The following is a 72,089-nucleotide window of genomic DNA, read 5'->3' on the forward strand; positions in this document are numbered from 1 at the left end:
TTACCTCTGCACCAATGGGATAGAACTCATGTTTAATTGCATGAAAATTAAACAGCTAATGGGCCCCAAGTAAACAATCTTAGATGTGGATACTTGATGATTTCTTCTCAAGGGCATCCCTTTTGTCTCTAATTTGTAGAAGAAAGCTGGCTTATCACAAATTCCAATCACAGTTTAAAATCTATATCACAAACATATATCAGGGGTGGGGAGCCTGTGGCCTTGAGGCCACATGTGGCCTTCCAGATCCTTGGGTGAGACTTTTTGATTGAGTAAAAGTTTTATAGAACAAATCCTTTTATTAAGGGGATTTTTTCTGTGAAGTTTGGATTCAGTCAAAGAGTCACACTTGAGGACCTAGAGAACCGCATGTGGTCTCAAGGCTACAGGTTCCTCACCCTTGAACTAATTGCCTTCTTTATGGGAGTCATAGGAGATCACCCATCTTAGGGAAGGAGGCTGATGAGCAGCAGAGTAACACTCAATCAAGGCTTTAATGTTCACAACTGCTAATCAGGCTAGTTCCCTAAGGATCTAGAAGCACTTCTCCATCAGCAATTTAACTGATTCCCAACCTTTAGATTAAGGACATAACTGTGGTATTCTGTAGACAACTTCCAATTTAGAGAATGTTTTGGCCTGGGACTTCACTGCCTTCTGAGTCCACTTGGGCAGCAAGGCTAGGCAGTGGCCACTGTGAGAAAAACTTTATTGAAATAACTTTTATAAATTGTAGGAAAATTTTTATTGTAGTAATCTTCATTTTGTACCTCTGCTAAACCTTACTGAAATGTTTGGAGTTACCTGTTGATATACATCTCAAGTAACCTATGTACCTCATTTGTAAACTGCCTATGTGAATCTGTTGTGATCTTGTGCCTTTGTTTGAACATTATGCAGTACAAAACTAACACAAGTTGGGGAGCGGATCACACATTTATTTTGGCTCTCCTTTCTACCACACAACTTAATAAACATTAAAAAAAACTTTTTAAGATTTGGGTTTGTTCTCAACAATTTGGTGTCAGAAGTGGGAGCCTAAAGGTTCTCTGGGAGTAAGTCTTAATGATATCAGGATTAAACTAGGGTGGGAACAACCTATATAGGACCTAATTGGGTATGGTGAGAATCTCGCAATTACTTTAGTGTTCAGGTCAAACACAAAGTCCTGGATTAGACCTTAAGACTGAGGACTATGGGTATACAGAAAGCTAAGGCTCTTTGTTTGGTCTTAGCCTAGGGAATGACTCAAGAGAGTCTGGCTGCCCTGATCTATAGACTAGTAGTCTCCTCAGACCAATCACCCAAAAACTCTGTGGGTAGCACCACAGGATAGGATAAAATTTGCCGAGTCCTTCAGAAGAAGTTTTTTTTCCTCTCTCTCCTTATCTTTTTTTTTTTTTTTTTTTTACCATATTTCTCCTCTCAACCCTCCCATCATGAGTGGAGATAAGGTTGGGCAGTAAAGCTGGGAAAACTGGGGCTTCCACTTCAAAAGTTCTCCTATGTGCACAATGTTGTATTTACCCTGGAGATTTTGAAAGAGAACACCCAGCCAAGCCAAAAAGAGTGCTGCAAAAAATCACAGAAAGGGAGCTTAGAAGGGTGAGGAAAACTAATGAAACTTCATACCTAAAACAGTTCTCCCAGTTTTCTGTAATTATTACAATTCTGTCGCTAAACTTTCCTTTCCAATAAACAGGGACTTAATTCACTGACCTTTTGATCAGACTTTCAGTGAGAGACAAAGTTTTAGAATAGGCAGAAAGAAATGCTGCAGGATATTATCTCTGTCTTCTCAACTCTGACCAGACTGAGAGTGCGGAGATAAGAATAGATAAGAAAAGAAAGAAAATATTTTTCTTAGTTTGTAGAAATTTCTGGCAGTATAAACTAGTTAGATATTAAATTTGTTACTGAAATATAATATCTTTAACTTTCTAAATTATGGTTTGAATGTTTTTGTAGATGAATTGTAATGGATTTTTTTAGAGCTTTTCTACTCCCTCAGACTAAGATTATGCGCAAATTCCACGTAAGACCTTTTATCCTTTTGTACCTTCTACCCAGGAGGGTGATAGATTAATTTTGTTAGTATTAGGAGAATCATTTACCTTACCACTGAATTTTCCTCTGTGAATAATTCCACAGGAATTAATTGTTTGGGCAAATTGGAAGCAAAGTCACCTAAAAAATAGAAATAGATTATGCAGCTTGAAATGTGAAAGCTTTGCAATCAATTAATCAGGATATGACTGTTAAATAAAGATGAGATGGAGTGAAGTTTGCAAGGCTTTAACTAAAATCCATGGGCAGGGGGCTAGAAAGAAAAACAAGAGAGATCAGGTTTAAGCAAATAGAGATAAAAGAGAATGGGTGAGAAGTTTGGAATCCATTTGCATTGACTGTGAATGTTAAGTAAGGATTTGGAGATTTGGAAAGAGAAGTTTAAGGAGGTTTTTTATTTCATTGAGATAAAAATGGTATGAGACTTTCTATGCCTGTAAATTGGTGGACACCAGTTGGAAAATCCTGCCGGCAGTTTAAAATAAACAATATTCTGTGAAGTTACAATTAACAAATGGAAATTATACAAATAAATTCACAACATGGAATTATTTGAGAATGGCATACTTTCTGTCTTTGAATAACCATTAGAAGGGTATGTTGTAATCTTTAGAGTTTTGGGTTCCAAAAGAATTGAAAATGTGAGATTGCCGCAATAAATCTTTGGAACTGAACTAATTGAAAGCAATGTTCTCTATAATTTGAGGAGTTGGCAGTTAATGGCCTCTGGAGAAATTAAGATTTGAATGATTACATGCATGACTGTAAATTCAGATTTTTATTTATTTGACTTTGTTCTAAAACTAAATTTAAATGGAGTCTTTTATTAAGATAATTATCATGTTTGACCCTCTTTAAACAGAACAGATCTTAATGTAAAATACACTTAATATTTGGTATTAAGGCAATATTATTAGAAACTGCATGAACAAAAATTAAGAATGCAATTTCTGCAAATTATTCATACTAGTTTTTGAATGTGATTAAAATACTAAATTGATAAAGTGATTTTCTATGCAAGATGATTCATAATGCATTTCATTGAATTGCTGTTAATTAAATGGCAATAAATTTTGTATTATCCTTTAAGATCCATAATATTATTTATTGTTAGGCTTCTAACTTTTCTCTTATTGTGATATCTGGGAAATCATTGTATAAAAAATGATTTTAATTTGAAAAATGATGCCCAGAGAGTGGTAAAAATTGTATCATTAGAAAATTAATTTTTTTTGAACTGGATGCTGTTAGATTATGAGTTGAACAGTTAAAGGATATTGTCGTAATAGTTGAAAAAAACCTCTCAAGTATTTAATTGGGTATATTTTGCTTTAGAATGGATAATAATAGCAATAACTTACTCTTTGGGAAAAGTACTATAAACCTTATAACTTGTCCTCATCTGTAGAGTTTGTGGTGACTTTCTATCTGGGCAGGATTATAAAAATCTTATCAACTCCATGAAAGAAGCTGCTAAAAGAATGTTGTGAAGTTCTAAAATAATGAATTGATTTGCTGAGAAACTGAGATCACCTCCTTTATCACAAACATTCAAAGCCAATGTGGGAGACTTACAAGTTTCTTTTATAAAGAGTGATTTTTTATCTGATAGAATAGCCATATTTTGTTTTTGGGCCAATCTGTTGACTTTACAGATGGCATTGCCATCAATATAGGTAATGGAGCCATATGTCCTGCACCTATCTTCCCCCTTATTATGGATACTGCATCTATAGGAGAGTAAGCTAAGTTTAGCTTAGTAAATGAGTTATGTAGGTGGTCAAGGCCATCAAATTCACCAAAGCCTGAGGAAAGGAGCATTCAAATTTTACTGATTCTTGTGTGGTAGCTGACAGGCTTGAGATCTAGACAAGCATTTAAGATAAAAGTTAACTTTCATGTAACTTTGTTATTGACAAGAGAGTTTTGAAGTTTCTTAACAGCCTTGTGATTTTCCACATTTCCCATGACTTAAAATTTCCTTCTAAACTCAAAATTAACACTTCCTTAGGTTATAGGGCTTAGCTCAAAGTTTTTTTAGGAAGGGGCAGGAAGTGGAAGTCAAGAGAATCCTACTAGGATCTGGTCATTCTGACTGGGCAATAAGAAATACACCCTAGGCTCCTAGAAGAGGATTTGATCTTCCAGCTTGTTAGCTTTTGCTGGTCTAAACCAGTTTACTTCCCTTTCCTGGACCTGCACCTGCTAATCCTCTGGCTCCCTGCTCTGGACTGAGACTCTTGGGCTTTCTTAAGGATTACTTGCACATTCTCCATGGTAGAAAGCTGATTTAAGGATCAGAATGACTTCTCAGACAGTGAGGGAAGAAATAGCATCACGTAGCTTGTTCTGTCCTTGCAGCTTTCTGCTTTTAGCAGAGAGCAGGGCAAGGAGATGAAAGGACTTCTTTTTAACCTAAGGGAGCTTCAGAGACTTGGTTACTGACCCCAAAGCAAATTTTGCTGCATTATTTCATGCCTTACCACTTATGTTTTTGCTTCAATTGTGGGCCTGAGCTGGGCAGGAACTGAACAGCTGTGATGACCCCCTGAATGCCATAGGCTGGACTTCAGAAGTGTCCAACAGTACCACAGAGGATCACAATTATCCTTCCCATCTTTACCCTTCAGATCTATTGTTATCACTGTTCTCTACTCTGAGACTCCAGCTCTGACCTCTCTCTGCATTATCACCCTGACCCTTTATTGGAGGGTATGTGTGCTTGTGTCATGCATGCTTTGTATGCAGGGGAGCACTAGAACGTGTACAACTGTTAAACTTTTGTTAAATTGTTAAGTTTTCAGTGTGACCATTTATATCTCATAAAACTCCAAACTAGAACTTGTTTTGTTAATTGTACAGATTTAATATTAATTTTAATGTTCATATTTCATGTCAATTTCTTAAGGAAATGTTAATAAGGAAGATTAAATTGAAAAATGTTAAACATTTTCCAGCATAACTTTCCCCAGGAATACGTGGTTGAAAGTCATCTCATATTTCTTCTGAATATATTTATCTGGAATAGCTCAATAAATTCCCTATGGAATTCCACATTGAAGATAGGTGACTTCTCTAAGTAACATATATCATCACAGGGATTAGGGACATTTGGACAGGGAAAGGAGTGGGTACATTTTCTTGGCTACACCCTGGGGAGACAGACTTAAATAGTTGTTACAGAGTGAGTTCATGAGCTCTTATGTATCTGGCTCCTTGCAAAGATAGACACAGGGATTTTGTGCTAGTTGAAGGTTTTCTTGAAAGATATCTAGTAGGTCAGGTGGCTTAGTGTAGTGTCATAGGGATAAAAGGCTGATTGCAATGATCGTACTAGTTTTTCCACCCTGGTGAGTCCCTGGGCTAACTCAGATCTCCTGAATTACCCTGTTATAAAACCAGCAGTAAAGGTTGAAAGCTCATTTCCCACCAGCAGGGAGTTTGTATATCTACTAGTCACTAGATCCTCAGCAGTCCCTTTTCGTTCCTAATATTGAAAGTTATGCTAACTTAGTAACCCATTCCTCCCAACTCTACTTGTCAATCAGTGTTGGGGGAGGTGTCACCCAGTCTGCAGCTTTGCATTACCTCCTATGTATTGTGTACCAAGTCATCCTCTCCCTGTTTATACCTGTTAAACATTGCCTAGCTTTCACATACAGGCAGTTGAGGAGATACTGAGATGCAATGGCCCATTCCCTTTTGCTGGCTTGGACCTATCAGAATTGTCTTTATCTCATTGCTAAAATGATCAATAAAAGCTGGCTTTATTTTGAATCCCTCACTCATTTCCAACGATCTGTCCATCAACATGTTGTTAACTTGACATGTTTTTAACAAATTCCTTTTAATTCTCTTTGTTCTACATTTTGCCTCAGTAATCAGGGCAAAATTCCAAAGAATTTTCATCTTAACACCTGCCTCTTTTCTTGGCCCACTTCCCCAATTTACTCTCCAGCAAGAATCACCATCACTCACCTGATTGGGCTTCTCATTTCCTTCCCCAATACCATAAAAAGCCCACTAGATTTTACTGGTTTGGGGTGCTGCCTTGTTTTATCCTTTCTGAATACCTTTATTGCAAGTATATCCTCCCAATAGAGCTGCCATGCTGTACTGTGTTGTATATGCATTGTTTTCTTGTACTATACTAAGGTACCTTGAGCTTTACTCAATCTGAATGAAGACACCATCTCCTTTCCCCCTTGTAACTCTTTTTAAAAGTCTACTACCATATTAGCACTGACAATTTTTATATCAAGTAATTACTTTGTTTCTGGGTCAACCAGAGAAGAATTTGCCTCATGCTAGGTTCTATCTCAAGCAATCAAATTCAGTGGTCTTTCCTAAGACCCCAAAGCTTTTTTTGAACTTCTCTCTGTATTTTTTAAACCAGAGCCAAACAAACAACATAAATGAACCATTTCAGTCTTGTTTTGTTCTTATTCCTAGTCTGATAAAGGCTTTAGAGTTTGGAATCACTTCTGTTTGTCCTCTTAGTTTTTCTCTCCCCTTACTGTCCCATTCCAACTTCAACAGCCTGCTTAAGTTTTCCAAGATGACTTGCTCTAAATATTTCTAGATGACATGCCAATTTGTTTAAATAAAAAAATTCACTACTATCTGTAGGCAATATCAGCAAAAGAGAAAAAAAAATCACCATTGAAATAAATCATTTAACCCATCAGTTTCCTGTTCTATCTAGCACATAATCTATAAGGAGGAGACTAATGAGAAAAATTTATAATGTGACATTTTAGAATGTAGTACTCCTTTCTTGAGATTTTTAATTTAATTTAATTAAAATTATGAATGAATTGTATTTTCTACTCACATAAGCTTAGTTTAAACTTTTATTGTTCTTAAAGATGGAACTTTTTACCTTTTCCTACCTCCATATTGTTTCCTACGTTAATGCACAATGCAGTATTAATTTACATTTGTAAGCTATCCATAAAGATGATTTCTATCTTCTCTCATCCCAGACATGATTTTGTTATACCATATTTCTTATTTTTATGTCATATTGACATTTACATAATTGGTAGTAATTTGAATAGAATTTCTCACAATAAATACTCTCTTACTCATTCTTCCTTTTATTCTTTAACTTGCTAGAGGTGTTTTCATGGGGTTCTAGCTCAGGGGTGGGGAACCACATGTAGTCTTCCAGGTCCTCAAGTGCCACCCTTTGACTGAATCCAAACTTCACTGAACAAATCCCCTTAATAAAAGTGTTTGTTCTGTAAAACTTGGACTCAGACAAAACGCTGCACCCAAGGACCTAGACGGTCACATGTTGCCTTAAGGCCACTTAAGGCCCTTGGTCTAGGGGATGGAAAACAAGGTGTTGAAATAGTTAATTCTATTTATAGAGAGAGTTAACTGTTAAGATTTTCAGCTTATTTTATACAAGTAGAAATCCTAATAGCTGAAATGAAACAGACATGATAAAATAAATTAATTTATAAACAATTTAAGCTCTTAAGATATTTTCCTTCCATATTTACCTTAAATATATTTAAATTAAAATGTTTAATGAAATAATCTGGCAACCTTGGTATTGCACTGAATTATTTCAGTTTTATCCAGGCTAAATCAATGTTTTATATTTATTCAAAGTAACTTGTTATCGTTATTTGTATATTTTGTTGTGTTTTGTTGTAAAAGAATTAAAAAATATTTCAAGTCTGTCACCTTGATTTGTATCAATATCTGTATGAGAAAATATCTAAGTTCTTTTGACAAATAATAAGTTAGAAGAATCAAATCTTGTCGAATCACATTCACCAGAAGGTTCTGGAATTTTCAAACAAATCATCGGAGGAGCAAACTTCTTTGTAAGGTATGAAGGACCTTTGTTCTTGCTCTTTGACTTTCTTTGCTCTTGAATTTCCATAGCACTGTCATTGCATTATTCTTTTTTATGTCAAATGCAGAACAAGAGGTTTTGCATTGCTTTTTATTCTGGATGAATTAGCCCTTATTATTTTAAAGACTTGCTTCTAAATAGTTTTTAAAAATTGGCATGTGTGAATTCATAAGTGGAATCTACTCTACTAATCTTAAAGGAACTTGATTTTTTACAAAAAGAAACAATTCTTTTCTCTCCCTGATAATATACAGTGTGAAATTTCTGTGCTTATACTTTCAAAGTACTGTAGCCCCAAACATGGGGAGTTAGGTGGTGCAGTGGAGAGAGCACTGGCTCTGGAGTCTGTAAGACCCAAGTTCAAATTCAGGTTCAGACACTCACCAGCTGTGTGACCCTGGAGGCAAGTCACTTAACCCTATTTGCCTCAGTTTCCTCATCTGTAAAATGAGCTGGAGAAGGTGAAGGGATAATAAAATATAAAGATCCTCCCTGTACATTTATAGGCCCATGTGACTATATATATTATCCTTTCTCCTTGGAACAGAGGCCATGTTTCCCAGGTCTAAAGGTAAGAATATACCTGGCTGATTTCCTGTTTCTTGAAGGAACACCTTCTAGGAACATATGGAATCAATCCTATGTTCTTTAGAACACAGACATTTTGCCTTATCAATCACAGATATCTTGCTCCTTAGACCTCTGACCCAGTCCACAGCTGCAACACTTCCTGTGCTGAGTCACACAGAGTCCTGATGCAGAGCCAGTCAGGTGCCGAGTCATGTGGGTTCTGGTACAGTAGGCGCTGATGCTGAGCCTATCAATTGCTGAAACATGCTGCGCCAATTTTTTCTTTGTTTGAAACTGGATATATACTGGGAAATTAACATTTTTCCTCAGGGCTTCACTCATGGGAAGGAGGCTTCACCTGAGGCATTTTATTTCCTGGCTAGAGCTCTGGGGAGGTGTTATTAAGCATCCCTCCCCCCCAACTCTCCCATGTGAACTGAGATGCTGGTGCTTCTCCATTTGGTGATATATGTAAATATTTCTATTACTCTGTTAAGCTTTGTCTTTATCTTTCCATATTTCTTTAATACTGCTATATATTGTCCTTGTGTGTAGAATAAATGTTACATTGATCTTACTTGAGTGCTTATTATATTGTGCAATCTGATCCTGAAAGGTACCTAAAGCAACTGCAGGCATCTCCTTAATGATACAGAAGGAAATGGCAATCTGCTCCAGTATCTTTGCGAAGAAAATTCCAAATGGGGGCACCAAGAAATGACTGAAAATAACTGAACAACAACAATGCCAGTGTTACACAAATTATTTATCTGCCTCTTGGATATTATACTTAGAAATGAAATTTGTAATTATACTCTTTCTACTAAAGTTCAAAGCTTAAGTTTGGCATTACCTGAAAGAACGAGAAAAGACAGATAAGCCTCAGGTATAGGAAGATCAAGTATTTTTTGAATAAAGTTAAAGGACTGTACCCCAGACCTTCATGGTCTAAGTAGGTTGAATATAAAGCATGATAAAAATTAATATTTTGCAACTTATGGTTCAAAGGGGTGAAGGATAAGAAATGAAAGAGATGAAGCATGTAAGGATAATGGACTTATAATTGGTTAATCTTAGGGGCAGGTGGGTGGTAGATAGAGATAGAGCACTGGAACTGGAGACTGGAAGATCTGAGTTCAAATCTGACCTCAGACAATTGCTAGCTTTGTGACTCTGGGCAAGTCGCTTAATTCCTATTTGTCTCACTTTCTCCTCTGTAAAGTGGGAATATGCTGAAGAAGGAAAAGGCAAACCACTCCAATATCTTTGCAAAGAAAACCCCATGGACAAAGTCCTTGGGGTCACATGGACTTGGGCATGACTGAATGACTGAACAACAATTTTATAAGCACCATTTCAAGCATACCAGTCTGAATTTCCATGCCACTGCTAACCTTAATATAATGATATTTAGAGCCTTTAGAATGTCATTCTTAACAATTTGAATCTGAAAAGTAGAGTTTTTTTCAAAGATGATGGAATTCTTCAGCTGTTCATTCACATGAGGCATACCACTCCTTTTGTCCATATGCTGCCAGGCTAGGAAGTCAATGTCTTAACTCTCCCTACCAATCTAGGATTTTAATTTGTTCAAGGATTTTTAATCTGTACCAAATCCTTGAACTTTCCAGAGCCCTGCCAAATAGCCTCTCTGAAAACAAGTATGAGCACTAAGGGAGACATAAGGAGCGCTTTTGATCCTATAGGAACAGTACCTGCTGCTACACCTAGTATGCATGACGTTAGAAAAAGAAACAGCCGGGTAACTAGGCAAAACAAGATGTGAAGGGATGGGGCCTACGTGGAATGAGCAAATGGGTAACAGATTATTTTCTAAAAATACACCAAAGAGCTCTAGCCATTCTCGTTGGGAATATTAAATGAGGCAGACAGAACCTAAAGAGAATGAAAAGTTAATTCCTTAGATAAAATGTTTTTATCCATCCTTTTCTAAGAAAAGAGCTTTTCGCTTTCAACTGTTTTTTGGATCCCCCTTCTCCTCCCTCCCTTCCCCTGACTTTTTTGTATTCTGTAAAATTCTGTTTCTTTTTAAAAATCTGCATTTTATATTTAAACCTCTCATTACTTATTCACTTATATTGTGGGTAAAATACTAGACTCAGTCTTATTTATCCACATTTTGCACTTTTAATTTCTCTCTACCCATTTCTGAATACATTTCTGCTGTTCCTCTTGTCACCATTACTAAGTGAACAGGACATATCTCAGATCCCTTTGGGCACTTTCACCAAATTAACATTTCTCTCTTTCAAGTCTTTAGCTCTTTGGGGGAGGGACCAAGAAATTTATGAAGCAAATAAAAGCCTGTCTTACAACCTGACCTAGGTGCAGTGCCAATCACTTTATATTCCATTAGGTATATCCTCTCACTTCCCACTACTGTCCTCTTTGGGGTGAGCAGAAAGCAATGTTTGATAAATGGTATGAAGAGTGGGAAAGAGAGATAAGAATGGCAATTGGTGGGAGGGAAAGGATTGCGAAATAAAGTGGCAGGCTGTGGGAGGGAGGAGTAATATATTGGATCCAGGTGGCAGGTGGTGGGAGGGAGGATGGAGGATAGTGAAACTGGGTGGCAATTTGTGGGAGGTGGGTAAGGGGAACAGAGGAAGTGTGAGTAAAGAGTTTAAAAATGTATTTGTTTATTTTTTACTTGAGGTTGGAGCACTGTAAAATGGTAATGGGAGAGAGAGATAGAGAGAATGAGAGACAGAGAGAATGAAGGAGGGAGGGAGGAATGTGGAGAGAGAGAGAGAGAGAGAGAGAGAGAGGGAGAGAGAGAGAGAGAGAGAGAGAGAGAGAGAGAGAGAGAGAGAGAGAGAGAGAGAGAGAGAGAGAGAGAGATCCAAAATTGAATTCATCATCTTTCCAAGTCTATTATTTTGGAGAATATCACAGTCCTCCCAGTCACCCTGGCTCACAAACTAGCAGTCATCTTCAACTGTTCACTTTATCTCCCTCCCCCTCCCCCATATTTAATCTCTTGCCAAGTTCTTTGGATTCCACCTGTGCAATTTTTTCCATATATGCTACTGCCATCACCTTAGTTCAGAATCTCATCACTTCATGCCCAAACTATTACAATAGTCTGGTAGTTCTCCCTGCCTGGGGTCTCTTTCCACTGCAGCTCATCCTCTACTCAGCTGTTTAAATTGATCTTAAAATGCACATCTGTCCTTGGTATGCGTGTGCATATATATATGTATACATATATATACATATATGTGTGTATACATACAAATATATACATAGACATATATATGTGTATATATGTATACACACACACACACACACACACACACATATATATATATGAAATTTTGCTTCTCAGGGCTTCAGTTGTCTATTATGTAAAATTAAAGAACAATCCTCCAAAAGCAGTATTCTCTTTAGAGTCTTTTGAGCCCATCCTTTCACATCTGGATGCTTCCCCTGACTTCATCATCTACAGAAACTCATCAGTCTGCAAGATGAAATCAGCATAGACACTGAGGAAGATGTTCCTCCTAGCAAAGTCTCTACACACTTCCAGAATGATGAGCTTCTGGAGATGCTGAAGTCCAGAAAAGTTGAAGCTGAGTGAGAAACAGTGAGAATTCCTTGGGTATCCTCTTTAAATGGTGGAGGATCTGGCAGGAGTTCTTTAGTGTTCACCCTCTACCCTTTTCCATCAACGGAAGGGAGGGACTCCCTGAGGAGGGAATCCTGAGCAGGTATGTTGACTTGGAGATGATAAGTATTTAAAGGAGCTAGAGGAAGAAAGCATCTGGGACAGTTGTGTCATTGTGCCAAATAAGCTCATCGATTTTGGCTTTCCTTAGTCCATGGACAGCAAAACTCTCTAACAGTCACCACCTCAATGCTCTGGTCCTCAGAGGGTATCAAATACAAGAAGAATTAGGTTTGCATTGATATGATTGAGTGTATCACTATGCAGGTCAATGTCAATGGACTGTGCTGCATCATTAAACTGAATATGTGCTTGTCTGTTATGATAGAGCTGAGGTTGTACCTTAAGAACAGCTTACTATGTGTTCTTCGGGTTGATTGGCTGAAACAAGGACAATCCTGTTGAACCAGAAGACATTAAGTTTCTCCAGGGTCTGGCTCTCAATTTGATAGTGGCCAAATCACCTCATTTATTCCATATAACAGTGACTTTAAAATTATTTTCTATCCACTCCCTACCTAAGTGAAATTGCTGGTGTGAATTTAGTCTGTCATTGAGAAATTCTCACAGAATCAAGTGGGAAAAAAGTGGTCAAGGCTAAGGGCCAGTTTAAGAAGCAGTCTGCGGTCATCAGTATAGTGACTGAAGTCTCAGTACCCAGCTATGCAGTTTCTGCCCAATTAAAAACCAGCATGGGGAGTGCCAAGCACTTGCCTGAGAAAATGTAGTCATCTAGAATATTAAGTCCCTTCTTGGGAGAAAAGAGAAATTTCTTAAATTGTCCCTTTTTTATTCAGCCACTATTTATCAAACTCTTATTATGTGCATATAATGGGTCCATGTATTAGAAAAATATAAAATGTGTCATAGTATAGTATCCACCCTAAATATGAATCAATAGTATGAAGTGGCAGTCAAAAAAAGCAGTTGTGATCTTGGGTTACATCAAGAGCATCTAGGAATAAGGAGGTGATGTTTCTTCTGTAGGTGGCCTTCATCAGACCACACCTAAACCATTATGTTCAGTTCTGGACACCTCTGTTTAAAGTTCAGGGGACATGTCTAATTGGACTTTTTAGCTATCAGAAGGACCATCACATAAAGTGAGATTAGACTTAGTGTCTTTGGCCACAGAGGGCAAAACCAGAAGCAATAAGTAGAAGGCAGAAAGAGGGAAATATAGGCTTTATATAAGAGAAAAAAAACCTTCTAGAGTTACCCAAAAAGAGTTACTCATAAGTGGAATAGATTAATTATAGTGATAGGCAAGTTTCCCTGTTAGGAGGTCTTTCAGCAGAGCCTACAGAACTACTTGTGGGGGTTATGACAGTGGGGACAGTGGGGATTTCTTGTTGGTGAGGGCTGAACTAGATGGTTGATAAGATCTTTTCCAGCTCTAAAAACCTACAATTCTATGACTCTATTAAGCATCTACTATGTACAAGACACTGGCTAGGTGTTGAATATACTGAGACAAAAATGAAATGTTCTTTGACCTCAACAAACTTGTATTCTACTAGAAGAAAACAAGACACACAAACGTAGTGGGGAGTGAGAGTGCCAAAGAAGAGCTCATACAAAGATATTTGAGAATATTTGAAGGAGGAGAAAACACCAGTAGCTGGGGGAGTAAGAAAAGGTTACATGAAGAGACAACACCTTAGCTGAAACGTGAAGGGAGACAACCTGAAAAGATGTACTGGGGAGGGAGTGCTTTATTGGCATGAGGGATAGCATATATGAATTCTTGGAAGCAGGAGAAAGCATGGCAAGATTGTGCAAAAGAAAGAATTTCTGTATGGCTGGAATGTAGAGTGTACAAAAAGAAATAGTACAAAATCATTCTGGAGAGGTAAATTGGAGTCAGATTATGGAGATCCTAAAATGACATGATGAGGAAAGTGAATTTTATCCTAGAGGTAATAGGGAGTCACTGAAGCTTCTGAAACAAGGGGATTACATGATCAGATCTATACTTTAGGAAGATTATTTTGTCAATTGCATGAGTGGTATTGTTTCTTGGATTGCTATGGCCAAAAAATTCAGCACCAAAAGGCTAACCTCCCGATAACGAACGTATTTGTGCAAGGTTGGTCTTTGAGAAGATGTAGAGTTTATTTTTAGGACTATACTAAAAGATCTTTCTAGCAACATAGAACTTGTCAGAGCTTCTTCTCTGTTGGCATAGCTTTTGAAAATGTGAATTCACTTCCACACGATAATCAAGCACCAGAGCAGGAGGAAGCTATGGAGTATTGGAGTACTAGCATGAGTTATGAATTGGAGAGGAGACAAACATGGAAGGAAGACCATTTAGGAGACAATTATAATAGTCTAGGTGAGAGGTGAGGAGAATTTGCACTGTGTGGCTATGTGAATGGAAAGAAGAAAAAAAAGATTATAAGATACATTGTAGAGATAAAGTTGACAAGATTTAGACATTTATTGAATATGGTATAGTGGGGAGGGGGTTGAGGAAGGAGAAAAGGTAAAAAATGACTGAGCAGTTAGAAATCTGCATTATTTGGAGAGCGATGGTTCCCCCAAAGAAAAGGGAATTTGGGACCATGTATTTATGGTTGAAGCATGAAGACAAGTTTTAGGAATGTTGTGTTTGATGTATTGACGAGACAAGATTAAGATTTCTCATAGGCAAATGGACTATAATGTAATATTATACTCGACATGATAAGTGGGAGAAATTAGGGTTGGATTAAGGAGTCATATGCTTAGAGAAAATAAGTCAGTCCATGAGAGCAGGTCAGTAAAGGAGAGAATAAGAATACTGAAGAGAGAATGGAAAAGAATCAGGACAGAGCCTTGAGGAACATTCCTCTAGCAGTAAGAAGAAAAATAATGACCAGGAAAGGAAAATGGGAAAGAGATGTCAAGATACTCAGGAGGAAAACCAGTAGAGGGCAATGAAATGAAAACTCAGGAAGGACTACTCAAGTAGTTCAGCTCTTGGGATAGAGTAAGTGCTTCTTAAAAGCTTTTTCATTTATTCACAGGAAAAATATCTTATAACATTACATTATTTTAATTTTTATTATCTAAAAATACATAGATCAATAAATCATTTGGTGCCAGATATGTATCAAAACATTTTTTTGGCATAGTGTTTCCAATTTTCCCAGTAATTTTTGTAACAGGTCAATTCCTGAGAATGAATTCAAATTTTATAAGTTCACCACAAATCATTTTCTCCACCAAGTTTACTTCCAAATGTGATATGGGATGACTTGCTCCCTTGCTGAAGAACAGCTGATCTACTGATCAAAATTAATGTGGATCCCCTGCATATTCTCCCAAGAGTGAGTTCTCTTTGTCCATTCCTTCATTACATTCGCTAAACAATACATTTCCCCCATTATTTCAAATTCTTAAATTTTAGTATTAGGATCATAGATTTAGTATCAGAATGGATCTTAAAGGTCATCTAAACCAGTCTCCCCATTTTCCAGATGAGCAGTCTCAATCTCAAAGAGATTAAATGACTTGTCCAATATGACTTTTGCAGTTAATGGGAAAAGTAGACTGCAAACGCAGGTCTGTTGATTCCAGTCTTTTTTTTTTTTTTTTTTTACTATATCACATGTATTATATACTAGCTTATTTTATGCATTGGGTCTAGTATTGTATTATCTAATTATTCTAATTTTTTTCTATTTTATCCAATACTACACAGTTTGATAATTCCTGCCTGATAGTGTAATTTAATATCTGACGTTACAAATCTTCTTCATTTCTCTTTCATAATTTCCTTCTGTTTTTACATATTAGTTATTATTTTATTTTGTGATAAATTTCATTGATATTTTAATTTGTATTGCATCAAAAGGGAAAGAGTACAGAAATAAACAGGGATTTGGTAGAAAGAGACCTGAGTTTGAATCCCAATTTTGCCACTCTGTGGTCTTGGGTAGGTCACTTAATCTTCCTGATCATTTCCTTCCTCTGTGAAAAACAGGAATTGGACTAGATAACCTAGAAGATTCTTTTCAGCTTTAAGTCTACAATTCTATGATTTATGGATTAACTGAGGCAGTAATTTTCTTTCTATCAATGTCTCCATCTTTTTGCTTGTGTATTTGACAAATTCTATGGCTTTATCTTACTTCCTATTATTCTATGAAGATTTTTATCTTAGTTAATTATTTGTTGACTTTATTAGATACTGAATGTAGCCCATGCCTCAAAACCCATTTCTACCAGACTCTTCTCAGTCTTAGAGGAAGATTATTCAGTACTTCATTCCTGCATGGGAGGCAAAGGTGTCTAGGGTTTGGGAGAGAAGAGAGATCATGATCTATCTGCAAAGTCTGGAGAGAGGAGATATGGCTCCAGACTCTCCTTAGGTTCCAGACGTCTAAGAGAGTCTGGGAAGCACAGAATGTGTAATGGAGTTGGTGCCTTGATCATGTTCCTTTGGGGAATTTTTCTCATAGGTAGCATATGGGACTTTCTCATTTGTGTTCAGATTTCTTGCTCATTCACTCTGACTTTTCATATGCAAACTTTTTCTGATTTCTGTTTGCTATCTCATTGGATAAATAGATTTATTTGCTATTTGCTGCATTTTCCTTGTGGAAATGGCGTTTTGTGGGGAGTCAAGCCTATATAACTTGTAGCATCTCTTCCCAGCTTGAACATAGAATTATTATTTCACACAAACCAATTAGATTTAATGGGGTAGATAGATATAACTTTCTCCTTGAACTCCTTTCCCTGAAAAGAGTGGAGTGAAGTGGGGTCTCTGACCCTAATTTCCTGCTCTCCTCCTGACAGAAATTAAAGTCTCCCTTAGAAGAGGGTGGGTAGGAATAATTATTTATGCCTCTACCACATCAAGGCATATCCATGTGGATGCACACAAACTACACAGGAAAAACACAACACAATACATATCCTTTACATCTAAATAAGAAGTACCCTACCTGTGACTCCGTTACCCTTCTCTTAGCTTTGATTCTGAGTTTTTGGTCTTATCTACCATACCAAACTGGAAGATGCCTTTGTCTCTGCTACCCTCTCATCCAATTTATGAGTTCCTCTCAGGGTCTCCATCCATGTAGGCTATGCTCACTCCTTTCCTCTTCTCCCAACTCTACCATGCCTTTGCAAAGGTGCATCTTCCCTCCAACACCTCCCCCTTTGCAGTTTCCTTTTATGTGTTATTTTCCTCCAGTACAATGAAAGCTCCTTGGAAGGCCCTCTTATTTCCACATTGCTGTGCACTAGTAAGTGCTTAATAAATACTTGTTGACCCACCTTTGACACTTAATACTTACGAGGCTTCAGTGATTCACTCTGGGCCAAAGGCTCTTCATCTAAGATAAGAGTTCTAGATCTATAATCCTGTGATCATATTGTGTCATCTGTCATTAGGGATATTTTAACCCTTTTGTTGGTAATGCTTATTCCTATTCCTTGATTTTCTCATTTGTAGAATGAAAGGACTGGGCTAGGTCGCCTTTAAGGCTCTTTCTAGCTTTAAATTAATGGAACACATTGTTTTCTTTTTGTACGTGTGAATGTTCCACCAGTGGTTTGTGTGTTATGAATAAACCCCATTTGTGAAGCTTTCCCTCTCCAACCACTCCCTCTTACCCTAAAGCATACTCAGAATTGCCCTTACTGGTTTGTTTCTGTGTTGGAGCTTTGGGTCTGACTTCCAGCTGTGTACATAGCTGAGGGGCTTGTACAGAGATGATGAAGAGTCACTTAATTGGCTACTGAGCCAGAGAAGCTGATGATTCAATGGATACACAAAAGGGCTCAACATAGCAGGTCAGTTCAAGATTTTCTATGCTTCCTTCTTCTAGATCCAAGCATTACTCAACTTCCCAAACAAGTTAAAACCACTCCACTAGATTTTCTTTCATATGGAGGGGAATAAAATTATGATAATGAAAGGACAGTGAGCAAAGAGGAGGTGAACAGTTTGTTTGAATAGAAAACAACCAGGGCCTATGCTGTATGGTTGCTTCTGATTCTTCATGAGTTTGGGGTTTTCTTGGCAGAGATAATGGAGTGCTTTGCCATTTCCTTCTCCAGCTCATTTGACAGATAAGGAAACTGAGGCAAACAGCATTAAGTGACTTGCCCAGAGACACACAACTAGTAAATGTCTGAGACCAGATCTGACCTCAAGAAGAGGAGTCTTTCTGATTCTAGGTCGGGAGTTCTATCCATCGTGTTTTCAGCTGCCCCAGGGCCTATACTACTAATTACAAAACCTAAAAAGGCTTCTCTTGTTTTAAATTCCTTTCCCCTTACAGAGAGGAGGGAAAGAAGAAGAGAGGGTAGGAGGAAGGGAGGGAGGAGAGAGGGAGAGACAAAGGGAGAAAAGAAGAGAGGGACAGATAAGGAGACAGAGAGAGGAGAGAAGGGAGAATGGGAGAGAGAGAGAGACAGGAAGACAGGAGGGAGGAGAGAGAGAGGGAGGGAAAAGAGGAAGGTGACAGGAGGGAGAGGGGGGTAAGGGGAGAGAAGTCATTTGGAGAGAGGGTAAGAAAGAAAGAGAGAGAAGAGAAAGAGAGAGAGAGACAGACAGACAGACAGACGGAGACAGAGACAAAGACAGAGAAAGAGAGAAACAGAGTGAGAGAGACAGAGAGAGAGAGGGGAGGAGGGAGAGAGAGAGAGAGAGAGAGAGAGAGAGAGAGAGAGAGAGAGAGAGAGAGAGAGAGAGAGAGAGATCCAGAGAAAATGGTATGAAAGGCATAGTTAGAATGCTTAATCATGGCAAGGAGAAGGCCTACCTTTGCTTCTGAGACTTGAGCAAAGGCAGAAAGAATGGGGCAATACATAGGCATGTCAATCTGCCATGTGGAGTAGAAACAGTGATGGATGGCCTCATTTTTTTTTTCAGCAAAACAGGAGGCAATGTTATCTGCTGAGAAAGAGGGACCTAGTGGTGGCTTTTGGAGCTTGATGAGCTAGAAGAGATAGCACAGTCCTAGATGAGGTGATAACCAGTTAGGGAAGAGTCACAGGACTGGCTTCTAGCTTGATGTGCTTTATTTACGATGTATCTTATAATCAGGCATCCTTGAGTTCTCAATTCTGAGGACACAGTGGTTGAAAACTATTATTGATAATGTTAATGTTGTGAATTTGTAGATACATATATATTATTTTTGGGACCCCACTATTCATCTCAGACAATCGAAAACTCCCTCAACCCTTTATTCAAGCTGGTGTTTGTGATGTTTAATCTGAGAGGGTGGCAAAGTAGTAGATGATGATGAACTATGTAGAGATGATGAAGAAGGTAGTGATAAGGCAAATACACAGGTCAATGTAGGTCTATGCGGGACAGCAAGAAGTCCAGCATGGGTGCATCACAGTGCATGGAGGGGAGTAAAGTATAAGAGAAATGGAAAGGTTGGAAGGAACCAGGAAGGGAAGAGACTTCAATGTTGTAATAATTGTCTATAAATTCTCAGGATAGACTGAGGACTTCCTATGTAAAAACCAATGCAGCTTTAGTAGCTGGAAATAACCTTTAAAATATTATTTTCCTGTCTGGTGACTCCCTCAGATAATGCCAAGTGACAAAAGGACCCATTTTACAGATTAGGTGCTCTCAGCTGCAGCATTGCTGAGATCTGAAACCTTCCTAAAACCATCTGATGAACTTTCAGAAGCAGTGAGTGGACCTTCCTCATCTAAGTGATAAGAAATTCTCTTGTCTTGAATAAAAGAAGGGACTGAAATAGAACGACACTAGCTCCATCCCATAGCGGTGAGAAGAGTTCACTGCTTCACAAAACTTGACAATTAGAACCAATCAGAAATACATACTTTTGCAAAATCACAAAGACATCTAAGAAAGAAATTATTTTGGAAAGTTAAAAGAAACAGCAGACATTTTCCCACTGTCATTACTAGACTTCTCCCACTTACCTAGCCCCTCCCCATCTACTATAACCAAACAAGAACTATGGAAGTGTATAGCTATGTCATGTCAAATACTTTCAAATACTTTAAGATCGCTATCAAGTCACCTTGGGACTCCTTCAACCAGTATTCATATGACAAGGACTTCAGAGCCTTCACAGTTCTGATAACACTTCTCTGGACACTTTCCAGTTTATCCTTTTAGAACCACAACCTGTTATTCCCAATCTGGAACACAGTCCTCCACATGAGGTCTGGTGTGGACAAAGTACAATTGGACTATCACCTCTCCCTTCCCAGAAGATTTTATTGTTCAGACATGTCCAGCTCCTTAGGAAGATGAGTTTTCTTGACTTCAGACCCAGCACACTATCCAGTGTGCCACTTATAATAACTCCCCCAAGAGTTATTCCTTTTTTAATACAGCCTAAGATCACATTAGCCTTTTTGGCTCCCACATCATACTGCTGACATATTGAACTTGTAGTCCACTAAAAGCCCCCAGATCTTTTTCAAAATAATTGCTGACTAACCATGCCTCCCCATCTTGTACTTGTGAAGTTGACTTTTCCTAGTCCAGTGTAAGACTTAACAGGACAGCTAGATGTTACAGGGGCTCAAGTCATCCTCAACTTCGGCCTCAGACACTTACTAGCCATATGACCTTGGACAAGTTGCAACCTTGTTTGCCTCGGGTCCCCATCTGCAACAAATGAGCTGGAGAAGGAAATGGCAAATCACTCCAATATCTTTGTTAAAAAGCCAAACCAAACCAAACCCAAATGGGGTTACAAAGACTTGGATGTGACTGAAAGAGGGCTGAACAAACAAAAGAAGTCTTTACAAATACTACTAATGAATTTCATTTTATTACGTTAAGTCCAGTGCTTTATTCTGGTCAAAATCCGTTTGGATCTTGACCTGGCCATTTAGTGTATCATCAGTCTCTCTTACCTTTGTACCATCTGTAAATTTAGTGAATCATCTCTGCCTTTATTTAACCATTGGTAAAAATGTTGAACGGCACAGAACCAGCATAAACCCCTTAGCGCACTTCACTGGAGACCTCTTACCATGTTCATATTGACACATTAAGATTTATTCTTTGAGTCTGTCCATTCAACCAGCTCCGAATCCATCTATGGTATTCTCGTTCCCATGTATTGTGATCCATGTACTTGTTGTCTAATCTATATCTCTCCATCTTCTCCAGAGCAATAGTGTGAAGTGCTTTATCAAATGTTTTGTTAAAACGTAGGCAAACTAATCTGCAGTACTTCCCTCATCTACTAACTTAATAAGAATGTTCAAAAAGGAAATGAGGTTAGTCTGATATGATCTGTTCTCAACGAAGTATCTTGATGATCCTAGGGTTTTAAAATAACTCTTTCCTTTTCTAAATGCTCACCAGTCATCTCTTTAATGATTAATTTTTTCCCCCAAGAACGTAAGTCAGGCTCACTGACTTGTAGTTTGCAGACAAATTTCTTTTCTCTTTTGGAAAATTCAGGGAACACTTTCCCTTCTGAAATCCTGTGACATATCTTCCATCATCCTTGCTCTTTCAAATATCACTAGAGAGTGAATTAAAAGTGATATTGAATAATTTTGCTACAGGAAGAAACATAGTTTTAGTAAGACAGGGAGCAGTAAAATGAGATAAAAATGTTCAGAATGTGGGTAGAATCAAAGCACATTTTAAAGATCAATTACAGAAGGACGTTTTATGCCTAATGGTGTCTAACAGATTTTGTAAGGTTGCCAAATACTATTGTAGGTGAAATACACATGCGGGAAAATAGGGGTAATCTTTCTAAAAAGTTATATGGCAATATAAAATGACAACTACAGAACTGTGTGCATCCTTTGAGGACTATACATCAGCAACACTATTGAACGGGAGGAGGAGAATATGTCTGTACAAAAATATTCACAGCAGTTTAATTTGTAACAGCAAAAGAAAAAGGAAAAAGAAAAAACATGTTAGATAATGGAGTAACATCATACTCTAAGAGATGACAAACATGAAGACTTTAAATAGATATAGGAGGACTTCTAGGAAATGATTTAGAGTTAAAAAAAGCAAATTCAAGATAATGATAATTCCTCCGACTACAGACGGAATTTTGAGTCAGGCAGACTTGTTGTCAAGCCCTCCCTCTGATACTGTATTGACTGCAGGGAAACTACATAACTTCTCTGTAACTCAGTTTTCTGATCAGTAAAGATAGAACAATAACTTTCAAAGAGTTGCTGTGAGGATAAAATGAAATTATACATGTAAAGCACTTTGAAAATATTAATGTATGACAAATATAATTTACTACTACTACTATTAAAACAACTGCTATCACAACTTTTACATCAGTGAAATCCAGAAAAATACAGGGAAGAAAAAGAATTCAGATGAGCTCTGGGAACAAACATGATTTTTTTCATCATTACGTTATTAAAATTAATATGCTCATTTAAAAATTGACTATACATAATGGAGCTTATGTTTTCATGTACCATCATGTTTATTGTGATTTTATCTTTGTTTATTAGAGCACATTTTTTTGTCGTTAGTCACTATGTTTAGAATAAAATTTTTATAATGCCTGAAAAAATATTCACAAAGAACAGTGCCCATTTTCAAAACAATTTTTTAAAAGATCTGTTTTTTTAAACGCTCTGTCTTGCAGGTGTGTTTTCATACTTTTAAGCTTCCGCACTGAGAATTTACATTTTTTATATGCAGTATCATTTATTTCTTTTTCCCTCCCCAAATATGCTTTACAATTAAAAACAAAATGTGAACTTAGAGATCTAGTAAACCTCCCACATATCTGTAAGTCTTGTAAATTGGTTGTAATTCAGGGACTTCATTTTTATGACTGTCTTTTGATGCGTTGGAACCACCATTGATGAATAAATATATTTCCCCTTTGCCTCACGTTAGGTACCGCTACAGATTTCAAGAACATATATAATGACAGAAAGCCCAGCTTTCTTTGCTGCTTGTAGAACTCCAGCTGATTCCAAGAAAGAGTTTTGCATTAAAAGCACCTTAGCAGCTTGCTTTCTAGTGTAATGATTTAAATCAAGTAGAACCTATGTTATTTTTCCAAAGACTTACTGAGTCATTCTTTTGTTACAGGATTCTGGCTTACATAAAACTAAGTTAGAATAATATAACAAAATAATATGACACAAAACATAATAGATTTCTTTCTCTCATTAATTCCCAGTATAGTATCTAATGTGGTTGGAGGAGGTGGGAGAAATAGAAACTCGTTAAAAATAATGATAGATTTTGAAACATTTTGTGTTTTCTTTATGGGTTTAAGGCTAAATAAATGTCAAAGGTACTCACTCATGGACTCTGTCAACTTGGCCATTGTCACCATTTCTCTTTTATGATTCACCTTAAAAAGAAAATATACATATTTAGAAACATATCTTCAATATAAACTAATGTCATTTGAAGTGTTTTGATTTAAATTACTCCTCTCTTTTATTTTTTCAGTTATAAGTTAATCTCCAATTACCAAGTAGTTGAAAAACCAATTTAAAATGGTCGGGAGGAACTCTATGTAATATCTGTACTTATTTAAAACAGATGTTTGATCTAAAAAAATTTTAATTTATGGAATAAAACAAGCATTTTCCTAACATAGTATAATGAAAAAGATAATTGCACATGAAACCTCAAACCCACTATGTACAACTTGTTATTCCTTTTAAGTGCATAATAAAGTTATGTAAACTTCTTGTTTTCCTTCTCCTCCTCCCACCCTAGGGATGGCTATGATTGCCTACACACACACACACACATGTAAAATCATTCTATGCATACTTTTGTTCATCCATTCTTTCTCTGGATGCACATAGCATCTTCCTTCGTATGTCCTTCGTTGTTAATTTGGGGTCCTCATTGCCTGTGGGAATCTGTACTTCGTTATGTATGTTATACAAATAATCTTTAAATTTATATATACACACAATTATACATACATATAAATTCATGTTGTGTATGTACATGCATACATATGTATATACATATGAATGTGTATGTATGTATATATTGCCAATAAGCATTATTAAATACCTACTACATGCCAGGCACTAAGCATTGAGGATATAAATATGAAAAAATAAAGGTAGTCCTTGCCCTCAAGGAGTTTAGAATCTAATACAGGTAGACAAAATACAAAAAGCTGAAAAAGTGGGGAAGTGGGAAGGCCAAAACTACTTGACAAATGGACGTGGTTGAAAAGTGAATCAGAGAAATCCTGAAGTAGTAAAGCCAGATGAGAAATAAGGAGATATTTGAGCTAAACTTTTATATGTGTATGTGTATGTATATGTGTGTGTGCCTATAATAGAATATTTGTGTTAATAGAATATAATAGAACATCTCATCAGATATGTAACATCCATTGCCGATCTTGCAGTACACTGTTTTCTGGTAGAACTTTTTTGAATCCTTTAAGTAAACTATGGCTTGGTTTTTCTTTTTCTTCTATTTTTGTTTTTCCTTTCTATTTTTTGATGTTTTCTCAAGGGCATCACATTTATTGAGATGATAGTCTTCATCGTTTGGTGTTATGTACATTTTTTTTTACAATTAGACCATAGGTTGTAATTCAACGAGTTTGAGAATTACTGTAATGTGTTTTGGATTTGTCCTAATAAGATACCATTTAGAGAAGATGCTAAAAATGGTAGTTGTTTTTACTGTTGAAGGTGCATACCTGTCCACATTTCTCTGGATTTCTGAAAGCAACGAGGCACTGTTTGAAAATTTAAACTAGCTAGGTAAACACTGAAGGCTCTATGTGTTTTTGGCTGTTGATGCCATTTCTGTGGAGTTGTATATATGTCATTATGGGAATAAACCTCTCACAACTATGAATAACCCATACAGAACAGAACAATTCCCTTTTACAATAGCAAGATGCTCAGTGTCTCACAATTTATTATGCATACATCTTCTTCTGTACACTCTCACAACGACAGCTCTAGTTCGTATTCTCTTGTTTATTAGATTTTTGTTATAAACAGCTGGATTCCCAGTTTCCAGTCTCTCTACAATCAATCCTCCACACAGTTGCAAAATAATCTTTCTAAACATCAGTATGACCATATCATTCTTTTGATCAAGTGCTTTCAGTTGCTCTCTATTTGTCTCAAGAAAAAAAACACAAAACACTTGGACTGTCATTCAGTACCTTTCACAATATGACTAGTGCCTTTTGTGGTGAGATGGATATCCTAACCCCTTTCACCATGTAAGTTAGGCTATTTTTTTTCCTTGAAAAACCATCTTCAGATCTGATTGGTTCAAGGGTCTAACGACTCAGACTGTGGTCATCTCTTCCTAGTCACCTTCCTAAAAAGTTGTTACCTTTTAAGTTCTGAACTGTTTCCCTCCCTCCTTCTCCACCCCACATTAGAGAAGGCCATCTTTTGACAGATCTCTCTCTGTCTCTCTTCTCTCTTTCCATATGTATACTTATATGTATACATATAGACAGATTGATACAGGTATAGATTTGCACACATAGAAAGGAATATACCTTTTTTTTCAGAGGTTCATAGTACCTTTACAAAGACTGACCACATATTAGGATATGAAAATTTCATAGTTAATAGTAGAAATATTAAAAGCATCCTTTTCAGATCACAATGCAATAAAATTATATTTAATAAGGTACCATGGAAACATATATTAAAAACTAATTGGAGATTAAACAACCAAATCTTAACAAATGAGTGGGTTATAGAACTATTGTAGAAACAATAACTTCATTAAAGTGAATGAAAATAATAAGACAGCATATCAAAAGCTATGATCAGAGAAAAATTTTTATCTTTATATGCTTACATCAATAAAATAGGGAAAGAGCAGACTAATGAATTGGGTATATAACTAACAGAACTAGAAAAAGAGCAAATAAAAAATTCTCAATAAAACACAACTAAAAATCCCAAAACTTAAAGGTGAGATTAAATAAAATTGAGTGTAAAAAGCCATTGAATTAATGAGTAAAATTAGGAGTTAGTTCTATGAATAAAGAAACAAACAATTAATTAATTTGATTAAAAAAAGAGAGAAAACTATATCACTAGTATCAAAAATGAAAAGGGTGAATATACTACTAAAGAAGATGAAATTTAAGCAGTTATAAAGAAGGTATTTTGTCCAATTACATTACAATAGATTTAACAACTTAAGAGAAATGGAAGAATATTTACAAAAATATAAATTGCCTAGATTAGTAGAAGAGGAAATAGAATAACTAAATAGATCTATTTTAGAGAAGGAAATTGAATAGGCCATGAATGAACTTCCTAAGAAAAAAGCACCAGGTCCAGATGGATTTATCATTGAATTCCATCAAACATTTAAACATCAACTAATTCCAATATTACATAAATTATTTGGAATAATAAGCAAAGAATGGATCCCATCAAGCTTTTATGATACCGATACCTAAAATGGAAAGAGTAAAAACAGAGAAAGAAAATTATAGATCAATTTCATTGATGAATATGGATGCAAACTCCTAAATAAAGTACTTCTAGAAGATTATAACACTATATAACAAAGATTATACATTATGATTAAGTGTGATTTATACCAGGTATGAAGGGATGGTTTAACATAAGAAAAACTATTAACATAATTGATAATATCAATAATAAAAGTAAAAAAACCCCATATGATTATATCAATAGATTCAGAAAAAGCTTTTGAGGTGGAGCCAGGAAGGTGGAGTAAAGGCATGGACTTGACTGAGCTCTCCCCAAATCTCTCCAAATACCTTTAAGAAATGACTCTAAATAAATTCTAGAGTAGCAGAACCCATAAAAAGACAAAGTGAAGCAAATTTCCAGCTCAAGACAACTTGGAAGGTCTGTAGGAAAGGTCAACTGCACCAGAGTGAGAGAGGAGCACAGTCCAGCACAAGCTGCACCAGGCCAACCTTGACCCCAGCAGACCAGGAGTAGGCCTTGGGAGTGACTGAATCAACAGTGGCAGCAGGTGTTTCCAGAGCTCTCAGCCCAGTGATAGCTGAACAACTGGTCAAAAGGAGCTTACAAGGGTCTTTTTGCTAACACTGAGACAGGGCTCTGTTGCTTTGCTCATACTTGGATCTGGGTCACAGTTCTGTATGCATTTCCAGGATGAAGAAGAATATTAACCCATAAGGGCTTGTAGCCACAGGGAAGCAGGGACCCTCGTCACAGTTCTAGGGCAGAAAAGAGTACTTGTGGTCATTCAGAAACCAGAACACAGGTCAGAAGAAGAGTCAACACCTCTCTTTAGATCATACCACCCTGGAAGATCTAAAAAATTATATGTTCCTACAAGTGTTTCTGAAAACAGCTGCAAAACCCCCCACAAAACTACTTTAACAAAGAGTTCAAAATCAACTAAGAGGCTGGGAAAATGAGCAAACAATGGAAATTAAGAAAAAAAAACCCTTTGACTATAAAAAGTTACTATGGTGACAAGGAAGACCAAAATAGATCCTCAGAAGGAGATACCAAAGTCAAAGCTCTTATACCCAAAGCCTCCAAGAAAAATAGGAATTGGATTAAGACCATGGAAAAGCTCAGCATAGATTTTGAAATTCAAGTAAGAAAGGTGGAGGAAAAATTGGGAAGATAAATGAGAGTGATGCAAGAAAATTATGAAAAATAAGTCAACAGTTTGGTAAAGGAGACAAGGAGCCAAACTGATGGAGCAGAAGGATGGACCTACTGTAGCTCTCCCCCAAAAGCCCATAAAATACCCATAAAAATGACTGTAAACAAATTCTAGAGCAGCAGAAGCTACAAAATGACAGAGTGAAAGAGATTTTCAGCCCAAAGCAGCTGGGAAGACCTATAGGAAAGGTCTATCACACTGGGCTCAAAGTGAAGCACAGTCCACAGAGCACAACCCAGAATTGGCTGCATGGCTGGCATGGACACGACTGGAGCAGGCTTCAAGGCATGGAATCCTCGGTATCCCAGATTCCTCAACCCACAAAAACCAGAGATAACTTCAAAGGTCAATGAGAAATCTCTTTCACCCAGGTGAGAAGGAAGCCCTAGCCCTGGCCCCAGGTGATGGCAGCATCCATTTTTGGAGCCTTTGGCCTAAAGACCCTGGGGGAATTAAGTGGCTAATCTGAATCTCAGCCATGAGTGGCAGTCCTGGGGTGAGGAGGAGCACTGCCATGGTAGAGCTGGAGGTGTGTGTGGACAGGGAACCTTACTCACAGATCTTGGGCAGGAAAATTTGAGCACAGGCCAGAAGAGTAAACTCCTCTCCCTTAATTGTGCCATCTTGGAGGGATTGAGAACTTACAGATTCCCAGAGTATTTCCTCCACTTGACAAAGAACTCAAAAGTCAAGTAACTGGCTGGGAAAATGCCCCAAAAAGGGGAAAAAAAGACTATAGAAGGCTACTTTCTTGGTGAACAAGTACTTTCTTCCATCCTTTCAGATGAGGAAGAACAATGCATACCATCAAAGGAAAACATCAAAGTCAAGGCTTCTTCAACCAAAACCTCCAAAACAAATTTGCAATGGTCTCAGGTTATGGAAGAGCTCAAAAGAGATTTTGAAAATCAAGTAAGAGAGGTGGAGGAAAAATTGGGAAAAGAAATGAGAGAGATGCAAGAAAAGCATGAAAAGAGAGTCAACAGCTTGCTAACAGAGACCCAAAAAATGCTGAAGAAAATAACACCTTTAAAAATAGACTAACCCAAATGGCAAAAGAGGTCTAAAAAGCCAATGAGGAGAAAAATGCTTTAAAAAACAGAATTAGCCAAATAGAAAAGGAGGTTCAAAAGCTCACTGAAGAAAGCAGTTCTTTAAAAATTAGAATAGAATGGATAGAAGCTGATGACTTTATGAGAAACCAAGAAATTACAAAACAAAACCAAAAGAATGAAAAAATAGAAGACAATGGGAAATATCTCATTGGAAAAACAACTGACCTGGAAAATAGATTGAGAGACATTTTAAAAATTAGAGGGCTACCTGAAAGCCATGCAAAAAAAGAGGCTGGGCATCATCTTTCATGAAATTATCACGGAAAATTGCCCTGAGAGTCTAGAACCAGGGGGTAAAATAAATATCGAAAGAATCCACTAATCATCTCCTGAAAGAGATCCAAAAAGAAAAACTCCTAGGAATATTGTAGCCAAATTCCAGAGTTCCTAGGTCAAGGAGAAAATATTGCAAGCAGCTAGAAAGAAACAATTTGAGTACTGTGGAAATACCATCAGGATAACACAAGCTTTAGCACCTTCTACATTAAGGGATCAAAGGACTAGGAATATGATATTCCAGAAGTCAAAGGAATTAGGATTAAAATCAAGAATCACCTACCCAGAAAAACTGAGTATAATACTTCAGGGGAAAAATGATCATTCAATGAAATAGAGGACTTTCAAGCATTCTTGATGAAAAGATCAGAGCTGAATAGAAAATTTGACTTTCAAACACAAGAATCAAGAAAAGCATGAAAAGGTAAATAGGAAAGAGAAATCCTAAGGGACTTATTAAAGTTGAACTGCTTACATTCCTACATAGAAATATAATATTTGTAACTCTTGAAACTTTTCTCAGTATTTGGGTAGTTGGAGGGATTATACACATATATACAGACAGAGGGCACAGGGTGAGTTGAATAGGAAGATATGATACCTAAAAAAATAAAATTAAGGGGTGAGAGAGGAATATATTGGGAGGAGAAAGGAAAAAATGGAATGGGGCAAACTATCACTCATAAAAGAGGCAAGAAAAAGCTTTTTCAATGAAGGGGAAAAGGGGGGAAATGAGAGAGAAAAGTGAAGCTTTACTCTAATCACAGTTGGCTTAAGGAGGGAATAACATGCACACTTAATTTGGTATGAAAATCTATCTTACACTACAGGAAAGCAGGGGAGAAGGGGATAAGTGAGGTGTAGGGAGGATGATAGAAGGGAGGGCAAATGGGAGGAGGAAGCAGTTAGAAGTAAACACTTTTGGGGAGGGACAAGGACAAAATATAAAGAATAGAATAAATGAGGGACATGATACGATGGAGGGAAATATAGTTCATCTTTCACAACATGACTTATGAAAGTCTTTTGCGTACATACACATGTATAGTCTATATTGAATTGCTTGCCTTCACAGTGGGGATGTGTGGGGACGGAGAAAGGGAGAAAAGTTGGAAATCAAAGATTTAGGAAAGAATGATGGGAATTACTTTTGCATGCAACTGGGAAATAAGAAATACAGGCAATGGGGTATAGAAATCTATCTTGCCCTACAAGAAAAGAGAGAAGATGGGAATAAGGGAAGGGAGGGGTGTGATAGAAAAGAGGACAGATTGGGGGAAGGGGTGATCAGAATTCATGGTGTCTTAAGGTGGGGGGAGGGAAGAGATGGGGAGAAAATTTGGAACTCAAAATCTTTTGGAAATGAATGTTGAAAACTAAAAATCAATAAATAAATAAATTTAGGAAAAAAGCAGACTAGGCCAAATGGTAAAAGATGTCTAAAAAAGTCAATGAGGAGAAGAATGCCTTAAAAAGAAGAATTAACAAAATGGAAAAGGAGGTCCAAAAACTCACTGAAGAAAATAATTCTTTGGAAATTAGAATTAGAGCAAATAGCAGCTAATGACTTCATGAGAAATCAAGAAACAGTAAAAGAAAATTAAAAAATGAAAAAATAGAAGAAAATGTGAAATATCTCAATGGAAAAACAACTGACCTAGGAAACAGATTCAGAAAAGATCATTTTAGAATTATTGCATTACCTGAAAACCATGACCAAAGAAAAAGAGTCAAACATCATCTTGCAAGAAATTATCAAGGAAAACTGCCCTGATATTCTGGAATCAGAGGGTAAATAGAAATTGAAAGAATTTACTATTCACCTCCTAAAAGAAATCCTCAAATGAAAACTGCAAGGAATATTATATCCAATTCCAGAGTTCCCAGATCAAGGAGAAAACATTGCAAGCACTCAGAAAGAAACAGTTCAAATATTGTGGAGCTATAGTCAGGATAACATAGGATTGAGCATTTTTTACATTAAAGGATGAGAGAGCTTGGAATATGACATTCCAGAGGGCAAAGGAGCTAGGATTACAACCAAGAATCACTTACCCAGCAACACTGTGTATAATCCTTCAGCGGAAAAATGGACATTCAGTGAAATATAGGACTTTCAAGCATTCTTGATGAAAAGACCAGAGATGAATAGAAAATTTGACTTTCAAATACAAGATTCAAGTATGAAAAGGTAAACAGGAAAGTGAAATCACAAGGGCCTTAATAAGTTTAAACTGTTTACATTCCTACATGGGAAGATGATATTTGTAACTCCAAAGACCTTTCTCATTATACGGGTAGTTAGAAGGAGTATATATAGACAGAGGGTACAGGTGTGATTTGAATAAGAAGGGATGATATCTAAAAAATAAAATTAATGGGTTAGAAAGAGGAATACACTGGGAGAAAGGGAAATGGAGAGGTACAATGGGGTAGATTCTCTCATAAAAAAGAGTCAAGAAAGAACATTTACGTTGGGGGGGTGGAATGGAGGAAGGTGAAGGGGAGTAAGTGAAACTCTCATCAGAATAAAGAGGAAATAACATATGCACTCAATTGTGTATAGAAACCTATCTTGCCCTACAGGAAAGTAGGAGGGGAAGGGGATTACAGAAGAGGAGGGGAAGATTGGCAGACGGGGTATTCAGAAGCAAAACACTTTTGAGGAGGGACACAGTGAAAGAAGAGTAAGAATAGATGGGGGGGATAGGATGGAGGGAAATACAGTTAGCAATAATAACTGTGAAAAATTTTTTGAAGGAAGTTTCTCTGAGGAAAGTTTCATTTCTCAAACACATAGAGAACTGAGTCAAATTCATAAAAATAAGATCTATCCCCCAAATGATAAATGATCAAAATTTATGATCAGTTTTAAGATCAAGTTATCAAAGCTATCTATATCTGTATAAAATATTCTAATTCACTATTGATTGGAGAAATGAAAATTAAAACAATCCCAAGATGCTACTTTATACCTATTAAATTGATTAACAGGACTGAAAATGTAAATAACAAATGTTGGATGGGATGTGGGAAAAATGAAGCAAAAAGGTACTGTTGGTGGAGCTGTGAACTGATTCAACCATTCTGTAGAGCATTTTGGAACTATGCTCAAAGGGCTATAAAACCATGCATATCCTTTGACTTAGCAGTACCACACTAGGTATGTATCCCAAAAGATATAAAAAAAAAAAACAAAAAGGAAAATGACCTATGTGTACAAAAATATTTATAGCAGTTCATTTTGGGGGGCAAAGAATTAGAAATTGAGGGGATGCCCATCAGTTGGGGAATGGCTGAATAAGTTGTGGTTTGTGATTATAATTGAATATTATTGTACTATAAGAAATGATGAGCAGGATGCTCTCAGAAAAACCTGGAAAGACTTGCATGGGCTGATGCAAAGTGAAATGAAACCGTGTACAAAGTAACAGCAACATTGTAAAGTGATTGGCTGTGAATGACTTAGCTATTCTCAGCAATACAAAGATCCAAGACACCTCTGGAGGACTTACGAAAATTATCATCCATCACCAGAGAAAGAACTGATGGTGTCTAAATACAGATTGAAGCATACTATATTTGCTTTCTTAATTTTGCTAGAAGGGTTTTTTTTTGGTCTATGTGTTCTTTTACAACATGACTATTATGTATATTTTTTGTATATAAGAAGAAGGTAGACAATTTGAAACTAGAAGTTTTAAAAATGAAAGGTAAAATTGTTTTTACATGTAACTGGGAAAATACTAACTAAATAAAAATATTATTAAAAAGTTTTTATAAAGTATACTTGAAAGTATAGGTATAAATAGATTTTTCTTTAAATTGATAAAAAAAAGTTATCTAAAACCATCAGCAAGCATTATTTGTAATGATGATAAACCAGAACCTTTCCCGGTAAGATCAGGTGTGAAACAATTCCCCCTGTCACCAATGTTATTCAATATTGTATTGGAAATTCCAGCAATAGTGGTAGAAGAATAAAAAGAAATAGAAGGAATCAGAATAGGGAATGAGGTAATAAAACTATCTCTTTTTGCAGATGATATGATGATATACTTGGAAAATCTCAACGATTCAACAAAAAAGTTACCTGAAACAAAAATTTTAGCAAAGTAGCAGGATGTAAAGCACATCTATGTGTTATTGTCATTCCTGTATATCACAAACAGAACCCTGCAAGAAGACATAGTAAGGGACACTTTATTTAAAATAACTCTAGACAACATAAAATACCTGGGAGTACAACTGCCAGAATAAACCCAGAAACTGTAAAAACAAACTTATAAAACTTTTTATACAAATAAAAATCAAATTTAAATAATTGGAGAAAAATTAATTGTTCATGAGTAGGGCAGTGTCAATATAATAAAAATGACATTTCCAGCTAAACTCATTCATATATTCAATGCCATCCCAATTAAATTAGCAAAAATCATTTTAATGAATTAGAAAAAATATAATTTGGAAGAACAAAAAGTTAAGACTATCAAAGGAGCTATTAAAAACATAAAAAAAAACATAAAGGAAGGAGGTTTAGCAGTATCAGATTTTATACTATGTTTTAAGGCTGTAATTATCAAAACCATTTGGCACTGGTTAAGAAACAGAAAAATAGATCTATGGATAGAGTGGACATACAATTTATAGCAGCAAATAAATAATGACCTTGTATTTGACAAGTGTAAAGACTTAGGATTTTGTGATAATGATTAATTATTTACTAAAAACTGTTGGGAAAACTAGAAAGCAGAATGGCAGATACTGGGTATAGATGAGTATCTTACATCATTTTCCAAGACAAAGTCAAAATGGAAACATAACTGAGATACAAAGAGAGATATGACAAGAAAATTTGAAAAACAAAGAACATATTACGTATCCAACTTAGGAATAGTGAACAATATATGAATAAACAAGAAATAGAGAGCAGAGTTAGGTGTAAAAAGGATAATTTCAATTACATTAAACTAGAAAGTTTTTCTTTACAAATAAAACACATGTAGCCAAGATCAGAAGGAAATCAGAAAATTCTGGGAATTTTTTTGTAGACACTCCTCAGACAAATGTCTCAGATCTCAAAAGTATAAGGATCATTGTCAATCTATAAGAATATGAGTCATCCCCCAATTGATAAACGGTCAAAGGATAGGAACAGGCAGTTTTCCGAGAGAAATCAAAATAAATTGCTCTAAAAAATGCTCTAAATCATTATTTATTATAGAACTGCAAATTAAAACCCCTTTGAGATATCATTTTACACCTATCAGATTAACTAAAATGATTGAAGGGGAAAGTGACAGATATTGGAGAAGATGGGGAAAAATTGAGACACTAATTCATTGTTGATGAAATTGTGAAGTGATCCTTTTGGAAAGCAATCTGGAATTATGCCCAAAGAGTTATTAAACTGAGTATACCCTTTGACCCAGCAATACATCTATTAGGTCTATTTCCAAAGATGATTAGGGAAAAAGGAAAAGAACCTATATGTTCTAAAATGTTTGCAGCAACCCTCTTTGTAGTGGCAAAGAACTGGAAATTGTGGAGATGTCTGTCAATTGGGGAGTGGCTGACCAAGTTGTATATGATCATGATGGAACACTGCTGTACCACAATAAAAAATGAGTTCAATGATCTTAGAAAAACATGGATAGTCTTGCATGAAATAATGAAGAGGGAAATGAGTAATGAGTAGACCCAAGAGAACATTGTACATAAAGCAATAGTTTTAAGAACAACTTTGAGAGTCATTCTGAGTATTATAAATACTCAAATTGACTGCAAAGGGCATATGAAGGAAGATGCCATCCACATCCAGAGAAAGAATTGATAAATAGATGTATGTATAGAATGATTTTTACATACACATACCCCCTCCACACACACACACACACACACACACACACACACACACACACACATTTATGTCTAATGGCAGCTATTTCCAAGGTGGCAGGGAGGAGGGGAAAAAGGGAAAAAAGAAGTCTACATGATAACTTTATTACATATTTAAAAGGAATAGCAAGTTGTACATAATTTTGTTCTATGTTATGGAAATGCTTGTTTTATTCCACAAATTAAACATATAATAAATAAATTTTAAAAAGATTATGCTAGTCTCCAATTAATTTTTATCTGTGTTTTCATGGTCTCTTATTACATTTAATGTTTATTGTGTTATGATCTTAAAAGGATGCATTTATGTAAGAAATGATGAGCATGATGCTCTCAGAAAGGATTATATGAGCTGATGCAAAGTGAAATGTACTGTGTACAAAGTAAGAGGAATATTGCAAGATGAGTAGCTGTGAAAGAATTAGCTATTTCAGTAACACATTGATCCAGGAAAACTCTGAAGGACTTAGGATGAAAAATACATCCATTCCCAGAGAGAGAACTGATGGTGTCTGAATACAGATATATTCTATATAGATAAATACTATATTTGCTTTCTTTATTTTTTTCTGAGTGTTTTTTGGGGGAGGGAGGTCAATTTTTTTCACAATGTGACTGTTATGAAAATGTTTTATATGAGTATACTTATATGACCTACATGACCAAATTGCTTGCCTTCTCAATGGGGGTGGAATGGGGCTCAAGAGGGATGAAGGGAGAGAATTTGGAACTTGAGATTTTAAAAATAAATGTTAACAATTGTTTTGACATATAACTGGGAAAAATACTAAAGAAATTTTAAAAAGATTTAAAAAGGATGCATTCGATATTTCTGGGGTTTTTTTTTTTGCATTTAACTACAAAGTTTTTATGACCTAATATATGGTCAGTTTTTGCACACATACCATTTACCACAAGAAAAAAAGCTATATTCCTTTCTATTCCAATTCAATTCTCTTCAGATATCCAATGTATCTAGCCTAAGATTTATTTATCTCATTGACTTCTTTCTTATTTACTTTTTGGTTAGATTTGTTTAGTTCTGAGAAGGGAACATCGAAGTCCCCCACTATTACATCTGTTTCTACCTGTAATTCATTTAGTTTTTCCTTTAAAAATTTGTATGCTATAGCATTTGGTGCATATAGGTTTAGCATTTATATTACTTCTTTATCTATGGTATCTTTTATCATAATGCAACTTCCCTGTTTAACCCTTAATTAAATCTATTTTAGCTTTAAATTTGTCTGAGATCATGATTGCTACCCCTACTTTTTTTTGCATCAGCTGAAGCATAATAAATTCTACTCCAGTCCTTCATTTTTATCCTATGTGTATCCCATTCTTTTAAAATGTGTAAACAATATATTGTTGGATTCTGGTTTTGAATCCCTTCTGCTACTCAGTTCTGTTTTATAGGTGACTTCATCCCATTCACATCCAAAGTTATAATTATTATTTGCTTATTTCCCTCTATCCTATTTTTCCATACTGGTTATCCTCTCTTTTTACTTTATTCATCCTTGGACATCTAATTTATTTCTGACCACTGCCTCCCTAATCATCCCTCCTTCTAAGTATCCCTCCCTTATCCTCTCACTATTTTATTCCTTAATCTATCCACCCTTCTTACAGTCCCTCCCTTATTATATTACATAACCCTCCTATTTCTCTGTAAGTTAAGAAGACTTTTATATGGTTCTACATGTATATGTTATTCTTCTTTAGCCCAGTCCTGGTGAGAATAATGATACCAGCCATGGGATGGAGCAAAGGGATTAAGAGTGTTTGAGATATGGGCATTGCTGGGAGTCCTGGTTGTGACTCAGGATGGAGAGGAGTACTTGAGGTCAGATGCCCAAACTGAGCTCAGAAAACAGCAGCACAAAAAGCCTGAAATATGACAAATTATCCCCCACATCTTGTGACTAGAGCCTGACTTTAACATAAAGTTAACAGCCAAGAAGTAAGTTGCTAAAATGAGTAAGTAAAAGAGAAAGAACCCAAATATAGATAGCTACTCTGGTGATAGAGAAGTTCTGGGTTCAAACTCAGAAGAATACAGTGAAGTCAAAATAACAACTCCTACTTCAAATAGAAATGAAAAAATCCTTCAATCACCACCTGAAAGAAATCCTAAGATAAACACTCACAGGAATATTATAGAAAAGTTGTGAAACTCCCAGGTGAAGGTGAAAACACAACAAGCAACTACGAAGAAACAATTTAAACACTATTGAACTACAGTCAGAATAGCACAAGATTTAGATGTTAAAAAAAACCTGAAGATATGAAACAAGATAGTCCAAAGAGCTAAGGAGCTGAGTTTGCAACCAAGAATAATCTAAGTGTGATGCTGCAAGGGAAAGGGATGTTTAATGAGTTAAAGGACTTTTTGGTATTCATGAGGAAAAGACCAGAACTGAATAGAAAATTTGATCAACAAGAATCAAGAGGAACATAAGAAGGTAAACATGAAAGACTCTAAGGGATTTAACAAGTTCAAATTGTTTTCTTCTTATATGGGAAAATGACACTTGTAACTTTTAAGAATTATCATTACCAGGGTAGTTTGAAAGCACATACATAGATAGAAGGCTTAGGGTTGAGTCAGGCATGATGGAACAATCTTAAAAAATAAAACTGGGTAGAGAGAGGTGATTATCTCATACAGACAAGGCATAAATAGAAGAATTGTTACAGTGGAGGGCAGAATGTCCTTGTATCCCTTCTAACCTCTGTGTGAGTTCTCCATAAAATAGTCTTGCCTTGTGTCAGTTCTCTGTAAGATAGTCCTTTAGGCAAATACACATTTGGCATTTGAGCCATGTGGCCAGCCCATTGGAATTGCACTCTTTGCAGTAGAGTTTGAATGCTTATCAGTTCAGTTTGAGAAAGCACTTCATTGTCTGGTACCTTATCTAGCCAGGTGATCTTCAGAATCTTCCTAAAACAATTCAAATGGAAGTGATTCAGCATTCTGGCATGGCACTGATAGATTGTCCAGCTTTCACAGGCATACAACAATGAGGTCAGCACAACAGCTCTGTAGATTTTCAGTTTGGTAGGTAGTCTTTTCTCTCTTTAGAGATAGGTACCTCTTTTCTCTCACTTTCCTTCAAAAACTTCCAAACACTGTGCTAGCTCTGGCAATGCATGCATCAACCTCCTCATCTATGTGTATATACCTGGAAAGGGTACTTTCAAAGTATATTTTCTTTCTCTCCTTCTTCCCTCTCTCCCTTCTCTCTCTCTCTCTGTCTCTCTCTCTGTCTCTCTCTCTGCCTCTCTCTCTCTCTCTCTCTCTCTTTCTCTCTCTCTCTCTCTCCTCCATAGCTGTGACTACAATACCTCCCTGCTCAAGAAACAGCAACCCTGAGGGCCTTGCCTTCCCAGCGTGATTTTTTTCTTTTTCTAATTAAAGGGGCCATCCCTTGACTGCTTCTTAAAGAGGCCTAGTCACTGAATGGGCATTGCTTCACTTGAAGTAAGTACCTTAAAAGGCTTTCACTGAAAATGGCAGGGTCTCCAATTGTATCCTGGGCCATCTCCAGTCATCTTGATGAATATCAGGTCACTAAATCCAGATGGCTCTGGAGGAGAAAGTGAGTCTGGTGATCTTGCACAGCCCTCCCTCACTCAAATCAAAGTCAACTGTCAGTCATGTCATCATTTCCCTGATGCCATGGTCCTCTTTGAAAATGAAGGACAAATACAACTGCCAAGGTAAATGAACTTATCCATAGCATTCAAAATTTCTGCATTTGCTGTAACTGATGTTCACTGATGGATGGTGTGGTGCTGGCTGATGGAACATTTGTTTTCTTGGTGTTAATTGTTAGATCAACATTAATGTAAGTGGCAGAGAATCAGTGCATATTCTTTTTTTGCAGCTTAGCCTCAGACATTACATTGAGTACACAATTGCATACCAAATCTCCCTCCACTTTAGTTTTGGCTTGTAGCCTTTCCAAGTTCAATAATTTACTGTTAGTGAAGTAGCTGACAATGCTGTTTTCATCCTTGTTGAACATGACCAATAACATCACTGAAAATGTCATGCTAAAAAAAACATGGGAGCAAGCGTGAAACCCTGATTCACTCCATTGGTGACTGGGAAAGCATAAAGAGCTATATCCATTATTCAGAATCTGCGCAAGCATGTCATCATGAAATGATGCACAATACTGATGAACTTCTTTGAGCAACCAAATTGTACTATGATTTTTCACAAAATCTGATGACTGGCAGTATCAAAGGTCTTGGTCAGACTGTAGAGCATTATCTACAGACCTCTGTTTTGCTCCTGGCTTTTTTCCTGGAGTTGTCAGGGAATAAACACCACATCAACCATTCCCCAGCCCTTTCTGAAGGCACAATGGCTCAGGTACATGGTCATCTTCCAGGTGAAGGATCATCCCATTAAGAAGGACTCTGGCAAGAATCTTGCCAGCAATGATTGAGAGACCCTAGTATGATTATCATAGGGCAACCTATTTCCTTTTCTTTCATAGAGATAGACAATAGAGGCATTCTTCACCTCCTGGTTATAAGTTCCTCTTTCCATATGACCTGGATAATTTCTGTCAGTTGCAGTGTAACCCCCCCGCCTTGTAAATATCAGTTGGAATATAATCATCATCACATGCTTTGCCACATGAGAGGAGCCTAATGTCATCCAAAACTTCTTCTTCAGGGGGAAGGTCAGTTGGAGAGGGATCGACTTTAGCTTGAGGTACGTGGTCAATGGTTTCAGCACTGATTGATGACAGTATGTTAAGAATACTGTGGAAATGTTCAGATCAGCTCTCCAAGGTCATGTCTTCATCATCATCAATGTGGCTCCATCAGCACAGAGCTGAGATGCACTATAGGTCTTTGGCCAATAAAGAGCATCATACTCAGGGGTGTCATAAAAGTACTTTGGATTGTTACTATCAGTGTAAAACTGAATTTCATCTGTCTTCTGACTGTGTCAAGAATTCTGTATCTTTTAAAGCTTTGCTTGCACTTTACTTTTAATGGAGTTAAACTCTGACTTCTTAAAGACAGATGAACTATCCTTCTGGTAAACTCTGTGAAGTTCAAATTTTTCATTTAGCAGCTTCAAAATTTCTCCATCAGTTTCATCAAACCAATCTTGATGTTTGTGAGTGTTCTGATCCAGATGAGTGAATGCAGTGTTGAACACTAAATTCCTGAAAGCTGCCCACTCCTTTTGTGCTCCACACTTGTCAACTGTGTGCTGGCTCAGCTTTCCCTCCAAATTAGCAACAAACTGTGCTCAAAGAAGCACTCTAATCTTTGGACATTAAGCCTTCTGGTAGTTGTCTTGGCACCACTGCTTTTGTTGACTGTGAATGTTGACCTTAGAGAAGATGTCTATGATCAGTCCAGCACTCTGCCACACATCATTGTCATCACTCTCACATCCTGTCTGTCTCTTCTTACTATGATATAGTCTATTAAATGCCAATGTTTGCTATGGGGGTGCATTCACAAAATTTTATTGCATTAAGGTAAATGGAAGATAGTGTTGGTGATGGGGTCATGAGTTGCACAGGTCTTGAGTAGTAATTGACCATTGATGCTGCTTTTTCTAGTTCCATTCCTCCCAAAGACTCCCTGGCATGAAAGTCACCCAGAATTACAAGCTTGCCCTCTTTTAGCACATTAATGATGAAGTTCTCTAAGTCTTCGTAAAATTTTTCTTTGATTTCATTAGGGTTCATCATAGTGAGAGCACACATACATGATGGTGGCATGGCACTTTCCTGCAAGTTCAATTACAGTATCATGAGCCTGTCATTCACTCTCTTTCAGAGGCATACAACATGCTGATTAGATTAGTGATGATTACAAAGCCTATGTCAGCTTCATAGATTCCCCATCATTGTAGTCACTTGAGAAAAATGAGTATCCATTTCCAATTTCAGTAAACTCTCCTACATTTGCCAGTCCTGTTTTCCTTAAGGCCAATATTTGAAAGTGATACACACTGAATTCTTTTGTAAACAAGAACTATTCATCTTTCAGGTCTAATCGATTTCTTGTTGTCCATAAGTATATGTGCATTCCATGTACTGATGGCAAGTAGAATCATCTTTGCAAAAGTTTTTGTACATTTTTTTGTTGTGTTTTGAACTCAGGGTGGGATTTCTCCATGCTGCAGTAAGCAGGCCAAGGTTGGGTGAAGTAGACAATTTTTAGGGCACCTTATCTAGCCTTTCCTCAGACCAGAAGTTGAGCAGAGAGGTCCTTAAAAAGGGCTGCTCAGATCATTATACACAGTAACAGTCACAGTGTACAAGGACTGTTTCTGATAGACTTAGCCCTTCACAGTAATGCAAGGATCTAAAACATTTCCAAAGGACTATGGAATTAGAATGCAGAATGAAGCAGACTATTTTCTCTTGTGTTATGTTTTGTTTTGATTTTTCTCATGGTTTCTCCTTTGTTTCAATTTTTCTATGCAACATGACTAATGTGAAAATATGTTTAATAAGAAAATAGTGTAGAATCCACATAAGACTGCATGCCATCATGAGGAAGGAGGGGGAGAAAATTTAAGACTTATGGAAGTGATTGTTGAAAACTGAAAACAAATACATTAATAAAAAAAGAAAAAAATAAAAAGAACATCAATTAAAAGGGGCTGCTCAGACACACAAGGAGCTGCTTAATCCCACTGCTGCTTCAGTCCAGTGAGAAGATGACCCTATGACCTGGGTTACCTGGGTGCAAGGTTGTAACTGCAGCTCCTAGTGTATCTGAACCTGCTGCTTCATCAATGCCTGTCATCACAGGACTTAGAGGTAGGTAAAAATGAGTGATACTTTTGACTCATGCATAAATTAGATTTAAGTGAGGCACAATTGCACAAAATTGTTGGCCTAACTCTTTCTTCGAGAGTCATCAAAGTCCACTGGCAAGACAAAAGTCAGCATGGTTGATGATGGTTTAGGATGCAGTGGATGATCTTTGCATCTTTAATGTCTAATCAAAATCTAAGTGCTGCACAATACCTGCTTCAGCTGCCTTCATGGCCATTGGAAAAAATTGTTCTCATCAATCCATTCCACTAGGAAAAGTCTTCACATGCTTGGAGCAGACACCCTCAAACTCACCAATGGATTTGAAACGCCTAAGGTTACTTTCAACTTGATTTAAACCATCTGCCAAAATAGTTTAGTGGAGTGTAGCCACTGTATGTGATACATCTTAGAGCTACAGATAAGAGTTGGGTGAATCAGGTAGCTAGCTAACATGGAAAACAGTCCTGAAAAAAGCTTGTTATCCTTCACACCACAGATAATGGTCTTTGGTGAATAACCTTACATCCCAATTTTATCATTATTATGGCAGTACTTTATGGCAAATTCTACATAGATTCTAAATTCTACTTAAAGGGCTCAGGAGTGAGTTGATTATTTTCTGATGATGTAAAAAATGAATGAGTGAGGAAAAGGAATGGCCTGAGAGAAAGGAGAAAGGAGAGAAAAAATGAGGAAATTTATTTCACATAGAAGAGGCATGGAAGGAAGAGCTTTTATAGTGGATCAGAAAATGGTGGTAGTGGGGGAGGCAGTATTGAATCTTATGCTCATTTAAATTGTTTTAAAGAGGAGAAATACACATACATATGTATATTTTCATACATACACTCAATTAAGTATAGGAATCTATCTTACCAAATAGGGAAGTAGGAAGGGAAGGTAATAACAGAAAGGTGTGTGTGGGGGGGTGTGGGTGACAAAAGGGAGTGTGGCTAAAAGCAGGTAGTGGTTGGAAGAGAAATATACAAGAGGAGGAATGGGAGGAAGGATGGGGAGGGAAAGAAAAAGAGAAACAGAGAGACAGAGACAGAGAGAAACAGAAGAAAATAGGATGGAGGGAAATGCATAGTTAGTGATCATAACTGTGAATGTGAATGGGATGAACTCATTCATAAAATGGAAGTGGACAGCAAAAAATTAGAAACCCAAATACAACAATATTTTGTTTACAAGAAACATACTTGAAACAGAGAGGCACACACAGAGTTAAAATAAGGGGATGGAGCAGAATCTATTATACTTTAACTGAAGTAAAAAAGGCAGGGGTAGCAATCATGATTTCAAACAAAGCAAATCTAATTAAAACAGGGAAGCAGGGAAACCATGTTTTGCTCAAAGATATCATAGACAATGAAGTGATGTATTAAAGAACAATTTTTTGTCACAGCAGCATAAAGAAGAAAATTAGTAGCCTATTGTTTGATATACTCAAAGACTTCAGCTTCAGGGTCAAGGACTCCCTATTTGATTAAAAAAGCTACCATGGAAGGTCAGATCATAAACAAATTAGAAAAACAAAGGAAAAAGTTACCTAACATATGAGTGGATAAGATAAAAGCTGATGACCAAACAAGGGATAGAGAGATGATCACAGAAGTCATCATAGGACTTAGAGGTAGGTAAAAATGAGTGATACTTTTGACTCATACATAAATAAGATTTAAGTGAGGCACAACTGCACAAAATTGTTGGCCTAACTCTCTCTTCGAGTCATCAGAAGAAGATAAAATAGAAAACTTTGATTATAAAAAATTAAAACATTTTCTACAAACAAACCCAATGAAATTAAGTTTAAAGAGGGGAATAGTTAACTAGAAAAAATTTTGCGGCACATTTATCTGATAAAGATTTCATTTTCAAGATTTATAAGGAACTTATTCAAATTTATAAGAATAGAGCCACTCATCAACTGATAAATAATCTAAAGATAAAAACAGGGAGTTCTCAAGAAATCTAGGCTATCTAAAAGTGTTCTGAATCATTACTAATTGGAGAAATATAAATTAAAGCAACCAGGAGGTTCTATCTCATATTATACTGGCAGGAGACAAAAAAGAAAAAAATGATAAGTGTTGGATAGCCTTCTCCCCTTTTTCTCATTCCCCATCACTCAGATGTCTTTAGCCACTGCTTCCTCTTTCATTCCTTTTTCACATGAAGGGAGTCTTTCTCCTTAGCAAAACAAATATACATATTGCATAAGTGATCCTATTCCATCTCATTTTCTCCAGTAAATTGTCCTCCATTTTTCCTATTCCCTGTGATCTTCAATCACTCCCTGTTTACTGTCTGCTTCCCTACTGCCTACAGATATGCCCATTAAAAAAAAAAAAAACCCTTCACTTAATATGTCAATCCCTGTTAGCTATTGCTCTATATCTCTCCTCCCCGTTGTGGCTAATCTCTACATTAGGTGCCTCCACTTCTTTTCGTCTTAACTCTTTGCAGTACTCATTATCCAATTAAAGCTTCTCTCTCCAAAGTTACTAACTGATTAATTACTGATTAATTACTGATTAATGGTCTTTTCACAAGTCTCATCCTTCTTCACCTCTCCACAGTCTGTGAACTGTTGATCACTCTCTTCTCCTTGATATTCTGTTTTTGCTGGGGTTTTTTGGGAACACTACTATCTCCTCATTCTCTTTCTAGCTGTTTGTTCTCTCCCTTTGTACTTTACTGGATCTTGTCACTGTAGAGAGTGCCACCATCCTCTCAGTCACCCAGGCTCAATCCCAAGTATTGTCAACTCCTGACTTTCTCACTTTCCATATTGTATAGGTCAAACAATAGGTCAAGTCCTATTGTTTCTATCTTTGTAACATCTGTCATGCCCTCTTCTCCACTTTTCCATGCTCACTTTGGCAATGTAGTTCAGTGCCTGAATTTAATTCAGAGCAACATTACTGGGAAACAATAAATCATATCAAAATAAATGTTGTTTATCATAGCATAACTATCTTTGGTTATTTTTTCTTTTCATTTAAAAAATAACTTCTTTCCTCTTCCACTTCCTAATGAGTAAATTTAAAAAAAGACAAACTCTAAAAATAAAATCTGCAGTACAGCAAAATAAAATTTGACATTAGTCAAGTCCAAAAATGCGTATTTGGGCATTTCAGATTGATCACCATTAGTCAGGAAAATATGAATCCAAACACAGCCTGAGATACATATTAATTGTGTAAGCCTAGGGCAAGTCACTTAACCTCTGTCTGACTCAGTTTCTTTATTTGTAAATTGATAATAATTGCACCTATCTCTCAGGGTTGTTGTGAAGATAAAATAAGAAAATATTTGTAAAGTGATTTGAAAACCTTAAAGCGCTATGCAAATTCTCGCTATTTAATATTATTTTTTATCACCATTGTGTTGATCTGAGTTCTAAACTCTTCCAATGTTATTTTTTTCTATAATGTTGTTATCACTGATAAAAAAAAAAAAAAAGTTCTCCCCTTGCTCTGCATCAGTTCATAAAGAACTTCCCAGTTTCCTCTGAAGGTTTCCAGGCCACAATTTGTTCAGTCAGTCCCTAAAAGGTGAACATATGCTTAGTTTCTAATTTTCCTCTTTTGTCATCTTTGCCAATTTGGTGTGAGTTAAGCCTCAAATTCAAGTAATTTGCATTTTTAGTTACTAGCATTTGAAAAAATTTTGTATGTGTTTATAGTGTTGATTTCTCCCTTTGAAAACTGACTTTGTTTCTTATTTACTTATGTTTATTCTCTCAATTTCTTTTTCTTGTCGTTGCAATAGCCAGCAATTTTACCACTATACCAAATAGAACTCATGACAGTAGACAGCCTTGTTTACTGGAAATGATTGTAGTTTATTTCCATTACATGTAATACTAGCTCTTAGTTTTAGATAATTACTGTTTATCATTTTAAGAAAAGATTAATTTATTCCTTTGTTTTGTAGAATTTTTAAAAGAAGTGGATGTCATATTTTGTCAAATTTTCTGCATCTATGGCTATTAATATGAATAATTAAGTTTATACTTTTCTGCTATTAAATCAGCCTTGTGTTCCTGGTACAAATCCAACCTGGTCATAGTCTATAATCTTTGTTATATGTTGGTGTAGTCTCTAGAGTAATAATATTTAATTTAAACATTTTTCATCAACATTCACTAGGAATATTCATCTTTAGTTTCCTTTTTTCTTCCTTCCTTCCTTCCTTCCTTCCTTCCTTCCTTCCTTCCTTCCTTCCTTCCTTCCTTCCTTCCTTCCTTTCCTCTCCTCATTTAGGTATTAACATAATATTTGCACCCTAGAAGAAACTTGGTAATGTTGAATGCAGTCATCAGAGGGGCTACTTGTTCTTGACCCCATGGCTGGAGCAGGTCCAAACTAGAGCTGGCTTTGTGATACCTCTGAAAACCCCTATAGTTGCATCTGTAGCCTGCTGTTGTGATCACATCACCACTCCCTAGCCTCCTCTGCCTTTTCTAAGGACTTTGAGAGTCACACAAAACAATTCATGTAATAGTTTTGCAAGGCTGTGCCTTCCAGTGAGTCCCTTTGCCCCTCTTGGGCCCTCCAGGACTTCGGTGCTGTGTCATGTCCTGAATAGCAATTCCATTGCCTTGATTAAAGGTGCTAGTTTTTGAAATTTTGGAAGTCTTCTTTATTTCAGGTTGCCAGTAAGATATCCACTTTTGTTATTTTTCCTAAGTATTTAAAAACATTGGAACTAATTGTTCTTTGAGTGTTCAGCATTTTGTTTTTGTTGTCCGTCCTTTGTTTTTGAAAGCCAATAACATCACTTCTGAGTGATGCCTTGTCTTGCATGTGAGGATTTAAGTGAGGCAAAAATGCACAAAATCACCAGCCCCACTGTCTTCCAGAGTCACTGAAGTCTCATGGCAAGCCAAAAATCTGGATGACTGGTGATGGCCTGGGATGCAGAGGTATCTCTTTGGTATCTTCAATGTCTGACCAAGCTCTAAACACTCCTCAATGCTTGCTTCAGCCACCTTCGTGGCTATTGGAACAAATTGTTCTTTTCCATTCATTCTGCCAGGGAAATTCTTCACATGCATAGGGTAAGTATCCTCCTAACTCACCAACAGATTTAAGACCTGTAGTCTAACTTCAACCTGGTTGAAGTCTGCCTACAATTTTATGAGAGTGTGACCCCTGCATATATTTGTAGCTTCTTAAAGCCACAGGTGAGAATTGGGTGAGGGTGGATACCAAAGATGGGTGAGCAGCCCTGAAAATGGCTTGGTAAGCCCTCTCGCCAGAGGTGCTAGTCCTCCCTGAACTTCCCATATACTCTGAATGTTTGGCATAATTCACTTGTGAATGCATCTATCCTGTTTCTTTCCTCCTTTAGGAGTTCATTTTGACTTGTTCAATTTCCTCCTCTGGGATTGGGTTAATTTCTCTGTTTCTTGCTGTTGATTTTGGCATTTTATAGATTTGTAAATATTCATTTATTTTATTTAAATTTTCAGTTTTATTGACATACTAGGTAAAATAGTTTCTAATAATATCCTTTTTTCTTTTTCATTTGTTATGAATTCTTTTTCATTTTTATCATAGCAATCTGGTTTTCTTCTTCTTTTTTAATCAAATTAGCTAATAGCTTATTGTATTGTTTTTTTTAAAAGCTTCTAATTTAATTGATTAATTCTCTTTTTATTTTCAATTTTATTTCTTCCCAGATTTTCTATATTTTTATGTTGGTATTTAATTAGGATTTTAAAATTTGTTGCTTTTCTAATTTTTTAGTTGCATTTCCAATTCAATGATCTGTTTATTCTCATTTTGTTAATAAAAGTGTTTAGAAATATAAAATTTTCCCTAAGGATTGCTTTGACTGCATTCCAAAATTGTTGATATATCGTTTCATCATTGTCATTATCTTTAAGGATATTATCTATCATTTCTATGATTTGTTCTTTGTTCCACCATTTTGCTTAGATAAAATTATTTAATCTGCAATTGACTTAATACTTTTACTTATTTTATTGCATTTTCTGCTTTTCTACACTTGTTTGTGAGCTTTTTATTAATGTTTATCTTGAAATGAAAGGGATTCATTGAGATATTGCACTTTTTGTCTATTTCTTTTTGTTCTTCCTCTAAGTATTTGATGTTATGCCACACACTGTATAATATGGCAGCTAGAGGGCAGAGTATTCACTTTGGATCTCTGGAGTCAGTAAGTCTGAGTTCAAATCTAACCTCAGACATTAAATGTGCGATGCTGGACAAGTCATTTCACTTGTTTGCCTCAGTTTCCTTATCTGGAAAATGGGAATAATAATATACTTAAGCTTCTTATGAGGACCCAAGGTTGTTGTGAGGAAGAAAAAGAGATAATACTTATAAAGTGCTTGGCACAGTGCCTGGCACATGGTAAGTGATATGTAACTGTTAGTTATTTTTATTAAGTATATTATTAATTAATAATGCATTATTATAAAATATATTAATTTGTTGCTTTTTCAGAAAAAATATAGTTTATTTATCTCTGCTATCTATTACATTTTTAATATGTTTGCTTTGTATTATTTACAATTTGGTTTTGGCCCAAGCCTCTACTACCAGGGCGCAGGCAGATGAAGTGTTATGCAGGATGATTCAGGTCCCCCTGTGTCCTCCAAATTATCTCCCCACTAGTCTGACATCTGATTGTCTTCCCTTTCTATTTGCTCTAAGATTCCCTCCATCTGAGTCACTTCTTTGAGGTGCTCTCTTGGGATACATTTGACCAACTCACACTACCACTGACAAGTCATGTCACCAGAGGGGATACTGGGTAGAACTACTCCTAAATGTTAGGTCAGGAACCCTCACTAGTGTATTTCATTTTATATCAGATTGTAAACCTACTTAGTTCTTTAGCAAAGGACTTTACTTAAATAGTATAGCAAGAACAGATGTTATCAAGCATTTCCCTTAAACATCAGTGTTGCACTCTCCCACATATTCATGCAGAATCCAGGAGGAAGAAAAGTGAACACAAGAAGCACACTTATGGGGGACACACATGGCCAAGGCAACTCACAACTCCCATACGACAGAGCTTCAATGTCACTTTTCTCTCCAGATAGTCTTCAAAATATGTACTATAAGTTACTCCCCCGTTCAGGTGATTGATTGCAAAGACATGTATTCTTTGTAGACTACAATGTCTCCACTGTAGTGTTAACTCAGCCAGACAGCTTTTCTGATTGTATGTTATCTTGGCTAAAATGGCCAATCTACCGCTGGGTTGGATCATTGTTCATTGACTAGGCTAGCTATCCAAAGGCTCTCCTTCTGGTGAACTGAGGTTGCCTAATACACTGGTACCCTGGTGTTCTTTCTTCAGTGGGCAGTTGCAGTCTTTTCTCTACCTTTAGCCACTGGCTGAGCTTGAGAGTACTGTAGCTTGTCAGAGTTGATAGTATTCCAGGACTAATAAAGAAGCATTGGTTTAAATTTAAAAGTCATTCCAATATTACCTCATAATAAAGTCTTAAATGGTCCTTAGATACTTTTAATCCAAGTTGAGCTTTTTTTTCCCTTAGAAATATAAGCTCTGGAGAGGAACTTTTCCAAGAATAAGCCTGTTTCATCCACATTAAAATGTGTTGATCACTTTCTTTCATTATTTTTCAACATAGAACTATTTATATCGGAAGTGGTAGAATTCACAAAAATCACCATTTTAGTGTTGGAAAGGAATTCAGAGGACATCTAGTATCTTGACTGTGAGTGTTCCCCAAAGTTCTGTCCAAAGCTGTCTGGCCTCTCCACTTTCTTCTGGTGATATCCCCAGTTTCCAAAAGATTAACTATCATTTCTATACATATATATGTATATGTATATATATGAGTCTCAGTACTACATATGCAGTCCCAGTCTCCCTTCAGTTTCACTCTTACATCATCAATTGACTATTACACATTTCAAACTGTATATTCTGGAGACAACCTTGAACTTGATATGTCCAAAACTAATCTAACTGAGCCCCCTTAATAGTTACTTCAAAAGTCATTCCTCAGTTGATAAATCATCAAAGGATAGAAACAGGCAGTTTTCAGAAGAAAAAGATCAAAGCTATCTATGGGCATATGAAAAAATGCTTTTTAAATCACTATTGATCAGAGAAAAGCAAATTAAAAAAAACCTCTGAGGCATCACCTCACACCTATCAGAAATGACAAAGGCTGGAGGGGATGAAGGAAAATAGGTACATTAATAAACTGTTCATGGAGTTATGAACTGATCCATTCATTTTGGACAGCAATTTGGAACTATGCCCAAAAGGCTATAAAATACTGCATAGCCTTTGATCCAGAAAACTTAGTACCAGGTCTGTATCCCAAAGAGATCAAAGAAAAAGGAAAAAAACTTTTATGTACAAAAATGTTTAAAGCAACCCTTTTTGCAGTGGCAAAGAACTGATAATTAGGGGATGCCATCAATTGGGAAATGACTGAACAAGTTGTGGCACTTTAATATGATGGAGTGCTATTGTACTATTAATGAGGGGGGCGATTTCAGGAAAAAAAAACCCAAAACATGGCAAGACCTATGTGGACTGATACAAAGTGAAGTGAAAAGTACCAGGAGGTCATTGTACTCACTAATTGCAATGTATGATAATCAATTGTGAAAGACCTGGATACTACGATCAACACAATATTTCAAGACAATGCAACAATCCAAGGGACTCAGAATGAAAAAAATGTTATCCACAGCAGAGAGACAGAATTGATGAACCCTGAGTTTTGAAGAGAAGTATGAATTTTTATTTTATCTTTTGCTTTTTTTGTTGCAAAATGGCTAATATGGAAATGTTTTGCATGATTTCACATGTATAATTGATACCATTTGCTTGCCCTTCTCAGTTGGAGAGGGAGGAATGTGATAGAGAGGGAGAATTTGGAACTCAAAATATGAAAAGAATGCTAAAAATAAACAAAAATTTACAGAGAATAAATTAATAACTATTTCTTTTTCCATTTTAAGTCTTTAATGGAGATATGCTTTTGGTGATTTGCCTAAGGTTTCAAAATATTAACTAATTTGAAAATAGAACTTAAAGTAATTAGTGCAATCATTAGAAAAGTCTTATTTTCTGAAAGATAACAAGGTTCCTTTTCCCTTATGTTTCCTCCTATCATTTTTATGTCTGTTGATTTTTTCTTTTAAATATCTCTCACTCATCTCCTAATTTCTAGATTGCTGCAATAGACTTCTGACTGACCACTGTTCCCACATCTTTTTAACACATGACTTAAACACATGATTTGACTCCCTCCACTAAAGACAAATCACTTGTGAATAGGTTTCCAAGTAGAGTGTAAGCTCCTTGAGGGCAAAAATATGTTCTATTTGATCATAGAATCAAATAATTTAAAGCTAGAAATAAGTTTTGAGGTCATTAAGGCCAACACTTTCATTTTACAGAAAAGGAAACTGAGGTACAGAGACTTTACATGACTTGCCCAAGGTCACATAGTTAGCAAATGGCAAAGCCTGGACTCAAACACAAATTCTGACTCCAAGTACTTTCCCCTTCATCATACCTTGTGTATTCTAGTGCAGTGTCAGGAACATAATAGAAGTACACAAGACGACAATTAAAAAAAATTTAAATGTTTAAAATTTAATCTTTTTGACACGACTTTTTTTTTAAAAGAAAGAAGGAATATTTTAAAATGTGTTCAGTGAGTTTCCTTCCTCTCTCCTCAATCTATTCATGACCCTCCAGTCCTGGGTGAATCACCATGTTCTAAGTTTGCTTTGGGTCAGTGCTATCATACTAGTAAAGAAATGAAAGATTCCCAAAGACGTTTTCATGTTTCAGCCTAGAAGTGGAGTTAGATTGAAAATATTGTGAAGAAACTAGTAAGAGAAATAAGAGTTTCTGTATTTTTCCTTTTAATTTTTTCCTAATGGTGGCCAGAAAAAAACCACCAGGACTCTGCGAATGCGAGGAAACTAAAACTAACCTTTGAATGAGAAAGTTTCAAATACTGATGGTAAGCTCACAATGTGGTATTTTCCTCCTTTTAATTAAACAAATGTTAATTAAGCCCATACTGTGTCCCAAGTGCTGTCTGTGTGCCAAAGAAATACAGTTAAAATGAAAAATACTTCAAGGTGCTTACATTCTACTGGTGGGCGTGCAACATGAATTCCATGACTGCCACTATATGCGATTTGGGGAAAATCATTTTGTCTCATTGGGTTTCAGTTTCCACATGTGCAAAAAGAGGTAGTTGCCCACATCTGGGCATCTTTCTAAACAGGAAGTTCTCTCCCTTTCATTTAGATAATTAAATATAATATGACACAGCTTAGCTTTTTTTTAAGGAAGGTAAAAAAACCTGAATCAAAAGGAGTAGATAAGTTATAAATAAACCTACATACTTGACTACTTTGACTAATAATAGGAAAAAGGAGAAGTGAAGTGAAAGGAAGGAAAGGAAAGGAAGTGAAAAGACCTCACAATATTAATTTTCATCCCCTGGTAGGCTTCTCTTACCTCAGGGCTACAGATCGCTCTCTGGCTCTGCTCCTCTCACTGGCACCCACTCACAACACAGAATCAATCTTAACTCTTCCACAGATTCTCCTAGCTTATCTTTAACTAGTTGATCATGAAGACACCTTTACACTTGCAGTGGATTCCTCTGCCATTCTATGTCTTCCCATTTTTTCTTTCTCGTTAATCTCCCAAAGTCAGGGTAAGATAAAAAAACAAAACAAAACTAGTAGTCTAGTAGTCTGTGTCACTCATTACCCTTCCAGCAGATCAGTTTCCTCTCTTAAGCCTTTCTGTCCCCACTGGGCATGGCTAAAGATCAGTTGAAACTATCAGTATTTCAGAGGGAAGTTGAACCAAAACAAAATAGTGAATGAGACAACTGAAAGTGCACAGAAACCTTGCATCCACTTTGTACCTTCTGCCCTGACTTTTCAACTCCACAGAACAAAGATACCCCTCCCAGGCTAAGCTCATTACTTCTAAACTTATCAGGATACTGTTGACTCAAGTTCTGACTGATAAGATCTCCCTCAGCCTCTTCTCCTCTCTGATTGGAGGGTCTGAGTGTGAAGTACCAAACTCCTCCTCCTCCCTTCCTTTATACAGGTCAAAAACTGGACTCTCAACTCACTCCATTTTGCAAGTGCCACCCTGCCTGCTTTCAACTCCATGGAGCAAGAAGTTCCTCACCTGCCCCAGTCATTCTTCCTTCTTTTGCTTGTTGCCTTCCCCTTGGGAATGTAAGCTCTTTGAGAGCAGGGACTATATTTCTTTTTATTAATTGTATCCCCATGGCTTAGCATGGTACCTGGCACATAATAAGCACTTAATGTTAATTGGATTGGATTAGAATCTGCTTCATACAATATAAAATTGATTTTGTTAAGTAGAAACACATGTCTGGAAAGTACAACACTTTGAGTACAAATTCATTTGTTAAACATTATAAAGGAGAGTGACAGGAGAGTTATGAATAGCATGGCCTCACTAAAATCATTTGAGTAGGAAACAAAACTTCATAGAGATTAGATGAGTTCAAATAAACCAGATTGTCCTGAGAGTATTTCTAAATCAAACTGAAAGAAGAGGAAGAAATAAATGTAAAATGAGTTGAACTTCCATTTCTGGGGCAATCTACTCAATCTACTCAAATAGCACTTGGATTCCTTCATTTTAGCACTGATTTGATTTAATTTGGAAGAAGCAGTGTCAATTTAGATGAGGTTGGGAAGGGCAGTCATCTGACCAAACACATAACAGAAGAAATTCATGTTAGAGTTGACATAATTTTAAAGGCACTCACTCATCAATTTTCAAGGTATCTCAAAGGGGCAAAGATATAGAATGGATTGGAAAAGATTTCAGATTTTTAAAACGTTTTTCCAAAAGAAATTTATCACAGTAATCGTAACATTAAAATAAAATGATGGAATTGAAATACATATGCTCTAAGGCCACTTCCTGCTCTGTATCTATGAACCAAGGATTTCATGGTAAGAAAGTACAAGCTTATTTGAAGTAGAAGATAACACTAATTAGGGATATCAAGAAAGGCTTTCTGTAGGGATTAGCACCTAAATTGAATTTTGAAGATGCTTAGAATTCTAAGAGATAGAAATGAGAAGGCAATATCTGCCTTTGTTTAGGGGATAGCTTATTCAAAGGCATAGGTAAAAGACTCAGTGCTGAGTATGATCTAATTTTGTATTTAGGGAAAAACAACTAGGTGACCTTGGCTGGAAAGTAGGATGTCTGAAGAGAAAAAGGTGAGATTATTTGGAACGGTAATCTGGACCCAGATTGTGAAGGACTTTAAATGTCAAACTGTGAAGTTTACATTTCTCCTAAAGTCAATAGAGAGGTACTAAAGAATTTTCCTTCTTTAATTTTTTAAAGGTAGAATTAGGCTAATGAAATATGAATAGGACCATTTTTTACTTGGTGAATGAGTAAAAATTTGTGGACCAATAGAGATTAAAGAAAAAGAAATAAAACAATACTTGAGAAATAAACAGATCTTTTTATGTCATATGGCAGCCAGGTCTGCTGTATTGATATGAATTCAAGGCCAGAATTGTACTCCCCAGGAGTCTGGCAAGCACATGCTGTAAATTGAAGGGGCATGAAAAAGTGGCTCCTGTTTAAAATTATCTTGCCTTTTATCCTGAAATTCCACTATTAAAGATAATGTTCTCTGGGGTTTGAAATTCATTAAGTCTTAAGCTACTTGTCTATGCCTTTAAACCCAAATCACCCTGGTTCTCACTGACTGGCCAATCATAAGTCCCAGAGCAAGCCTCACTTTCTCATTATTTGAGTTTTTCATGGCTCAGAGAGAGTGTAAATATTGTTTCTGTTCTAGCTAGAAACTCTGAGGGTCTTCCCCTCCCAAACTGAATCTTTCGGGAAATCAAACTAGGCTATCTTCTGCCTCAGTTCTTACCCAGCCTTTAATCACTGAATGGTTATTACCTCAGACATATGGAGACTAAGACCTTAGTTTAAAAAGGTTTGTGATTCCAAACCTTTTCATCCCTCCTCAGACCTCTTTCATGGTACCCTGTCCCTTCTTTCTTTAAACTGAGAAACTTGCTTCATATTTTACAGAAAAAATTGAGGCCATTTGCTTGTGAACTTCCTCTCCCCACCTCCCCTGTTTTCATCATCTCCTACCACTCAGATATCTTCTGACACTATCTCCTCCTTCACCCTTGTCATACATGGTGAAGTGGCCTTATTCTTTACCAAGGCTAACCCCTCTATTTGTTCAAGCAATCACCCATCTCCAACAGATTGCCCCCTCTGTTATACCTACTCATTCACTTATTTTCTGTCTCTCCTTGTCCATTGGCTCATTTCCTGCTGCCTAGAAACATGCCCATGTCTCCCCTATTCTGAAAAAACCTTTACTTGATTGATTGTTCCATCCCTGCTATCACCCTATATTTCTTCTCTCCTTTGCGGCTAAACTACAAGAAAAGGTTGTCTACAATAAGTGCCTCCACTTTTCCTCTCACTCTCTTCTTAACCCTTACAATCCAGCTTCTGACCTTATCATTTCACCTAAACTGCTCTCTCCAAAGTCACTAAGGATCTCTTAAGCCAATATAGTTGGGTGGCGGCTCGAAGTTTGTTCTTTCTGTGATATCCTTAGACCTTGTCATTCCTCCTATCTCTGGCTATTTCCATTAAATTATGTGACTTGACCCAAAAGGACTCTAAAAATATAGTCTTTGCATCTTAAAGCACAAATCATAGTAGGGTTCCAACCTAATTAGTATTTTGTCTCTATTATGTCAAACATGTGTATGAAAATTGAAAAAATTATAGATATTTACAAATATCCAAATGTCCAGAATTGCCTAAAGAAAACCTCAGGGAGGACTGAATGTTATAATCATACACATGACATTATAGAACAGTTTACAGGAGAATCATATGAAGTCAAATGCAGGTAATATTTTTAAAGTCAATCTATCTCTCAAGTATTTGGCCACATGGGCTGGTGTTGACAGTGTAGATGTCTGATGGTTTAAAGGGCGACATGCAACATCTTAACACCATGTTTCACTACTTGATCTGTAAATAGATAGGACATTCATCCATCTTGAAACCTATTCATTCAGATTTAGTTCCCTAAAGAGATAGTGTTGTTAAAATTGCTCTTTATCCACAGGCTCATTTGCGTAATTTTCTTGTTCACTAATAACTGGGTCTCCATGACTATTGGAAACCTATACTGCATAAGAAAATTTTGATATTCATCTGTTTACTTGGAAAGAAAGGAAGCACCTAAATATTACTTAATTGGGAATATAAGCACATAATTGTGCCAGAGTCATAAAGATTTGGGACAATGTGACATATCTGATAGTTCTGGATGTAGAACTCAGTAAGATAAATTCAAAAATTATGCTTCTGAAATTATTTGTGTTACAGTAGGCAAATGATTCAGTCTCAGAGCTATAGTCTCCTCATTTATTAGAGATAATAATATATGTAGTATGTAGCTTACAGTATCATTATTACATGAGATAGCACATGTAATAAGCCTTGCAAATTTTTAAGCACTACGTAAATGTCAGTTATTATTGTAATATGTGACAATCCAGATCAAATGAATCTGCATGTATTTATATCAACAGTTTGTATAAACAAAGTTGCTTAGCTCTACTTAGATATTTTAATATTCAAACAAAAATTAGGTAAGTGAATTGATAAGTCTGTATTTGAAACAGTACAAATATATAACCAACTCTTTACTCATTTTCAAAGAGTTTCAAGGCATTAGTGAATTAGTGATTTCAAAAACACACACAAACTGTTAGTACTGGGTAGACAGAAATTAGATGAGCTAGCATTTGAAGAAATAAGAATCTCTTTTCAAAAATAGCTTTCACATTCTGGTCCAGAAAAAATCATAGGATTATATAATCTACTGCTGAAGGAGACTTCAAAGACCATTAACCTCTTGATTTTATTTTTAAAATTCACTATTTATTTATTTTGAAATATTAAAAAATATTGAGTTCCAAATTCTCTCCTTCCCTCCCATTCCCTTCCCCACTCATTGTGAAGGCAAGAAATGTGATGCCAATTTTAAAATGCGCAATATACAATACATAATTCCATGTTGAATTCATTTTGAAAAAAAGTTATGCTTCATTCTGCATTCTGACTCCATCAATTCTTTCTATAGATGTGGACAGCATTTTTCATAATAAGTCCTTCAGAATTATCTTGGGTCACTATATTGATCAGAATAGTTAAGTCATTCAGGTATCATACAATATTGTTTACTGTATGTAAGGTTCTGATTCTGCTCATTTCATTTTGTTTTAGATCATATAAGTATTCCTGGGTTTTTCTGAAACCATTCTGTTTATCATTTCTTATAACTCAATAGTACTGCATCCCAATCATATATGACAACTTCTTTAGTCATTCCCTAACTGATAGGCATTCTCTCAATTTCCAATTATTTGCCACCACAAAAAGGGTTGATGTAAATATTTTTTTCTGTATAAGTTATTTTCCTTTTTCTTCTACCTCTTTGAAATACAGACCTAACAGAGGTAACAGAGGGTAGGCACAGTTTTATAAACTTTTGAGCATAGTTTCAAATTGCACTCCAGAATGGATGGATCAGTTCACAACTCCACCAAGAGTGCATTAGTGAACTATTTTTCTTCATTCCCTCCAACATTTGTCATTTTCTTTTGCTGTCATATTAGCCAATCTGATACATGTGTGTTGTTTTAATTCAAATTTCTCTCATCTTTACTGATTTAGAGCCTTTTAAAATATGAGAATAGATAACTTTGATTTCTTCTTCTGAAAACTGTCTATTCATATCCTTCAACCACTAGTAATTGAGCAATGATGCATTCTTTTAAAATTATTTGAAATTTTATATACTGTTTTTCCAATTATATTTAAAAATAATTTAAAATATTTTAAAAAATTGAGTTCCAAATTCTTTCCCTGAAAGCATCCTGTCCACAATTTCTTATAGCAAAATTTTATTGTATCACAACCATAGACCATATCTTGGTTAGACATTCCCCAATTGATGGGCATCCGTTCAATTTGCAATTCTTTGTCACCACAAAAAATGCTGCTACAAATATTTTTGTATGTATAGGTCCTTTTTCTTCAAAAAAAAAAAAAGAAAAAGAAAAACAAAACCCTTTGGGATATAGATATGGAAGTGGTATTTCAAGGTCAAAGAATGTATACAGTTTTATAGACTATTGGGCATAGTTCCAAATTGCTCTCTAGAATGGTCAGATCAGTTCACAACTCCACCAATAGTGCTTTAGAGTCCTGATTTTCCCACATCTTCTCCAACATCAGTCGTTTTCCCTTTCTGTCATATTAGGCAATCTAATAGGTATGAGGCGGTGCCTTGGAGTTATTTTAATTTTCATTTCTCTAGTCTATTGTGAGTTAGAGTATTTTTTTCATATTGCTATAGATAGCTTTGATTTCTTCTTCTGAGAACTGCTTGTTCATATTCATTTAACAGTTTTCAATTGGTGAATAACTCAGTTTTCTGTATATTTGAGAGATGAGGCCTTTATCAGAGAAATTTGCTGAAAATTTTTTTCAGTTATTATTACTGTGTACTTACTGCCAAACTATTTCCCCCCTTTTTTCTTTCTCTGTCTTTCACTCTGTCTCTCAAGCTCCACCCCTTTTCCCTTTCCTCTCCTAATTCCTCTGTAAAATAAGATAGATTTCTATACCCAACTGAATGTGTATGCTTTTTCCTCGTTGAGAAAATTTCAGTGAAAGCAAAGTTCAAGTATTGTCAACCATACTTAACCCCACAATGGTTTGTATTCTTATAAATTTGACTCAGTTTTCTATATATTTGAAAAATGAAGTCTTTATCAGAAAAACTTGTTGTAAATGTTTCCCCCAGTTTTCTGCTTTTCTTTTAATTTTAGCCACATTGGTTTTGTTTGTGCAAAGACTTTCTAATTTAACATAATCAAAATTATCCCTTTTACAGTTTGTGATCCATCCCCTCTATCTCATTTGTCCATCAATTCTTTCCTTATCCATTGATATGAAAGATAAAAATTTCCATACTGCCCTAATTTGTTTATAACAACATCCTTTAAGTCTAAATCATGTATCCATTTTGCCCCCATCTTGGTATATAGTATAAGATGCTGGTCTATACCCAGTTTCTGCCAAACTGTTTTCTAGTTTTCCCAGCAGATTTTGTCAAAGTTAGTTCTTACACCAAAAGCTTGGATCTTTGTGTTTATCAATCCCTAGATTGCTTCAGTGTATTGTGTACATAATCTATTTCAATGACTGACTACCCTGTTTCTTAACCAGTACCAGATTCTTTTGATGATTATTGCTATATAATATAGTTTGCTATTTTGTGTAGCTAGGCCACCTTCTTTCACATTAATTTTTCTATTGATTCTCTTGATATTTCTTTTTACCTTTTGTGAATTTTGTTATTTTTGGGGGGTAGATATATAAACTTGTTTGATAGTTTGTTATGGCACTGGATAAAGAAATCAATTTAGGTAGAATTGTCATTTTCATTATATTGGCTCCACCTACTAATGAGCAGTTAATATTTCTCCAGTTGTTTAGATTTAACTTTATTTGTGTGAAAAGTGTTTTGTAATTGTGTTCATACAGTTCCTGGATTTGTAGTTACATTGTTTATGGTTATTTTAAGTGAATTGTCTCTTCTTGCAGGGCTTTGTTGGTGATATATAAAACTGTTAATGATTTATGTGGGCTTATTTACGTCTGGCTCCACTTGTAAAATTATTACTTATTTAAACGATGTTTTTCAGTTGAAATCCTAGGATTTTCCAAGTATATCAGCATATCCTCTGCAAAAAAGAGATACTTTCGACTACTGATCATTCCGGTTTCTTCAGTTTCTTTTCCTTCTCCTATTGCTATTGTTAGCATTTCTAGTACAATGTTATGCTTATAGAAGCACAGTAGATTGAGCGACAGTCCTGGAATCACTGGTATCTGAGTTCAAATCTGGTTTCAGATATCTACTAACTGTTTCACCCTGGACAAGTTACTAAACCCTGATTGTCTCAAAAAAGAAAAGAATATTATTCTGGTAATAATGGTAATAATTATTTCTCTTCTGATCTTATTGGAAAGGTCTCTAGCCTAACTCTGTTACAAATAATGCTTGCTGATGGCATTAGGGAAATGCTTCTTATCATTTTATGGAAAAATCAATTTATACCTATGGTTTCAAGTGTTTTTTTTTTAACAGAAATGAGGGTGTTATTTTATCAAAAGCTTTTTCTGCATCTATTGATAGAATCATATAATTTTTGTTTTTTCATTATTGATATAATCAATTATGTCAATAGTTTTCCTTATAGTGAACCTACCCTGTATTCCTGACATAAATATCCCTTGGTCACAATGTATAATTTTTGTGATATATTTTTGTAGTCTCCCACCTAGTAATAAATTTAGTATTTTTGCATCTGTACTCAGTGAAATTGGTCTATAATTTTATTTCTCTGTTTTTACTCTCTCTATTTTATCTAAACCATGAATTTGTGTCATAAAAGGAATTTGATAGGACTGCTTCTTTGCCTATTATTCTAAATAGTTTATTTGCCATTAGAGCTAATTGATCTTTGAATGTTTGGTAGAATTCACTTGTAGATTGATTTGCTCCTAATGCTTTTTCCTTAGCAAGCTCATTTCTAGTGTATTCAGTTTCTTTTTCTAAAATAAGTTTATTTAGATATTCTATTGCCTCTTCTGTTAATCTGGGAAGTTTACATTTTTGTAAGTATTCTTATATTTAACTTAAAATTTTAAATTTATTGACATATAATTGCTCAAAATAACTCTTAATTATTGCTCTAATTCCATCTTCATTAGTGGTATATTCACTCTTTTAATTGTTAATATAAGTAATTTGGTTTTCTTCTCTTTTTTAAAAATTATATTAACCAATAGTTTGTTTTATTTTCTTTCATAAAACCAACTCCTACTTGTTTTTCTATTAATCCAATGGTTTTCTTGCATTCAGTTTTATTAGTCCATCCTTTAATTTTCAAGATTTCCAATTTTTGCTTTTGATTTGTCTGAGATCATGATTGCTAGCCCTGATTTTTACCCCTGCCTCAGATGAATCATAATAAATTTTGCTCCAGACCCTTAAATTTTTACTCTGTGTGTCTCTCTGTTTCAATTGTTTCTTGTGAACAACATATTTTTGGATTCTGTTTTCTAATTCGTTTTGCTATTTCTTCCATTTTATGGGTGAGTTCATCTCATTTACTTATACAACCATGATTGCTAACCAACCCTTTCCTTTCACAAAGAAAACTGTGACCCAAGATGATAAAGTGATTTGCCCAAGGGTCAACTAGATAACAATCATCAGAAATTGGATTTGAAATGAGTTCCTTTTACTCAAAGTCAATACTTTTTCCCCTAATTCATTTGGTTTTCATTGTTAATGTTTCAATTAAAGCTATTGAACTTCTGTATATGAAGATACCTTTGTAACAATGAAACATTGTTAATGTTTCAATTCAATATAATACAGAGATTACGTATAACACTTTATATGTATTCAATGTACCTCTGTAGGAGTAATTGTTATTATGATTTCATACAAACATTTTTATATTTGTAATATTTTAAAATTTGGTTTTCTAACCAAACAAAAACATTTCATTTTTCAAGTTCCCAAACCTCATTTATTACATTGCTTACAATCCAAACTTGACAAAACATTTATTGGTTTTTTACTTATCTTCCTAGTATCTACCTGGGACTGGACCTCAGGCAATTCTTAATTCAATCTAAGATGGCATTAACATTTTGGCCAACCATATCATTGCTGATGTCTTTTTTCATCTGTTAAATGAAAAAATATGCATTCTTGTGCAGCTGTACATTTAGAATACTTTATCTGATGAAAAACTCTGTCAAAAGTTCAGTTAAAATAGACTATCTACATCATTCCAAAGAGCAACCAATTTAGAACGTATAAGAGAAACTGGACTTGTCATTTCACAGATTTCCTCTATGTTTTTATATTCTTAGTTAAGCACCACTTCTCTCTCTTTCAGAATAAGCAGGTAAATCTGGATATAGTTGATTTTATTCTTTGTTCACAATTTTCGGTCTACTATTTTCTCTTCTCCACATTCACCTATACTTTGATTTGCATGTCCTGTAAATAATTAAACTAATCATTTGCTTTTTATCAGTCACTGGAAATGAAATGCATGAAATTGTGTAATGATTTGACAACCTGTGTTCCTAAGTCTGACATAAGCTATTTAATGATACTTCTTTCAACACTAGCAATTATAATAAAAGATGTGGGCATGCTTTTTAAGTTACTATTCTATACTGGACTTGATGCTCCCCATATTTCCCATGCACAATAATTTAAAAGGCAATCATAACATTCACATTCAGTTGACCAAAAGAAAAACAGAACAAAATAAAAATTGTTTACATGGAGACAATGCACACCAAATAAAGGCTCTTCAATAATAAGTTTTATAGCTTCCTCAGCATTTTTAAGCAGTTATGGAACTTCTATGTATGAAAATAGCTTTGTTAGCAATGCTGTACAAAACACAATTAAAATCTAAAGTATGCCTCCTAACACTATAATGTTCCTCTGGAGAAGTTTTACTTGGAACTGAGCTTCCATCCTTCTGCATTATATTTCCTTAATCTCTCTCAATCACATGGGAAATAGAAAAGGAGATGGAGGGAGAAAGAGAAACATCCAGATAAAATATAAATGTTGTTAACAATACAAGGAGCTGCTAGCAACTATCCCTTTACCCTTCTAATTCTCAGAGCCCTGAAGATTTAAGAACTTTGCTCAGATTCCTCTGGTTAACAGCTTGAGGTTATCATTCACTATCTCACTAATACACTTTCTCTTTTTAGGTGTTGGTATCTTTGTGGTTAGCTTAGCAGCTTTTCAGGATCAACTGACACATATGTCATTTTTCTTCTCTACCCCATCACATATTCCCACACATGACTATTATCTATTCACTACTGACCCATGTGCTGCCCTTCTGCCATCTGTACCAAAAAGTTCAAGGCAGCAACTACGGACCATGAAATGAACTGATGATTTATGCAAACTGATGGGACTTGGTTTAACCCTCCAAACTCTCAGGTGAGGTTCTGATGTTCTTTATGTTTTCCCTCTGGAAATTAAATTATTTTATTTCTATTTTATTTTTATTATTTTTTCTGTTTCATTGCTCTTGATTTTTAACAGTTACTCTGATGCATAGCTGGGTGTGAAAATAACCATTTGCAAGCTTTCTAGCTACTGTTATAATCAGATTCTCTCACTGTATGCAGACATTGACATTCTTTCTCCCTTTTCAGAGAGTGATCTGCAAAGACTTCAGGAACCAGATCCTCGGTCAACTTAGCTTGTTGACATCAGAGAAACCTCTTGTGCTCTGGCCCTGGTGCTGAAACAAGAAACACTGTCCTCTAAAAGCCATCAAAGCTCATAGGCAATGTTTAAAGCTGAGCAGGGGCCAGTCAAACTCAGAGCTTCACCTCTTGTGCTATTGTTAGGTGTCAAAAAGATGTATGAAGAGAAGGGGACATTGTACTGTTTTTTCCCTAATGCTAGGAAAGTTTTGTTCTGTGTTTTCCATGTAACTGAGCTGTTTCCCCACTCTCTCCCCCATCTCCTCCCCCACCAGTCGTCATGGTGATACAGAGCTCAAGACAAAATGGGCAAAGCTTAGTTAACACAGCCCTGAGAACACTGAGTCTGCCTTTCTAAATAGCTCATTTGCTCCCTACTGAGCAGCAATCTTCCACTTCCTTTTCAGTCAGAAAAATAAAAATAAAAAAGGAAATGGTCTATGTATTTACATGATGTTTATTGCATCATATAATATCATGCTTTCTGGGAATCTATGCTACTTTTATGAATAGCAATAGTCAGTCTATTAAAGTAACAGAAATCTCCCTCCATGACAATAGAAATGGTTTTGATTATTTAAAAATGTTGGATTTATGATCAGTCAGTTTCCCTAACCTTTTCATTTCTACTACAGTGAAGATATCTTCCCCATGAATTTGAACTCCAGACAGATTTGTACTGACACAGTCTTCCATGGATTTTAAAGTGGCCTTTTTCGATCCTGCTACTATAAAATTATTAAATTATGTAATTTTAGTAAAGGCTAATTCCAAGAGGATGCTTAGCATCTGCAAGGAGGCAGAAATTATTCACTTCCTCATCCTTTCTGTTCCCATTCCCCTTTAAATATTGGTACAAACAGCTAATTTTATCTGAAGGATTTTTTAGGTTGATTATTCTGGTTTTCAGGGATATCCTAGTTGTTTTTTCACCTTTTCAGATTACCAATGGCACACTACATATTGTCTTTACTGCATGATACCAATTAATGATTCTCTCTCTCTCTCTCTCTCTCTCTCTCTCTCTCTCTCTCTCTCTCTCTCTCTCTCTCTCTCTCTCTCTCTCTCTCTCTCTCTCTCTCTGTCTCTCTTGCACTCTTCTCTTCCTCCTTCACCTCCTTCTGAAGAAGAAGAGGCAGGGTTTTTAAATCACTTTTCTGGTTACGAAATAAAACCACAACATGCAGTCCCTGAATTTAGTCCATGTACTCAGCCTTTTCCAAACCATATTGAAATAAAATCGTTTTACTAGATTTCTTTGAAATTAACACATAGTGCAGCCCCTTTCCCTGACCTCCCTCTCTTGTGGAGTTTTCAGTTGCTTTACCGAAAACCGCAGGAAACAGATTTCCCTTATGTTATATAACTGGCTTCCCCCTTGCCTTTATGTTTCGGTCACCATATTTCTCACCAGAGAAGAAAATGCATACAGTGGCATTGCCCAGAGAATGATTGCTACCGAACTGAATGTCTTGTACAGATTTGCACAAGCTTGTTATCTTTGAACAACTACCTATTTTGGCTTACCTATTGTGGAAAGACAGGATTCATTCAATCATGATCTTCCTTGTTAGCAGAGAATGGCTTTGATGGTTGATGATTATTCACGAAAGGATAGATTGCAAAAAAAAAAAAAAAAATGGGAAAAAAAAAGAATCAGATGGCAAATTTTTACATCATCCCTCAGAGGTTGGCAGAAGGCTGTATCCTCTTCGCTGTTCACCCAGCTCAGATTCCAGGTTTCCGTTTCCCTCTGATCCTCCCCCAACCCTCGCTTCTCCTCCCTCCGCACCCCCCCTCCCCTTCCACCTCATCCCTCCCAACCTTTTCAGCCAGGTGCTGCCGTTTTCTAGCCAATCCACTTTGCTAAGGACTGAGTGAAACGCTAAGGGGAGGGTAGATTGGGGCTGCAGAGCTGAAAGAATGGTGTAGGGGCGTGTGTTTGGGGTAAGGTGAGGTCACGAAAGGGTGCGTGTGTGTGTGTGTGTGTGTGTGTGTGTGTGTGTGTGTGTGTGTGTGTGTGTGTGTGCGCGTGTGTGTGTGATAGCGCATACAAAAGTGTAATTTAAATCTCAGGCACAGAAAAAAAAGTGATAGTAATAATCAGGGAATGTCATAAAATCCGCAAATTCAATGAATGCTTCTCAGCATCAGTGAGGTGGTTGAGCGGTAGCTTGAATTTAGTACATTAATACTGCCCCAGAGCTAACACTTGTCACAGCGCCACGTGCCGGGGAGAAGTTGGTACAACAATACACATTCAGGGAGGAGGGAAAAGGTGAGGATTGCTACCCATTTCACTACCCACCCTCCTCTAAAGCCCTCCCCCTCCAAAGTCTTATTTAAGCATTAGTGTTCTCACCCCACCTTCTCCCTTATAAAAGGCAGATTAGCTTTATCAGACAGAACCTTCTTGAGTCCTGTTACAGAATGTATCCTTCGGGGAAATTACCTGGAGAGGGGGAAAGGAAGTCCTCAGGGACTGCTTTTTTTGGGGGGTGGGGGAGATATGCTTATTCTAGGAATTATAACCTGAGTCAAACTAGGAGGGAAATGAATTGGAGACAGAGGTGGAGGAAAAATCTTGGTTGCATATGAATGAGATGGAATACTGTTGTGTTGTAAGAAGTGATGAAAAGTATGGTTTCAGAAAACCCTGGGAAGACATATATTAATTGATTTGAAGTGAAGTGAGCAGAACCAGAACCAAGTACACAGCAATATTGTAAAGATAATCAACTGTGAAAGACTTAGTAACCCCAATCCATCCCAGTTCCAAAGGAATCTTTATAAAAAAGGTCTCTACCTGCAAATAGAGAATTGATGGATTCAAAATGCAAAGAAGCATATTTTTCTTTTTTCTTGTGTATTTGTCTAGAATACAGTTAATGTAGAAAAGTTTTGCATGACCATATGTAAACACAAACATGTATGTATATATGCATATATGCTCATACATACACACACATAAGAAATGAGTGGATATTGTATTTCTTCCCTTCTTAATGGGTGGGGCAGAAGGAGAGGGAGAAAATTTGGAACTGACAATAAAAATAAAGTTCACTTATCTATCTCTTCAGTTTTCGTATTTAATTAATCAAATCAACCAGGCACACAGACTGTTTTCTTTGTATTTTCACTGATGAATTGTAGCTGCATTTCCTTCCTGTGAGACTAAAAGCATGTACAAATTAAAAAAAAAAACACCTGCAAGAAATCAGCAAAGATATTGAGATAATTAATAGCTTCAGCAAAGTTTGGGGCTCCAAAAGAAATCCTCAAAAATTAACAGTATTTTTTATAAATAATAACAAAACACAAGAAGCAAAGATAGAAAGGGAAATCCCATTACAAATAACTTCAAAAAGCATAAAATATCTGGGGATTTGCCTATCAAAGTACATTTGTATACATTCAAATACTAAGTGTTCTTTAAAGAAATAAAGAAAAAGTTAAATAGTTAAAAAAGAAAATTCATTGATTGCTGCTAACCCTAACTGTAACCCTATGTAACAAATGACAATATAATAAATATGACAATACTTCCAAAGTTAATTTATACTTTCAGTGCTCTACTAATCAAAGTTTCAAGGGGATACTTTATAGAACTTGATATTAATAATAATAACAAATTTCATGTGGAAAAACAAAAGATCTAGAATATCCACAGAAATGGGGAAAAGAAATAGGGATGAAAATGGAATAGCACTTTCAGACCTCAGTCCTCAAAACCACCCAGTTTTGGTTTAAAAATATAGAAAGATAATAACACGATCAATGGAATAGGCTAGACAAGAGATAATAAGAAATAATGGAATTCAATAATCCAGTATTTGAAAAAGAGGAAAACAAATTACCTGGGGGAGGGGGATAGGCTCTTCATTTGATAAAGTCTACTGGGAAAGATGGAAAGAAGATTGGCAGAAATTTGGCTTAAACTAATAACTTATACCATATTCTACAATAAGAGGTTTTATATTTTCTTCCATCTCTAAAGTTGTTTTTTTAAGTTATGATTCCCTCCCCCCTCTGTAAGCACAGTACTATGTCCCTTCTGTTACTTAAGGTTTTTTTGTGACCTTGTTCTCACTCTCTCTCTTCGCCTTCCCCTTGACTGCTTCTTTTCCTTTGTTATACATTTCCCTTTAGGATTTTGTTTATTAGTTCCTCTGCTGCTTTTATCTGCACTATGTTTTTCTTGCAAAGTGAGAATATTTTTAAAATGTCATTTTTATTTCTCTTCTTCTAGTATATTTTTCACTTCTGTGTATTTGAGCTCTAAATTTATTGTTTTCTCTTTTGTTTCTTTGGTGAGGTTTGCCATTGCAGATATGAGTTTTTGTATTGTACTCATTATTTTTGCTGCTCAGGATATAAACTCTGTTTTCATAATTCTAATTTTTGTTGTACACCACTTTAGAAAATTGTGGTGTTCCATATTCTCCTCAAATTCCACAGAGTTCTCTGTTTTATCAAGCTTTGAGTCATTTTCTTTCATTTTGTAACATTTATTCATAGATACCTGAACTATTTTACTGGACATGGAGGCCATATTTCCTTCTGTTGTTACCAGATTTCCTGTTGATTTATTTATATTCAAGGTCTTTAAACTTTCTTCTTCCTGAAATCTTTGGTACCTTAAGTCTCTCTCCACTCCCTTTGCTTTCCTGTTATTCACTTCTTGGCTCCCTCTCCTCAGACTATGGTTTTCTTGGGGCCTAAATCTCAGCTTCTCCCCAATTCTAATTTTTAAATAATTATTTTCTTCAGTGGATTTTGGTGCTTCTTTTACAACTTGGGTTATTCTAAATTATATTTCATAAAATTCATGAAGTATGTACCCAAAGTAAAAATTCTTATTTTCCTATAAGCACACAGCATCAGAAAATGACATCTTTAATACTAATTTGCTTTTTTCTCCTTTCCCCCTTTCCTTTCTTCCCCTCCTTCCCTTCTTTGTTTTCCTTCTTCCCACTTTCAAATATTTATATACTTAATGTGTGCAAGATACTCCAGGGTGCACTGGGGATATAAAGATATAAATGAAGCAGTTCATTTTCTCAAGGAACTTGCAAATCAATAAGGAATTACTATAAAATATATTATCATAGAATATGTGATTTTTATGTATATATAAATACACACACCATGAAAGTGGTAGGTTCAAAATATCCATATAGGGTGATCTATTTTGACTGTGTATTTTGAACAGATGGCAAGACAGTGATTTTATAAATCTCCTTTCTTAAATAACATTAAGTTGCTGAGGTACATCAATAAAGAGCCTATGGACCTCTTTCCTACGTAAATAGAAATGTTAAGATGCTATGACTTGAAGCAGCTTTCTCAAATATACATGCATATATCTATGTATATCAATACACTATAAATACATATATAATATTTATTTATAATTTATAACAAAGTTTTCATACTGTATTCCAAGATTTCCTCCTATTTATATTTGAAGCTGACAGGTCTTGAGTTATTGTAACTGACACTTGAACTGCTTCATTCTGTATGCTTGCTGTATGTTTTCTTTGACCTGGAAGCACTGGATTTTTAGCTATAATATTACTTAAATTACTGGATGGTGAAGAATGCTACCCATCTCCTGATAAAGATGTATTCAAGATGTAGAATACAGCATGCATTTTTGGTCATGTTCAAGTTATGGATTTGTTTTGCTTGGTTCTGCCTATTTGCCACAAGAGTTTTGTTTTCTCTCTCTTTTAAAAAGATAGAAAGTGGGAAGAAGAGAAAATAAATTCTTGTTAATTTTAAAAATTAATTAAAAAAAGAGCAGACTATCTTAGTCTGACTACATAGCATGACTATAGTGAAAATATACTCAATAGGAAAGTATATGTAGAATCTATACAGAATTGTATGCAATCGTGGGGAGGGAGGGAGGTAGTGGGGGGTGGGTGGGGAGGGATAAAATCGCAATTGTATGGCAGTGATTGTTAAACATTAAAAAAATAAAAAAATTAAAAAAAAATAAAATTAAAAAAAAAAAGAGCAGATTGTCATGATTGAAATTTAGGTAAACTGAGGCACAAGGTTACAAGCATATTTACCTTACTAATAAAGTAAGATTTTATTTTCAAAGAGGGTCAATAGACACCTTAGCTATTCCAGGGACCTTGAGGAGGAAAGGCAGCTCATTTTTATATGCCTAAAACAAAGAAGAAAACTTAGTAGGTGGGGAAACACTATGAACACAGCTGATAGCATCATGGGAGCAGGGACATTATGATTAGATTTCCTAAGGAATGGAAGCTAATACCCACTTCTTTCCCTCTCAATAAGGAATGCTAATTGATTTATAGGATTCATTTTCATCCTGTAATCTTTGTTATTAGATCAGTTAACAGACTTACTGACACCAAGAGAGGTTTGTTAGAGAGATGGTGGCTTTCCTTAAAGGGACAAGGACAGTTCAGGTATAATGTATTTCTTAGAACTAACTTTAACACTTAAAGAAAACACCAGATGTCTTGGTGTTTACGCAAAAGCTAATGGTAAGGACGATGGAAATCCTTTCCTTTTAATTACAGTGAGTTATGGTCAGGCTGACCTTTAAACTAGCTCAGAGAAAAAACCAAATTCCTTAACTTAAATAAAAAACATAGAAAGAGGGCTTAAGCAGATACAGAATCAATTACAATATGAAATCAATGCAACAAAAAATAATTTATGAAGTACATTTCATTTGAATTTCTTATGCCAGACTTGAGTTCATCACCTTATTGTCATTTTCCTACAACAAGATATATATATATATATATATATATATATATATATATATATATATATATATATATATATATATATATATATATATATATATATATGTCCATATATGTGTATATATATATATATATATACACATACACACAAATGTGCATATGTGTTTATACACACACACACATATATGTATGTAGTTGTTCATCATCAGTACTTGAAGAAGACCAATGATATCACAATGTAGGGGGCAAAATTACTCAGAATTACAGGCTTATTCTCTTTTGGCACATTGATAAATAGAGTCCCCAGGTCTTCATAAAATTTTTCTTTGACCTCATCATGGATTGTCATGGTGGAAGCATACACACAGATGGGGGCATAGCCATACCCTTCAAATGGCAGTCACATTGTCTTGAGCCTGTTGTTCATTCCTTTTGGGAAGTGTACAAACTTGTTAACTAGATTAGATATGACTGTGAGACCTTCAGCTTCTCAGCATTCCTCTTCACAGCAGCCACTCCTGAGAAATGTGTATCTAGCTCCACCTTCAGTAAGCTAACCTTCATTTGCCAGCCTTATTTCATTCAGGGCTTCTATTTGGATGTGGTACCTGCTGAGTTCTCTTGTAAAAAGAGGATTTGTCTTTCAGGTCTATTGGATTTGTGTTGTCTATAAGCACGTGCACATTCTATGTACTCATGGTGAATGGAATCATTTTCACAATATTTTTGTGTAATTCTTTTGAATTTCAGCTACAAGGTGGGATCCCAACTTGTTGTGGTAAACAGGACATGGTTGGATGAAGCAGGTAATTTTTAGTATACCTTTTCTTCTTACCAAGAGGTGAGCAGGGCAGTCCTTTAAAAAAGTTGTTCAGGGAAGGTGGACAGAGGTGGGAAAGAAAAGGCAGGGACTCACCTGAGCTCTCCCTAACCCTTTAAATAATGTCCCTAAAAAATTCTAGAGTGGCAAAATCCAAAAAAGGAGAGAGTAAAGCAATTCTCCAGACCAAGACAACTTAGAAGGTCAGCAGGAAAGATCAATTGTGCCAGAGGGAAGTGGAACACAGTACAGTGCAGGCTGTACCAGTACAGACTGGGCCCCTGTAAGCCAGGAACCACCTTTGGGAACAACTGAATTAGTTGTGGAGTGGCAGTTTCTGTACCTCTCAGCCTACAAATAATAAGAGAGACAGATGTTCAGAAGGAGGTGATGAGAGTCCCTTTGCTGACACTGGGACAGGACTCTGTTATGTTGCCCATATTTAGTTCTGGGTCTTAGTCTTAGGGCAAGGAGGAATACTAGCACACTAGAACTTATGGTCACAGGGGAGTTGCAACCCTGGTCACAGTTCCAGGGTGGAAAAGAGTGCTTGTGGTCACTCAGAGACCAGTGCAAAGTACAGGGAAATAGTAAATATGCCTCTCCCTAGATCAGAACTACACAACCTACAGTCCACCAAAGGATTTCATGTGACCAATGAAAAATATAGAAGAAAACATTCTCTATATTTTTCATGGACCATCCATAGTCTTTTGACAGGCCTGTTCTAGATCTTATCTCCTTGGAAGGATTAAAAATTTACATGCTCCCAGAGTTACTTCTGAAAACAGCTGAAGCAGAGTCTCACTCTGGCATAGAGTTAAAAGTCAAGAAATAGGCTGTTAAATGAACAAACAGCAGAAAAAAGATCCTGACAATATAAAGTTACTATGGTGACAAAGAAGATCAAAACTCACTAAGCAGAAAACGAAGTCCAAATTCATGTATCAAAAACTTCAAAGAAAAATATGAATTGGCCACAAGTCATGGAAGAGATCAAAAAGGACTTTAATTGAGTAAGAGAGATCGAGGAAAAATTGAGAACAGAAATGAGAACAATGCAAGCAAATCATGAAAAAAATAGTTAACAATTTGGCAAAGGAGGCACAAAAAATACTGAAGAAAGCAACAACTTAAA

Source organism: Notamacropus eugenii, chromosome 5 (assembly GCF_028372415.1).
Source record: "Notamacropus eugenii isolate mMacEug1 chromosome 5, mMacEug1.pri_v2, whole genome shotgun sequence".
Lineage (NCBI taxonomy): Eukaryota > Metazoa > Chordata > Mammalia > Diprotodontia > Macropodidae > Notamacropus > Notamacropus eugenii.